General features: G+C 44.4%; 1 long non-coding RNA gene across 1 annotated transcript; it reads left to right on the top strand.

Annotated features, from left to right (window-relative positions):
• Positions 1 to 29,518: 29,518 nt before the first annotated feature.
• LOC143662703 (uncharacterized) lies at positions 29,519 to 50,530 on the top strand. The gene is made up of 3 exons (XR_013165553.1): positions 29,519 to 30,834; positions 49,204 to 49,342; positions 50,286 to 50,530. It is a non-coding gene; the product is annotated as an uncharacterized LOC143662703 (long non-coding RNA).
• Positions 50,531 to 72,089: the final 21,559 nt, after the last annotated feature.

Here is a 72,089-nt window from a genome sequence, read left to right as displayed (position 1 = left end):
AACTGGGCTTAGGCAGGTCACCAAGGTCAATTCTTTGGCACAGAAAGCAAGCTAAAGCTTCCCCTACTACCAGCAGGCAGTGGTGTGGAAGGAGAGCCAGGAGATGAACCGGGGTTCTTATATCAGAGCCAGACACACAAGCTGGGCGGATGGTGTGGATGGGACCTGAGTGAGGTGACCCCATCCCACCCCACCTCCTGGCCTCCACAGTCACACACAGGGCTTAGCTGGGAACATGACAGCCCTTTTTCCCTCAGTGCTCTTGTGGGCTCCTTTGCTTTGTTGAAGCCAGTGACCTCCCAGATAGAAAAAAACAATCAGTGAGCCTTCTTTGCTGAGACCTCTGTGCCCGACTTGATGTCCAGTCTCAGAATTTAAACCTATAGCTCCTGGTATCAGAGTCTGCCCAAGGGCTGGGACTAAGCTGACCCATAGGTGAAGCTCTGGGGTCTAAGGGGAGTGTGGAGCCTACAGACCTGCATTCAGCTACCAGATGATGGTGGAATTGCACTCTGACAGCAAACGTGTGTTGGTGTGATGAGAAAGACTGAGTATCTGAGGTGCCTTCCCTGGAAGGAAGAAGGAGTAGATAGGCGTATTGGTTTCCGGGGGCTGCTGTAACAAAGTATCGCAAACTGGGTGGCTTAAAACACCAGCAAAGTATCGTCTCACAGCTCCGGAGGGTAGAACTTCAAAATAAAGTGTCATCAGGGCTGCGCTTCCTCTGAAGCCTGTAGAGAAGAGCCTCTTCTTGGGCGCTATCCTGGCTTCTGGTGGCTGCCACCATCCTTTACCTCTGCCTCCAGCATCACTGGGCACGTTCCCTGTGTCTCCTCCAAACCTCTCATTTCTTAAAGGACACCAGATGCTTCACTTAGGGCCCACCCTAACCCAATATAACCTCATCTCAACTCGGTTACGTCTGCAAAGACCCTATTTCCAAATAAGATCTCCTTCTAGGGTTGCAGATTGTGCTGATTTGAAAGTGGTTTAAACCCCCAGAACAGCCGTGTCCTTTAATGCTGGTTCAATATTGTGGGGTGGAAACCCTTTTGATTAGGTTATCTCCATGGAGATGTGGCATACCCAATTGTGAGTGCGGCCTTTGGTTAGATGGAGATGTGACTCTGCCTATACAGGGTGAGTCTTCATTAGTTTACTGGAGAGCTTTAAAAGGGGAAACATTTGGGGGAATATAGACACTTGGAAAACAGAAGCAACAATGCCAACACGAGACCTAGACATCTGGAGATGCAGAAAGAAAATGCCCCTGGGGAAGCTGCTTGAAACCAGAAGCAAAAGACCCAGCAGATGCCAGGCAGAGGTGCTCTGGATCCATCGACCTTTCTTGAGTCAAGTTATATTTCTCTGGATGCCTTAGTTTGGACATTTTGGCAACCTTAGAAATGTAAGCTTGCAACTTAATAAATTCCCTTTATAAAAGCCAACTCATTTCTGGTATATTTCATTCCAAGAGCTTTAATAAACTAATACACAGATGGACATGAATTTTGTCTTTTGTGAAAGACAAAAAAGGGAATTTCAGCTCTGCCTCACAAGAGCCCTGTAGTTGGCAAAGCCTAAAGCAGGATCCTGACATGGTCAAGGCCCTCCCTGCACCCTTGTTCAACGCCCCCTCCTCTCTTCTTATGGCTCCTGACCTGGCTGTGTGCACTTTGAGCTGTAGAATCCAGGCTCCCTCTGCCTGGTCTTGCCTCCTGGCCTTCACTCTTGCATTCTTGCTGCTTAGAAACCCCTCCCCTCCTGAGCACCCTGGCTCTGCACCCATCTCAGGGCTCCCCTCCCTCCTCTGTGCTGCTTGCTCCCTCCAAAGGCTTCGCACCTCTCCTAGCATGAGGCACTTTCAGTGGAAACTCTTGTCTCTCCCTGTCTCCACTCCCCACACTACACTGGGTTCTTGCCCCCTCACCCCGGGACTGCAGCCCCTTCACCTCTATGTCTAGGGCACCCAGCTGAACGCAGATCTGTGATCAGTGCCTAAGAATGATTGGTGGAGAAAGTTAAATGCTCTGACCTGAATCACCCGTGGCGTAGAAACCCAGCCCTTACAGAGAAGAAAAGAGAACTCAGCGACTGAAGTGACCCACTCCATAGACAAATAACCTTAAGGTGAAGCACTGTGTCAAATGTGATTTATGTTTATAGGCCTGATAAGCCTGTACATGTAACCACTAATAGTGGCAGAACTAGTAAGTCCACTTTGCATTGTCCAGCTGACATCCAGCCAATTTCCAGCAGCCAGTTTGCCATCCTGAGCCAATGGGACTTTGCTTTGGAACAGAGAAAGGTAAATCTGAGCATCAGGACACAGGTACTAAGGAGTCAATACCATGGACTCCTCAGGAATAAATACCATTGACTCCTCATTCTGCCATGGTCAGGAGCAATAGCTCAGAAGCATGGGTTTATGCCACTTCCCAGAAGTTTCCAAGTTTACCTGGGATTATGGCCAGTGGGCTACTGGCCTCTGTAGACTGCCTTCCCTTCCCTGGAATCCCTTCCCTGTACCTTCCAAATAAACATAGGCATTTATATCTGTGTTTCAGGGTCATTTCTAGGAGAAACCAAACCAAGATAGCATGATACCAAAATCACAGACACTCATGGAGTACCTGCTTTAACTTTTTTTTTAAGGTCAATCTACCTTATGAAAAATAAAGATTTTATTTTTTGTCTGTTTTTAAGAAGAACAAAATCATTATTTCATTTGAAAATGCTTCATCTGCAGTATGTCCTTTTCTCTATCAGAACACCTTTTCCAAAGTGATGGCTCAACAGGTGCTAACAAGTCCAGAAATGTTCCATCTGCATAGAGTGGAAGTGATTAATCCCAGAGCATTCCCTATTACAGGGTCACTGAGGGATCGCCTTTCCCAAACCCTGCTTTAGCAAAAATAGCATCCAGAACCAAAGCACTCTTCAATGAACTTGCTTGTATTTTTTCCCTAGAGAAGGGAGAGGGCTTAGGAAATGAATTTCATCAGCTCCTAGAAAAATTAGTACATTCTTCAATGGGCAAAGTGTCGAAGCTGGCTGGAAAGATCAGTGTCATGGTCAGGTTCATGTGTCAACTTGGCCAGGTGGTGGTGCCTGTTTGTCTGGTTGGGCAAGTGCTGACTTGTTTTTTGCTATGAGGACATTTCATAGAATTAAATCATGATCATGTCAGATACATCTGCAGCTGATTCTGTTTGTTATCAGCCAAGGGGAGTGTCTTCTTTAATGAGTGATGCTTAATCTAATCACTGGAAGCCTTTTAAGGAGGATTCAGAAGAGACAGGTTTTCTTCCTGCTTCAGCCAGTGAGCCTCTCCTGTGGAGTTTGTCCAGACCCTCCATCGGAATCGTCAGCTTCACCTGCCCTACAGATTTTGGACTCTACATTCCCACAATTATGTGAGACACTTTTATAAATTTTATATTTATGAATATTTCCTGTTGATTCTGTTTCTCTAGAGAACCCTACCTAATACAATCAGCAAGGAAAACCAAACCTGGTGTTTTCTGGGGTCTACTAGAAGCAGCTGCGAGCAAGAGCCTAGTCAGACCCCCTCAGGCTACAGGAGGCTGAGTTCTTGGTGGGCAAGGGGCCTGCCCCACAGCAGCAGGCTGCTTGGATGCTGGTAATGCATGGGGGCACTGGCGCTCAGGGTTTGATTTGTGGAACGTCTGCAATTACACTGAGGTACTTATGCATCTTGAGAGAGTGAAGTCACCCAGTGACAAGGGTTGCCACAAGCATTGCAGCCTATGAAGCTCTGGGAAGGGGTCCTGCAAGCTTGGGTTGGAACAGATGCCACCTCCCCAGTACTGGCCACCGAGCTATGTCCACTGAATGCTATGAATAAATGGACAATGAGATGCCAGTCAAGTTCAAATGTGATGCTTGAAAGGTCAATCATTCCTGACATTGACACCACATCTCTAAAGTATAAAATATGATAGCAATCTTCAGTTAACATGGTTGCCACCCAAACCAAGTGTTCAGAATTATGAAGAGAAGTTGGCAAATCCATGCTCGTATTCAGAGATTCAATATGCCTCTCTGGGAAAGTGACAGTTAAATTAACAAAAGTTATGTAGGCTGTAAATGCTTTAAGTAATGAAATTTAGAAGCTTGATTTAATATTATAAATAAATACAAATATCATTTACATCTTTTTCAAGTGCACATCAAAGATTTGCAGAAAAAATGACCATCTACTAAATCACAAAAGAAGTGTTAATGAAGGCCAGAAAACCTTCTCTGCCCACAATGCAATTATATTAGGAATCCACAAAAATTGTTTAAGTAAATATATTTGGAAACATTAATATTGCACGTCTATGTAATTTCAGATTAAGGGATATTTGAAATGAAAATGAACATATTTCAATACCTACTAAAAGTCATACTTGAAGAAAATGTATTGCCTTAAAGCATTTACTTTAAAAATAAAAGTGATTCTGTATAAACAGGTTGACAGCTCAATTCAAAAACCTAGGAGAAAAAAAAGCAATAAAGAAACTATAGGGGGCAGGCCACGGTGGCTCAGCAGGCAGAATTCTCACTTGCCATACCGGAAACCCGGGTTTGATTCCCAGTGTCTGCCATGCAAAAGAAAAAAAGTAAATATAGGGCGTAAATAATAAAGACTAAGAGCATGTATTGATGAAATTGAAAAGAAAGATATAATGTAAAAGAGAAACAAAAATAAAAGCTGAACCTTTGAAAAAATAAGCAAACATCTAATCAAATTCATCTTTAGACTAAGAGAGAAAAACTACACAACTAATTAACAGTGTAAAAATAGATTCCAAAAGTCTTTTAAAATCACAAGAAGATGATATGGACAACTTCTAGCCAATGAATTTGAAAACTTGGAAGAAATGGATACGGTTTCCAGAAAAATATAAAGCTACACGTGAGTTTAACTTCAATATAAACATTAATGCAAATTGTATTCAAGAATGAATAGAAAACCTGAAAATCACATAACTTTTAGCTGGGGTTGAAGCATATACTCCACGAAAGGCAGGCTTGAGTCTTAAACCACATTCCTGTGGGTGAGAACTCATTTGTAAACTGGACTTTTGAAGATGCTACTCTTAGTTAAGGTGTGGACTTTTGTGAATAGAATCTCTGAACATTCTATTTAGCTGAAGTCAAATTGAATCAAGGTGGGTTTTACTCTGTATGACTAGAGGTCTAGTAAAGAAGAAATTTAGGTACAGTCAGAACAAGTCAATGGAACCAGAAAGCAGAGAAAGCCACAAGAGGAGAGTTAGGAGACATATAGCCATGCGACGGAGGCAGAAATGTGAGCCAAACAACCCCAAGGAATTGCAGCAAGACACTCCAGAACACTACAAAACTCTAGGAGCAAGCACGGCCTGTCGAGACCTTAATTTTGGACTTCAAACCTCCAAACTGTGAGCCAATACATTCTTGTGATATAAGCCAACCCACTGCATTGTATTTATCATAGCAGCTCTGGCAAACCAAGACACAATTAATAAAGCTGACCTATAGATCAAAAGTCTCGCACTCAAAAGAGACCTGATCCCCATGGTTCTTCAGGAGAGTACAGCACAGTATATATGCAAAAATTATAGCCCAGACTCATTTATGGAAAATATGCAAAAGTCTCAAAAAACTAGCAAACTAAGTTCAGCAGTGTGTAGAAAAAGAAAAGTGGAATAAATCATTGAAATGTTGCACTTGATGCAGGAATGCATGGATGGCTTAAAGTCTATCTTGAAAGAGAATAAAATTTGTTGCTCACCCTGGCCAAGAAGAAGTGTGAGGGATCCAGGCCGCTGCAGGAAGGTAGGGAGTCTAGTGGCCTTAGACATAACATAAAAGCAAAAGGCAAAAAATCTGGTTGTAGGTAAGAGAAAGATCAGAAGATGGAATACTTACCTGAAGGGAAGTTATAAAGTAATGTAAAGAGTAAGGGAAGTTTGCAATCTTCCCTTACTAGCATAATTTTCAGTTATGAATGGTCATACTGTAGAGGGCTCACTTATAAATATCCTGGAGAAGTCTATGTTGATATGTTCTAATCATAGTTGATCTTCTTTATTTGCAGTAGTTGTGGTCTATAAAATCAACACGGACAAGGAATTAAGGAATACTGAACGATGGCCCTTCTAGGAAATGCTAGTTGAGGCTTCTGCCAGACTCTGGTGACATTTCATCAACTGATCATTATACAGCTTTGTTTTAGGTGGGTTTCTGTTTAAAGACAGTTTCCATCTTTTGCATCGCCCCTAACTTTACATACTTTGATTCCCTGGGAACTTCTCTGTTCGCCAGCCTTTTGGAGACTGCACCCATTTTAATTCATCTAAAAACAGTCTCACTGCCTTCAGGACATTTTAGAGCAGTATTTAAACAAAGCCTATGAACATGCATTTAAGCAAGTTTAATCTTAAATTCCAAGGGGGAGGTAGGTAATTGGAGTTCATTAAATAGGATGTTGATTCATTAACATTGACTTTTATGCCAGCAGCACTCTAACTCAAGCCTGAGCAGCGTTTACCACGCGTTTTCTCTGTAAGGCATATTACAGCCCTCTCAAACTTAGGAACACTAGACAGCACTTCAGCACTATGCTCTAGAGCCATTTTATATGGAGAAATCACCCTCTAAAAAAAGCACAAAAATGCGAAAAACATGGGACTGATATGCCGTGGAAAGGGCACTTGTTTACAGCCCAAGAGCTGAAACAAGAAGGCGGGGTGTCTCCTTGTTCAGCCTCAGCTGGGATGTGTGCATTGAGCGACTCAAGTTTTCACCACTCTCCACATGTCCATAGGTGAAATCACTGAAAATATTGATTTGAGGGTTACAAATAAATTTTAGCAAGCAGGTAAATTTGCAAATACAGAGTTTGTAAATAATGAGGAGCAGCTGTATTTGAAAGATCTCATAATGTAATTAAATCAAAAGACCTTGTTTGGTATATATACATAATCTGTGATTGCTGCTAGCTGCTATAGTTTCTATAAATAGTGTACATGGTGTAAACTGTTGTATGGACATACAAAGCTAAAAAAAGAGAACGGTCAGTCTGAACTTGGGGAAGACACCTAAGTTGGCACAAGTAGCCTCAGTACTGGATTCTGCCCCCAACAAGGGAGTCAGGCTCCAGGGAGAAACCTGAGCAGAGACAGTAAGTGTCAACATCGTACCTCTCCTGGTGACACCAAATCCTCTCCAGATGGTTAGGAAGACTACCTGGGACCTATGTCCCAATTCACCAGGTGTTTTCGCTGCCAGTGGAGAGGCAAACTTCCTTGGAAAGGTTTCTCCAGAAAGGTGAGTCTACGCTCCACTGTGAAAAAAGGTCCATCCTAAGTTGATAAAAATATTCACTCAGGAATGTATTTTTACAAGAGGACTTTGGAAGGATCATAACCTAACATGTAGGCCAATAAGGTACAGAGAGGGCCTGTCTACCTCGGCCGAATACTCCAGCTCATGTGGAGCAACTCAGAGATGTCTGGAGAGGTGAAGGCTTGAACAAACTTAACCACACTGACCAATGAAGTTAATCCGTTTTATTCACCACACAGTAGCCATGTCCCTTTCCTTCTTTGTGTCCCCAGCCTCAGCATGCTCAGTTAATTGAACAACTAAAAGCTTAACAAAATACAACATTTATTTTTTAAAACATGGGAAGGCACCAGGACTCAAACCCTGGTCTCCGGCATGGCAGGCAAGAACTCTACCACTGAGCCACCATGGCCCACCCAATACAACTTTTTTTTAATTCGAAGTTTTGTATTATTTATCAGGGTCAAAACTGAATGAAGGGTGGGCCGCAGTGGCTCAGCAGGCAGAGTTCTCACCTGCCATGTCAGAGATCCGGGTTCGATTCCCAATGCCTGCCCATGAAAAAAAAAAACTGAATAAAGCACATCTATGTCCCATTAGCCCTCCCACCCTTGGCGTACTAGCCAGTCCAGACTTTTGTAATGTTTGAAAACATTTATGATAAATGTGAAGAAAGAATACATGTTTTTTGTATAGCCACCTAAAAATAAGCATACATATATAAACAATCACCAGATAGGAATATGAGATATAAAAAAAAATCTTAAATGATTTTTCTTTCCATTTTTTGATGTCTTTAAAATATTTTTTCAGCAAGTAAAAACAAAGAGGGAAACAAAAAGGAAAAAGAAATAAATTGACTAAATTGAACTGTTCAATATCAAAGAAATATGTATGATGTTTGAAAATTATTGGCAAAATATTTGCAACTATTTTTAGAATTCCACCATTTTCTGGCTAACATAAATGAACTACTGTGAGAGACTCCCACGTTTTTTGGCTTCCCTTTCAAGAAGTTCAGAAGTTACCCTGTGAGACTTCCTACGGACTGAAGGATGCTGATTCACTTAACAAGACTAAAAGAGACAATTCATTAGGTAGGGAGCTATGCTTCTTCTGTATAAGGATCTTATTAGCAAACTTTGGTTTTGTTTGATGGTTTCTTTTGTCCTTCCTCTATCGCAAACATCCGACTCGACTTCGTGTTTCTTAAATATAACAAAAGTTTTTGCATCTTCATTTGCTAGCTACCCCAATAATATAAACAATCAAAAAACACAGGGCGGGACATGATGGTTCAGCAAGCATTCTCACCTGTCATGCCAGAGACCCGGGTTCAATTCCCAGTGCCTGCCCATGCCAAAAAAAAAAGTATGTGTGACTTTTGCAGATTCGGTGCTGTCATTTTCTGAATTTTGGCTCTGCTGTCAAGCTGCAATAGCTTTTCCAATCATATACTTGCATTTACAAATGGTTGCACTCTTTTATTTTTTTTAAATCCATCCCAACTACTGCAGACTCATCATCCGTATAGAGACTGACCAGCTGGGGATAGCTGTCTTGGCTTCTGAGTGAAATGAACCAGCATTCATTTCATATTCCAGAATGTCCAGATTTCTTCATCTCACTCAGAAGCAAGGACAGACATCCTGGATGCTGTCTCAGCTCTTGAAGTGCCACCAATGGCAGCCTTCTCCTTTGGAAGAAAATGGGTTAAGGAAATGGAGTAAGGGAAATTTCAGAGTTAAACTCTGATCCTAACCCTTGCTTGCTAACTCTAAGGTACATAAGAAAGTCCAAGTAAAAGTTCTGGATGGGAGGTAAGAGGTGACTGTAAATCCATTACGAGAATTTTAACAGACTTGGCCAACCTCAAAATTGTCCTCTACCAGCTCTAGAAAATGATACCATCATAGAAAGCCAGTTATGTCTCTCATCCCAGAAGCACCAACACTACTTTCAAGGAAAGAATTCACAACATCCCCAGACATTCTGTCTTTCTTAGCATTTTTTATACTGCCTGGGAACTTCTTATTTGGAGAGATGCACATTAAAGTGCACCCTACTCAGTTCTATGATTTTTCTGTCATCCTATTAATATCTAGGAATAAGAAGAGATGGACTTGGATTGAATTATTTTATTTTTATTAAATGATGACCTGTACTTCGTTCATTTCTTTTTCTTCTAACATTTTCCATAGATTTCTAACTCCTAGCCAACAGTTCTTTCCTCTATCATATTATAAATTATCAGAAATCTACTTTTTGAGCCTACTTTTTCAAAATTATTTTTGTGTCTGTATGTGTAGAATAAAATAGAAAAAGCTAAGGTGATCTTTTAAATTTGTTCATCAGAGAAATATTTATTAAAATATCATGAGAGGCTGGTTCTGCTGTTGTAACAAACAAACTTAAAATCTCAGAAGGCTGCCCCTCTATAGTCAACAGGCAATGAGAGAGTAGTCAAAAGTCACATAATTAATTAAGTGCTTGGCTCAGAAGTGACCCACTTACTTTCCATCACAACCATTGGCCTAAACTAACATCACAGCCACTGTAAGGAAGGAAGGAAGTGTTGCCCTCCTGTGTGCCCAGGAGAAGAGGAGAAACGATCTGGTATAGCACCCAAAACCCCTGCCACAACATGGAAAATAGAGTTGTTCACAAGTAAGATAATGATATCATCCCAGATTTCCAGTCTCCAAGAACAGCCCTTTCCAACAGAAATATAAGGCAATCCATATATGTGAGCCTTCTACGTAATTCAGCATTTTAAAAGTAGATGCAGGAAATATGTAAAAAGAAAGAAATAAAACTAATTTCAATGATAGATTGTTTTTCACCCAATATATACAAAATACTATCTTTTGATCCTGCAATCAATATTTTAAAATTAATGAATTATTTTGCATTTATTGTACTAAGTCTTCAAAATCCAGTGTAATTCAAACCAACCACAGGTGCTTGGTGGCCACATGTGGCTAAAGGCTCTCTGTTGGGCAGTGCATTGCTAGAAGGCACGTTGAGTCCTAGAGGAAACATGGTCATTAAACTTAGTTCAACAGACATTTACATGTGTTAACATACTTAATGCTCACAGCACCACTAGGCAGTAAATAATATGATTTCCATTTTTTAAATTAGGATACTAAGTTCTGGAGCAGTCAAATAAAATACCCAGGATAATTTGTCACCTATATGGCGATATATAGGTGATTGAATACTGTGATTGCACCAGTATTCAAAGTTATGTCAAAGTCCAAAACCCACGCTTTTTCAACTGCTTCCGACATAGAGCTTTCTAGTTGAAAAGAACAAATCATAAACTTAAGCACTATTTGTTGAGAAAGCGTTTCTTGTCTTATAGCCTCACTGTTATTTCCTCTAAGAGATGTCTAATTTCACTTCTTCTGTAATTAGGACTCAACAGAATCAACATTTCATTCAGTATTTTATAAGTCAAATCATTCTCCTGGCTCTTTCAATGATTTACTTTCCAGGTCTTGATGTGACAGAAAGTACAGAAAGAAAAAAGAATCAAATGAGCAAGGAGTAATGTAAGACCAACTCCCTGGAATAGGTCAGTCACTGAAGTCTCCACTCCAAATTTTAGCAGCTAAAACCAAACATTTTATGATAGCGCTATATAATTGTGTGGGTCAATAATTCCAGTAGAATGCAGCTGACTTTCTCTGTCCTATGCAGAGGTCAGTCAGGGTTGGACAAGCTGGTTTGGAGGGTCTAAGATGGCTCTTGGCAAGGAGGACTAGAAATCTGGACTTCAGCTGGAGACTGCCCAGCAGAGCTCCTACAGGTGCCTCCCTAGCATGGTGATATCAGGTGTTTGGAATTCTTTCTTGGCATCTCCCAGATCCACAAGAGAATCCCAAGATGCCTGGATGGAAGCTGCAGGGCATCTTATGACCTAACCTGGGAAGTCCAAGAAAGTCACTTCCTCCTCATTCTTTTGGGCCAACAAGTTCATTGGGGAGGGCAGTTTCCAAGGAGCTGGGGGAATGAGAATCCATTTCTCAACATGAGAAAGAACAAAGAACTTACAGTCTTTAAGCTACCACAGAGAACCAAAGCATAGTCACTTAAACAGAATAGATATTTGCCTCTCTCTCAGGAAAGTCTGGATGGAAGCAGTCTAGAGAAGATATGTGACTCCACAGTGTCAGGGACCCAGACCCCTTCTATCTTGTTGCTCTGCCTTTCCTGTGGATTGCTCTAGGGCAGCCTATATTTTTAAATAAAGTTTAATGGGCATACAGCCATGCTCATTAATTTAGAAATTATCCATGACTCCCTTTGATCTACAGTGGAGGAGCAGGCGTAGATATGCCCGCAGAGCCTAAAATATCTACTATCTGCTCCTTTACAGGGCACCATCTGGAATCACCCACAGTACTTCTGCACACATGGAAACTGCAAAATGGACTGGGAAATACCTTTATTCTGGACAGTCCCGTCCCATCCAAATTTGAGAGTTCTGTCACTATAGAAAATAGAAAGCGCACATACTGAAACCAACCCAAGCCCAACTGTAAAAGCTGAGAGGTTGAAAGTCTGGGCAAGCCTCTAAAGGCCCCAGCAATGGGCAACTGCATCTAATCCAAGCTTCTGGTCATATCCTGAGTCTGTCAGGTAAGTGAGGAAAGCAAAGCCACAGAGAATCCAGGGCCAGGAGGAATTTTATCAGCCTGAGGAAGAAGCTGGTAAACCCATTTCAGCTGTAAAAAGAGCAGGATATCAGTGTTAGGGAGATTGGAATACAGACAGTAAAATAGAGAACCATTTGATCCAACAGGAATGCAAGGTGGGAGCTGGCCCCAGCAGGGAGGATCCCCTGGGCTGTCAGGAGTGGGCACAGGGCTGAAGCCTGGCACACACAAACCCAAAGTTCATGTCAGGTCTGTGCAGATACCGGAGAACTGGGAAGGGCAGGGCCAGCAGAGGTGATCCACCATGTTGGAAGAGTTGAGGAAGGAAGCAGGCTTTGCAGTTAGTCCTCTTCACTCCATTTCCCACATCTCCACTCTTATTCCCCCCACACGCACTCAGAAAGGATGTATAGAGAGGCCTGTGGTGCCACTTGTGGAAACCAGTAATGGTGAAATCCACATTGACCACAGACTAGTGCAATTCAAGTTTCTTTTAACTCTTCAAAATCCTAATCTTCCTGTCCCAACTAGGAAAATAAAACATATGCCCAATGAATATTCTTTGACATGCATTGCCAATACAGCTGGATTATTTATTATCGAAGCTATTAATTATTACTGTTTTTATCATTGGCATGGTTTCTGCTTTTCCCTGTATGCCAGTCCAATCCTACCTCTAGCCACTGCAGTCAGTGTTGTGTTTTGCCTGGGCAGCAGATATGTGCAGATGGGCAGCAGTGGCACAGATCTGTGCAGAGCTGGGTGTTTGGGAACAGGTGGGCAGATGAGCAGGTATGTCCCCCCAAGAGGATTAAAACACAGGTGCCCAGGCATCTGTTTAGAAAGCAACATTGGATTAAAGCCTCACTCCCACCATGCCAGATAAAGCTCAGCTTGGGTGTTAAGACAAAAGTAAAGAGTACTTTAAGAGCAAGAGCCAGGATGAAGCCATAAGGAATGACAATGAAACTGGGCCACCTGCCATGATCAGGGAAAGAATGAATAGTCCTCAAAAGGAATTCAGCCAAACCCAGAAAGTGCACCTGGATGCCACAAGGCATGGCAAACACCTGAGTGTGGGGGTCGCTTTGTTTTGTCTTCTATAATGCTTGATTTATATGTCTAGTGCTGAATTTTCTAGAATCCACAGGACTGAGTTCCTGGCATACACATCTCTTTCGCTCTGGCAGCAGCTAGGTGTCATCATCTGATACTTACAGTGCCTGGCACAGCATCGACAACACAGCAGGTTTGAGTAAAAACAATATGATTGACTAAAAGACAAAAGGAAACATTTTTCAAGTCACAGAGTTGTATTGGCTCTGGGGCGTGATGAAGCTGGCAGCTCACATAGACAGAGGAGGGGGTCCTAGTGCAGCCCCCACACTCACAGCATGCCTCAACTTGCACACCAAGAGGCAGACTCCTGCTTCCTTCTAAAGAAAGTGTAAACACACATCCCTACCTTTCTGGAAGGAAGGCTTTATTGAAGTGGGTGTGTCAGTGTTGGTCCCAAGACCTCCTGGAACTCAGGAAAATCAATGCTTGGCCACTGTGGCCTGATGTCAGGGCTTGGGGGAGGGGAGGTTGTCCTGCAGGCATCAGGGCCTTGGAAAGACCCAAGACCACCTCTGCGGAGACACACAGGCACTCAGAGCCAGAGCTACAGCAAGTGCTCTGAACCAGGGAGAGAGGATCCAGATGATGGAGGGCACTTTCAGAATCTCCAGGATTGGGGAGATGATTTTCCAGTTCTACCCACAACCTTGGTTGAAATCACTCTATATAATGAGAGAGATTATGGGTAGGGAATGGTCCTATCAAAACAAGTGGAATAAAGTTTAAAAATAACAATAATAATAAGGGTGGGGGAGCTCAAGAGTTCTCAGCCAGAGCCAATGAAGAAATGGGTCAATACCCAAGTGGAGGCCAGGTGCTATGGAGGCATCTTTGCAGTGGACAGTCCCTCAGCTCCCAATACACAGCCCAGGGAGGCTGTGCAGGGCCTGCAGTTGAGACAGACCATCAGCAGATTCCAGGGACATTGGGCAGGGATAGTGCATTACCCTGGGAAGATCAAATGCAGTAGCAGCCACCACCCTATGGGTCAGTGTTTTAGTTTGCTAGCTGCCGGAATGCAACACACCAGAGACAGATTGGCTTTTAATAAAAGGGGATTTATTTTGTTGGTTCTTCAGAGGAAAGGCAGCTAACTTTCCACTGAGGTTCTTTCTTATGTGGAAGGCACAGGATGGTCTCTGCTGGTCTTCTCTCCAGGCCCCTGGGTTCCAACAACTTTCCCCGGGGTGACTTCTTTCTGCATCTCCAAAGGCCTGGGCTGAGCTGCAAGTGCTGAGAAGAGGAAATGCCGAGCTGCTTAGCAGTGCTACATTGCGATCTCTCATTTAAGCACCTGCCAATTAAGTCAAATGTCACTCATTGCAGCAGACACGCCTCCTAGCCAACTGCAGATGTAATTAGCAACAAATGAGGTTCATGTACCATTGGCTTATGTCCGCAGCAACAAGACTAGGTATGCTCACCTGGCCAAGTTGACAACTGAATCTAACTAACACAGTCAGTGTAGGAGATAAGGGTGGGTTGGGGTGACTCTGCTCAAAGAGTCCTCCAGAGATCCACACTCTTTCCAGTTTTGGCCTCCAACTCCACCTCTTATCATTCACCACAAGTTTCCTGTGCTGGCCTAGCAAAAGAGGGCATGAAGGAACATGGCAGAAGTAGAAGGAAAGAGAGTAGGAAAGCCATGGAGTGAGCACAAGGGGAGGATGGGGAGCATGTGGAGAGCATGGGGGAGCATATGGGGAGCATGGGGGAGCATGTGAGGAGAGCATGGGGGGGAGTATTGGGGGGGGCATTTGGGCAGTAGCTGGGGGAGAATGCCGGGAGTGGGGAGCACAGGAAGTCATCGGGACATCCAGACCTGCAGGTGAAAGGTCTCCCCATTCTACCCACACCCTTTGCCAAGCTCACTCAAAAAACCCTCCACTTAGCTACACTGGGGCTGGGAATGATGTCCGGCTATATCTCTGGGAGGGAAAGAGACAGAATGTTGGGCACACGGATGGGGGCAACTCTGAGTAGCAGCTCCTGGTGAGCAAACACACCCAGAGAACATTCCCGAGGTGGGAACTAGTCAAGGAAGAAGCTAGGAAGGTTGGAGAGGCTGCTAACATCACATAGCTTGTCGTCTTGGTGCATCTGCCCCTCATTGAACCATCTGTTGTGTCAGCAACTTTACAGGGGCTCTTCAAAGGGTTTTTGGAGAATGAGGAGCTAAAAGTCTTTGGAGGGCCCAGCAAGGATGCAATAAAATGCAACAGAGAACAACCATGTCAAACACAAAACCCAAGGCATCATCCCGATCAGCACATGCTCCTGTCATGCATTGTCCTCCCAGAAAGGAGGAATGTGCCAAGAGAGTTTCTCAATAGCCCAGGGAGGCAGAAAAGGGAGGCCGTGGAGTAGGTCTCTGCAATGCCCAGGGTCTCACTGCGGCTGAGGGGGATGGCGTACACAGCCTCAGGAACCTGTCATTTTGCAGACTCTCTCCAAGTCACACTCCACACACACGTTGTGTGGTGTCTCCTGGTCCATACACTTAGTGTATTTTGTATTTTCCATGGTCCCAGAAATGCTGGGAAAGAAGCAGGAGCCAGGCTTAAAACTATAAACCTGAAGGAATTTATGAAATATTGCTGTTGTTGTGCCCACATCTTGGGAAAGCTCAATTGGAAATAGACATATCATCCCTTCCTTGGAAGGTTCAGTTGATCCAACTACCTCAGGTGGAAATGATTTCTCAGGATATGCCTATGGAAAATTTTCCATCTTCAGCATCTCAAAGTCCCAAGTAATTTAGGGGCAATTAACCAGAACTTTCCCTTGGATTCCAGTCCAAATCTCAACACTTGTCCCTTCTAACATTTAAAACAAAACTTTTCCAAATTCCATTTCTCAGATGTCTCCATGTGGATAACAATGGCCCAGTGAAGACAGTGCATTGAAACTCTGGGAAGAAACCAGGTCATGAATTGACACTAAGCTTTGTTTCTCTGCTAACCAGCATGGCAATGCACTTGGGGAGGGAAGAAGCTAAAGAACCACCAGTCTTCTGCTCCCTCTGGCAGTGCCTGTCAGCAGTCAGTGTCTGTTGTGCTTTGTGTTTGTTGTTCTCGTTGTTATTTTGTGGTCCTCATTCTCATTTCAGGTTCAGCCACCTTCAGAGCTATTATGGTGACACAGAATGTGAATCCAGAGATGATCAAAAGTGATCCAATCCTAAAATGAATTCTCATTTCATTCTCTCCCAATCTGCAAAACTCATAGACTTAACAACACAGAACACAAGACACGCTCCTAGTCTGCAACCCTGGGGTATGTAGCAGCATCTGGAAACATATTCAGTTGTCATGACTGGGTGAAGCTGCTCACATCTAGAGGATAGGGACAATGGATGCAGCTAAGTATCTTACAATGCACAGAACGACCCAATCACCAAGAATTATCCAGCCACAGAGTGATTAGTGCCAAGGCCAAGAACCCCTGTTGCATCCCCAAAAGGGTCAGGAGCTACTGTCGCTGCTGTGTCCATCCTGCCAGGAAGAGATCAAGCTCGAGCCCCCAGTATGACAACATTCCTCATGAAGATCAATTGGCCACATAGTGGCTATTGACAACATTAAGCATCTTTCATCCTGCAAAGACTAGAGGCTCATCTGCACAGGAATAGAAATGCATTCTTGAATTTGTGCTTGCCATTCCTGCCTGCAGAGCCTCAGCCAGAACCACTCTCCAAGGAGCTACACAGTGTTGATCCGACATAGGGTCCTACAGAAATAGCTTCAGTCCAGCCAAGAGGTTGTGAGAAATAGCCCAGATGCTGAGATCCACTGAATGTATCATATCCATACCATCCAGGAGAAGCCAGCCTGGCGGAGCACAGCCCTAACCTGCAGAAGGAACCATTGAGGTGCCAGTTTAGAGGCAATCCCTGCAATGATGGGAAGCCTCTTCCAGGACACGGGACACACCAAGAATCACAGACCTCTGTATGGTACTCTACCCTCAAAAGGAAGAGTATTTGGGTCCAAGAATCAAGGGGTGGAAGCAGGAATGACTCCATTTATTATCACTCCCAATGCACTGGGGGAATTTGTGTTTCCCATCCCCACAACTCTGGTTCTGCAGGGTCCTAAAAGGGGTCACCCTTCTACCAAGGCCATAGCAAAATCACCTTGAGGTATAAACTACGTGCCACCTGGAGTCTTGGGGTCCATGTATGCAGGTATGTAGTCAGGGAGAACAGTCACTGAGATGGCCTTGGACGTCAGGGGGAGGTTTTGCTGTGTTGCACATTGCAGAAAGGGAGGAGTGTGTATGGGCTCCAGTGATACACCTGGGTACCCCACCTCCACCCTGTACATACTTGCCTGACTGTGATTGGGAGTGGGCAGCTACAGACGCCTGGCTCAGGAAGAGGGCTGTGTCCTGCCACCAGGGAAGACCTTATACCCACAGAGGTGTAGGGAGGAGTGAGGGGAATCCAGAAGAAAATGGAGCAGGTAAATGAGATCAGTTCCTGCCTTAAGACCTTCTGCAGCAGTAGAGGCTGGAAGTTGTCCCATTACTCTCCCATTTGTAAGCTTCCCTGCCTCAATACAAAAGTACATGGAGAAGTACAAGGTGTGGTACGAAGGGTGGACTATAGGGGGCAATTAGATGTACCACCCAGACGCCAGGGTTGTCCCCCTGCCAGGAACACCATCAGCAGTGCCTCTAGCCTAAGGCTCCCCAGGACCTTCCCAGCTACAGAACACCCCTCACCAGAGGCCACACCCTTCCAAGGCGCCCACATCCAGTCATCGAACAAGGCATAGCATAAAGACCTGGTCATTGTGACCGATCAAGGATGACACCATCTGGCAATACTGACCTCAGCGTTCCCTGCCAGGCTTGCTGAAACTTCTTCAGGCCTATTTTGCAGCTCCACATTTTCTTTTTCCAAATCCTGCCCCCTCACCTTTCTTTTCCCATAAATTAATCTTGAACTCCAAACTCCATCTCAACATCTGCTTCCAGATAACCCAAACTGCAACACAAACCACTTAATTATGCTTGGGAATTTGTTCCCCCAATAGCCATCTGTCAGAGGTGTAGAAGTGAAGAAAGGGGGTTTTATCTGAATGCCCCTCTCCATAGACCCAAATAAAAACAAGGGTAACATCACGAAGGATGAAATGGGAGAGATACCACCAAAAGTCAGCTTACAGCCCAAAGTATGTTAATGGAAGGGGAACCAGCCTAAGACCTTCATCATGAGTCATCCAATTGTTTCTGTAAAGGGTCAGGTAGTAAATATTTTCAGCTTTGCAAGCCATACAGTATCTGTTAGAATTATTTACCTCTCACTATTTACAGTAGTACAAATCAGCCAATGGCAGCTGGTCAGCCAATAATGAACTTGGCTGTGTTTCAAACTTTATATACCAAAGCAGACAGCGGGCCAGATTTCACCCACAGACAGTAGTTTGCCAGTCCCTGCCTTTGAGGATTATTTGGAGATAGAAGACATGGGCATGAACGCTTCTTATCTTTGAAGATACTTGCTGTGTGAGTCCTTCCTTCCCCTCTGCCGAGTGTCTATTTTGAATACCTTCGTCATTTGGAAGAGGCTCAGGCCCCTTCTTCAAATAGAATGAAGCCAAATGGTTTGTAATTGCTACTGACCACAACCCATGGTAAGAAATACATTTTGTTGTGATCCTGTACATATGTGCACTATTCAAGACCTGTGAGTCTCAAATTTTGGTTTCAAAACATTAATGAGCAATGTAATATTTGAAATCAACTGGATAAAACACTAATTAACAGTATTTAATGAATTAATGAAAAATGGGATTGGAATAGAAGATTAGAATAGAACAGAAAATAATAGAAAATAGCATAGCACTTTATCCATCAGGAGGGCAAGTGCTATTTCATGAAATTTTTTATGGAAGTTGCATGTGTCTGTGAGTGTGTGCATATATATGCACATGTGTGCACATGAGTGCTATACCAGGATAAGAGGTGAAGTCTTTCTTACCTAAGTCACAGTCAAACAAGTTTGAGAAACACTGGCCTATAGAAGTCACTCCCACTTTGCTGTACCCCAGGGATAATAAAAACTACAAGCAGATTTGCTTACAACCTTAGTCTGAAGGATATATTCAGCCAACTGGATTATTCATTATCCAGTAATACTTGTCAAGGCACCTTTTCAAAATGCACCTCCTCTTCAAAACATTTTCTTATTCCTTTTAGGTTTTTTAACACTCTCTTTTGGCCCTTCTTCAGTGTGATTTCATGACTTCAGTTGCCAATGGAGAGCTCAGGTATCAACTGTTAGACCTGCTGTGATTTCATTCATGGTTAATTAATTCAAGCTGTCTTGTGCTTTCAAGTTCCTGCATGTGTTGGCAGCGGGTCCCAGGAACATCAGGCCCCAAGGCCTGGGAGAGTCATTTTGGATCATACTCCAAATGGAAGGGGTCTCATTTCGGAGCCTTCCTTACTGTAGGGTCCTGGCCCCGCCCTGTCAACTTGAGCCCTCAGGCCTGTGACTGAGCAAATGGACAAGAGCTAGTATAGTGGCACAACCACACTCAAGAAGTGACTTCTGCACGTCTGTTGACTGTGCACACAGAGAATCATTCCCTGTTCCTGTTCAAGGCTGATAGATGCTCACCCCAGATTAGGAGCTGAGCATACACAGAGTGACACCACTGCCTCCTGAGAACAGAAGCCTCCTTCTACACACCTGTGTGTTTGGTTGGGGACGGTGAGGCTACCATCAGGTAAAAATCAGGAGAAGTTGATTATGAAAATGTAAGTGAGCTGAAAGAATTTTAAGTCCCTGCCTAACTATGCAGAAGGTCTTTTTCTACTCAAACATGGCTTTCTAATTGCCTTCCAAAAGGCTGACTAGCAGGATGGACCCGAAGCCCACAGGGTTGTCACTGGCCTCTGGTGTACCTGATCACTCTTCACTTGTAGGTGTTGGTGTCCTATCTGTAATGGTAGCAGCATGATGGTATCTAAAACCATCACCTAACCAATTTCAGGGCAGTTCAATTCCTAATAACATAGAGGAAATCAGACATCATGTCTCCCTTCCTTTCCCGCTATTTTGATAGGACCTTGATTCAAAAATACCTTAAGCAGACATTTTCAATCTCATATTTATTTCAAGAAGTAGACTACAAAGAGAGACTACAAATGCCTCATCAATTAAAGCTGCAGGGTGGACCTGGGACCTGAAAGTTCCCAGCAGAAGTCTGTAACACCCTCCAAATTACTCCTTGCTTACTTCAAACTCATTGCTCAGGTCCGAGCTTTTAATCCAAATATCCACTCACCATTAAAAACTGGCACAAAAATGAATAATCATTTTTAATGCAAGAAGCACAGACATACCTTTTGGAATTCTCTGTCTGAAACCAGATACAAACAACCCATCTGGCCGAGGGCAGGGCCATGAAAACATCTGTGTGAACTCAGGACATAGCTTTCCTGGCTGAGTTAAGAAAGGTGCACTTTTCCCATGAAATTCATCCTGTCCAAAGAAAAAGTTGGGTCAGCTTCTGTGCATGAACCTGAATACAGAGAAGCAGACAGCTCCAAATCAAGCCCTCAGCTCCTCCACCCCCACCCCCAGCAACGAATGAGAATTTGAAATACAAAACCATTTGGATTTATGTATTTTTAAGTTCTCAGTGAATACTTCAGTCTTGTTCTTGGAAGCCGGTGCGTTTTTGGCATTTGGATGTTTTTCATCTCTATTTTCCAAGGCAAATTATGAAGTTAATATAATGAACCTTAGAAAAGCTGGCGACCCACTCACCCCACTAAATATAGTATGAAGGGGACACCAGAGGCATGGGGCAGTAACTTGATGCAGAAAACAGGGATGAGGCAAGATATGTCCAGCCCAGGGTATAGGAGGAAGACGTGCAGACAGCTTCACCCCAAGACACTGCAGGGAGTTGTGTCTCTCAAGACTGAACAGAATCCATACTGGCAGGTAGAGGGCCAGTGACAGCTACCCCAGCCTCTGGGGAAATATCAGGACTTCCATAGCATAAAGGGCCAAGGGCACATGCTCCATTGTCAGTGTACACAAGCATGTGTACCTATCTGTACCTTTTTTCCCCTTGCATTCTTTTTTCAAAATATTTTATTGTGGTAGCATATGTGCAACTCAAAATACCCCATTTTAACCACTACTGTAATTCAATAGTCTTTACTGTATTTACAACAGCCATAATCCCAACTTTTTTCATCACCTCAAACAGAAACTCTGCACCCATTAAGAAGTAACTCCCTCTCCTCTGCACTCTCAACCCCACTCAACGTTGGCCCCTGCTGACCTGTAATCTACTATTTGTCTCTAGGAAATTGGCTGCTTCCAGGTATTTAATGTAAGTGAGATCATACAATATTTGTCCTTTTACAACTTGCTTATTTCACTCAACATATCTTCAAGTTTCTTCTGCATTGTTGCATATATCAAAATGTCATTCTTTTTTTTAATTGAGATGTATATTCATATACCATATAAACATCCAAAGTATATAATCAATGGCTCACAGTATCATCATATAACTGTGCATTCATCATCACAATCGATTTTGAAATTTTCATTACTCAAAAAAATAAATAAATAAAAATAAGGAAAAAAAGAATACCCAAACATCTATACTCCCATACCCCCTTATTTATTTTTCATCTTTTCTTTTCTTGTCTGTCCATACACTGGATAAAGGGAGTGTCAGTCACAAGATTTTCACAATCACATGGACACATCTTAAAATCCCTATAGTTATTCAATCATCTTCAAGAGCCAAGGCTATTGGATTACAGATCAACAATTTCAAGTATTTCCCTCTAGCTATTCCAATGCACCAAAAACTGAAAATGGTTACTGTACACTGTGTAAGAATAACCCCCAGAATAACCTTGCGACTCTATTTGAAATGTCTCAGCCATCAAGACTTTGTTTCTTTTCTCTTCCCATGTTGCCAGGGCCAGGTTCATCCCTGAGAGTCATGTCTCACGTTGCCAAAGAGTTTGCACCCCTGAGAGTCATGCCCCATGTAGGGGGAAGGATCAAGAAGGCTTTCTCATTTCCATGTTGCCAGGGCCAGGCTCATCCTCGACAGTCATGTTCCCCATTGCCAAGGAGATTTACACCCCTGGGAGTCGTGTCCCATGTAAGGGAGAAGGTACTGGGTCCATCTGTGGAGTTAGCGTAGAGAGAGGGCCATCTGAGCAACAAAAGAGGTTCTCTGAGCCTGACTCTTGGGCATAATCGTAAGTATGCTTAGCTTCTCCTTTTCAGGAGTAAGTTTCAGCAGGGCAATCCCCAAGCTTGAGGGCCTGGCCCATCAAATTGACAGTCCCCAATGATTGTGAGAAAATCAGGTCTTCCCCTGGTAGGGAAGTTTAATATTTCCACTTTTTCCCAAGTCCCTCAAAGGGACTTTGCAAACACTTGTAATCTTTCGTCCAGATTACTCTGGATGTATCAGGGCATCATCCTGATTTATACAAACCAACAAGATATCACTTCTTATGTAATTAACTTCATTCTTTTCATGAACAAATAACATTCCACCATATGGATGTACCACATTTTGTTTATCCACTCATTGGTTGATGGGCTCTTGGGTTGCTTCCACCATTTGGCTATTGTGAATCAAGCCACTACGAACATAAGTGACCAAATATCTACACGAGATTTTGCTTTCAGATCTTATGAGTATGTACCTAAAAGAGGGACTGCTGGGTCATATGGTAATAAAAGCACCTTCCAATCTCTCACTGGTCGGTTCCCACAGCAATCCTGCAGGGACAGACTGGGGCTTCAATAGCATCAGCTGTAAATGAGTGTGATGGCAGTGCCAGCCTCCTTACCTCGGATGTGGGCATGGCACACACTACAGAGATGGAAGAGCCTCTAAAGAGGACATAATCTTATTATTGGAGTTTTAACATGAATTAACTCATCAGATGGCTGTCTTCCTTCATGAGAGGGCCTCTGCAGAATGAGGACACTAGTTTAGAGCTGGAAGAGGGATGGGAAAGGGCAGAAAAGAGTGAAAGAGGATGGAGGGGTGCAGGAGATGGATGAGGTTTACTGTAGATGTTTTCTCCAGCTGATGGGTGGCAGGGAGGGAGCACGCAGCAGATAAAGGGCAACAGGAGTGTAGGGGGTATTGCAGGGCCTCAGCCAGTGACTGAATTCAGGAGAGGGCTCCAGGCAAGAAGGGGAAGCCATGCTTGGCATGCAACAGGGCAGATCCATGGAGAGAAGCTCTGCTAAGACTGAGCATTAGGGGCTGGGCCTGCATGGACAGATGGCCAGAGAACTAGAAGTAGAGGCTAGAGTCAGTGGGCTTTAGATTCTCAAACACAGGGAAAAGAGAGTCAGGAAACACTTCACATATCATGTCGCTCAATTTTCATTTTACATTTCACAGAAGCTGAAGTCAGCTGGCTCAGTGATTCAATGATTCACCCCATCACAAGAACCATCCAGGATTCAAATTAAGTTGTTTCAATTTAAATCTAATGATCCAGAGCACCTTCATCAATCAATCAATCAATCATCATGCTTTGATATACAAATGATTCAGAGAAAAAAAAATGAAAGTTACCATTTATTCTCAAATGTCCAAAGCTGCAATCAAGAGCAAAGACAGTTTGCTTTTGTGCATAGAATTAAATAGTAATGGTCTCCCAAATTCATTCATTGCCAGATGAGGCCCAAAGGAATAAGACAGCTCTGCTCCCTGCAATCAGTCCGTTATCTAAAAAATATCAGCTGGTCCTCATGCCAGGTTCTCGGGGTTTCATTTTTACCATGTGTAGAGAAAGCTTGTGAGCTGCTCGAGGGCAAGAGTTCTCTGGATTTCCTATATATGGTGACCGCTGTGCAGCTGAATTAATTATTAGCCAATGGTGGTAAAAACAGAATTTAAATCTAAAATAAACTGGAGAAGAAATGGAGAAGAGAAACATTCTTGTCAGAAAATCAGTCTCTGCCTTTTAGAAAGTTAATGAGGAAAGAGGTGGAATTTTTCACATGCTAAAGGCAGTGGTGGGCAGGAGACCCGGAGTCCATGGGTGTTGATAACTGTAGTTGGTGTCCCCAGAGGCTGCATACAGCGAAGCACTGGGCTGGAGGAGCAAGTCTCAAGAGAGGCAGGAAAATGCTACAGGTTCCTTTGATAAGCCCAGTTCTTGGTGATATGAAAGTAAGTTTCTGGCTCCCCAGGATCTCATCCTAATGGTGGCTAGAAGGACATCACATCTCATAGTGAGAGTTCCTTCTGTGAAGGTGAAGCCATACTGTAAAATCTGAATAGGCTAGGTTATACTGGATATAGTAACTTCCAAATCTCAACAGCTTAACACAAAGAAAGTTTATTTCTCACTCATGCAAAATCTCTGCAGGTCCAGGTGACCCTCCACAGCAGCTATCCTCCATCCATTGGCTCAGCAACCCAATTCTAGGGTATCTTCTTGGTGTCATCATCCCCGTGGCAGGGGAAGAGATAGCTGCAGGCTTTTTCAAACCTAATAAAGCTTAGGGTTATGCACACTTCAAGGGTGCAAGTTCCTAAGAACTAGGAACTCAATGCATGAAAGTCACTCCTCAGTTTAGAGTGATCAAATGTCAAAGTGTACTTCAGTCCTCTGATCCTCGGTTTTCCCCGTTCACATTCAGCAGCTTCCATCCAACGTAATGCTGGTTGGGGTCACTTGATGTAACCTCGGGGGCACGAGGAAGGTTTTCTGCCTCTGAATTATTCCTAACTCTGCCCCACCAAATTTAAAAAAAAAAAAAAAAAAAAAAAAAAGCTGACTACCACCTATGATTTTACAAACCTGAAATTCACCCTTGATCCCTGCATCTCCTTTACCTCCCACATCTGAATCACTGAAGCACCTTGACTCTATCTGACAACTCTCTCTCGAATGTGTCTCCCTGCCCTAAGGCTGCCTTCTTTCTTGGACTCATAGTTTTCCCTGCCTCCAGCCTCACCTCCTTCCCCACTTTCCACCCTGACTCCAGGTCTTTCTAGAAGACAAGCTTGATCATAGTATTCCCTCAACTTCCTCAATACAAAGTTCTAACTCCCAAGGCATGAAGACTCCCTTCCCGTGGGCTGGCTCTTTCCTCACTTCTTCTTTCTCATCAATTGCCATTTCCCCACCCACTCCATGGGTCAGTCGTACCAAATAATTGTTGTTCCTCAAATATAATTATACTGAGAACCACCCTAACTCATTGGCCCATGCCTTTCCCTCAGCCTCACCTGCTGGTGATCACCTGTTCACTTTGTAAGCACCTTCTCAATGTCTCCTCAGTGAAGCCAGCTCATGCAATGACTTCCTTCCTGAAGCTACCGCCTCCCTTTTACACCTTCTGAGTTAATGATATTGCCATGTACAGCAAAGACTTGCTTTTATTTTTACTTATTCTATGAGACTGTGAGCTTTTTGAGCACAGAAGTCCAAGGTCCTAGTTAACTCAGAACCCCAGGGTCTAGCAGAGCATCTGCTATAATAAGTATTTTAAAACAACTATTGGCTCATTAATAAATAGAGACTGACTCTTCCACTTTTATTCAGAAGCTGTGTCTCCAAAAACTTGGGTCCCTATTAGCTCTTAATAAAATTAATCATAAAAATGGCCAGCATTCATATAGTACTTACTATACACCAGGACTGTTGTAAGTCCTTTCACATGTATTAACTCATTTAATCCTCACAAGAGTCCTGTGTGGGAAGCGAATTTATCTTTCCTGTTTTCCTAACGAGGAAGCTGAAGCACTCAGTGAAAAATGACTGGTTCCAGGTTCTACTGCTCATAAGTGGCAGAGTTGCCTCTCACACTCATGCCCTTCACCTATCCTAACTCCAGGAAGATCCAGGAGCTATGTCCTGATGGCCTAACATGTCCACATACACTGCCCTCCATTGTCCACGATCCCTGTTCACCTGCCAGGGAGTGCACCTGTCCCTGGAACAGGTGCACTCCCCGGCTTCTCCAATTCACATGTCAAAGAGAGGAATTTTCCGTCTTCTCTAAATCAAGACAATGAGGGTGCATTTGATGGGTTGCAGGAGAAGACTGCTTTCCCCTCATCAGTCCTCAGATTGATCAAAGGACATGTTTCAAGGTCACAAGAAAAGGATTAGGCCTTTATTTAATAATAACAACTGCTAATGAGAAAATGATAGCTGTGCTGTAGAGACGGTTCTGAGCACATGTATGTATGGATTCATTTAATCCTCATGACAACCGTTATGAAGAGGTTAGTATTGTTAGCCCCATTTGATCAAAAAGGAAGATAACACATTCAGATAGCAAAATAGTTGCCCAATGTGAGCAGCAGGCAGGAATTCGAACCCAGACATTTGGCTTCAGAAGGGGGCAGGCTGACAAGCTCTGTTCATGGACTTTCCAGAACACTGGGCTGAGTCAATGTAAGCAGTGGCCACAGCACTCCATGGGTCATTTCCTAGATCCATTACATGGCTTTGACCTAGCTCACCTCCTGGTCTTAATTTGCTCAGCTTTTTGCCCCTTTTAAATGAAGGGCTTGCCTGGACTTTACCAATTCCAGCCCCCTTCTCCCAGGGCTTTTCTGCAGGTAACCTGCATGCACAAACATGCGTCCTGGAGCAAACCCAGTGTGCATTATCGGATCATTGAGGAGACCTACCCAGGAGACTTTCTACCAAAGCAGCTAACTGTCCTCCTAAGATCATCAGAAATGAGGGCTGAAGAGGGGAGTTGCCCCCAGTATTGTGTCCAGGAGGTGCCTGCTACCACTCATCCATTGATGCCAAACCGATGTGATTTGAAAGTCTTGCCAAACACACATATGAGTTTCTCATTCATTATTTTTCCTTCCAAGAATGAAAGAATGGGTCAGAGAGAAATAGTTCCCTGGGAACTATTCTGGGTGAAATTTCTCCAGCATCTGGACACAGAAACGCCGTGTTTTATTAGAATATTCACATCCCCTTCTAAAAGGCCTTTTGGGAGACACAGAGAGCTGAGTCATTGGCATCAGGCTGCCCACATATTGATCCCAGGCCATCTGCATCCATCTTAACTTGTCATCCTGAACATTGATAGCTAATGAACAAATCGACTTCAAAAGAATTTTAACACCGTTTTCTAGGACTTATGGAGGATAGGCATCTTAACCATATTTTCTCATTGTTTTCCTTGAGTGAGTGGACAGATAAAAAACTGAACTCATGTCAAATCACCCCAAAGTCTTCAGGATAATTTGAGAACCATAAATGACAGCTATCAGGATAGAATTTTGCCACATGCTTTTTCTCTGAAATGGAAGGAGAAGGTCCAAGAACACTGAAACTATGAGAATCAGGGCCCTTCAGAGTTATACCCTACTGTAACAGTGTCTCTGAGTTCTTTTCTTCTGAAACTATAAAGTCATATCAGATCATAAATTAGAAATAATATGGCTTCATGGTGATCACAACAATAATATAGACATATGGATTCATGGTGGTCACAAAAGAATGTAGGAGACTGGGTCATTTTCCGTAAAGCACCACCTCTACCCAAAGATGGGACCATTTTAATTTTTGGATTAGTTTGCTCATATCTGTTTTGGGGGCAGGTAGAGGGAAATGGGGGTTCATGTGCCCCTCACTACAGTTATGTTGTGAAAACCTTCAGGAGGCAGTGAGTCTTCTCACCTTGGGACTCCCCCATCCCTAACCTTGCATCACCACGCACAAAGGAAAACCATGTGCCTTACGCCAAAATAAGGACGGTGATATGCAAGAGAATCTTGACAAGCCTTAGAATACCAGAATTATAATATTTATGTTAATACTCACAATAGACATGGTTACTTAACCTACATCTGGATTCAGAACCACACAAAAGGCTCATTATGGAGAACACGTCAGATACTTCTTTCACCACATTTTCTTTTGAAGGCAATATTGACTTAATTCCAACAACTATAAGAAGACATTTCAGAATCACCTATAGACTTTCAACATTGTGATATAATCTTCATTTCTCTAGCTCTCAACTTCATGCACATTTTGAAAGAGACTTATTTATCTTACAATTGAGCCTTTACCCTGTAGCTGTTGTACTCTTTTCTCTTTATTCCTACAAGCAGTCATCCTTCACTGATTTTGAGTTTGCAGCCACCTAAGGTCAGAAGTTGCCTACCATTTCTTGGACTTTCCAAAAGAAATTATTCCTAGATCCCAGGCAAGTTATAAATACTATTACCACCATCTGGGAAAGGCAGAAATTCCTGGCATCATGAGGTTAATTCATTGGAAACGACAGACTGTAACTTCTAATATTTGGACCAATGTGATTTTAGCTACTCCTCTATTTTGTATAATTCCTGGATGATTCAGCTAAGAGAAAAATTGCCTCCTCGCATTTTATTGCATCTGAGAAATATTTTCATTTCCTATGAAGGCGATTTTCTCCATCTTAAGGACATGGCATAACTTCGGTGAAGGCAGAAGCATGGTCCAAGGGTGGAAACTGGCACCGCCTCTTAGTGTGTGTGTGTGACCGTGTTAAAAGTTAACCTCTCTGAGCCTTAGGTTCCTCATGAGTAAAATGACAATAGCATCACTGGCCTCACAAAGTTATCATCAGGACTAAATGAGACAATGTACACAAAGAATTGACTCAGTATTGAGCTTAGAACGTGTAAGAAATAAAAGCTGTTAAGAAACTATGCATTGCATAATTTCCTCTTGCTTTATTCATGAGTTTGGTCTGGATTGGTGGTAGAACACATTCTAAACCTTTCTGAGTCTCGGTTTCCCCCTCGGCCAATAAGGGGGTGTCAGCGTCCATTCCAGTTCCTTTGTGAATCTGTCAAAAGGCTGATATGAAGGAAACCGTTACCTGTTAGTAACTAATATTCTTTATCCTTACGTGTCTCCTAAGGTTGAGTCCCCAATAGGCTCCTTGAAATAAAAAGGTGCGGTGGATTATTTTTCTCCATCCTGGCTGTGTAGGAAAGCTTGGCTTACCATGAGACCTGAAGATAAAGGGTTAAACCAGAGCAAAAGTGTCAGAAAGTCAGCCCCTTGCCCCAGGGTCCTGAAGACTCTCCCAGGAACAGGCAGTTCCCAGAGGCCTTATCTGGGAGCACACTCAGCAGCAGAAGTTGTAGGTCTCAAGCACTACACAAGGCCTGCTTTCTTCTCTTCTTTGATAGGAGCTCTTGAGAGTGAAGAAAACTCTTGGCCACAGTTCTAAAAACTCCAGATAAAAGCTTGGATTTGTTAATTAAATTTTTACTATCTGCATTTGATATCTTGGCCAAATTGTATCCACTGCAGGAACAACAAGAAAGCTCTCCACTTCAAAGGGGCGGCCCCCTGGGTGACCTGTAATTACAGCGTTTACTGCTCCGTGGCAGGCTGGCAGGCGCTGTCTGAGGTGCACCTGCCACCACGCGCTGTCCCCCGAGACCACCCCCCTGTCCCTCCACGGATTTCATCAGCCCTGAGTGAATAAGGGGCTCTGTCTGCAGGAGGCCACGCCTCTCGGGGTGGGCTGAGGCGGCACAGGTGAGTCACAGCACACACCTGTCCCAAGCCCTGTGACCGGGGGAAGGAAGCGCCTTGCCGCCATCCACCTCCCACTCTCTAGGATGCTTCCCTGGGAAAGCGGGAAGAACTGACTGCCTGTTATCTCTTCACATGAATGTCTCGGTGAAAAATGGCCTCTTTAATGAAGAAGTTGAAAGGCTGAGCCAGGTGGGGTGAGCTGGCCTCTGGGCTCCAGGCAGAGTCCCACCCACTCCTCACTGCCCTGGGAATTTAGCCAGACTAAATTCTAAGTCCTGCTGCTTGCTTGGAAGGGCCTCCCACCCCACCTCAGCCTCTGGCCTACCTGTTCCCTCTGGAGGCCCGGACATTCTTAAACGTTATTTAGAGTTTCCAGCAGGGCTTGCTGACTACAGAGGAACCAATTCAAGACTCAGCACTGACTCTCATCTTTTATGTGAATGTTATCAAGATCTGCAAACTGATTGCCCTGGGATTCTTGTTCTCCCGTTTGATGCAGGCATCTTTCTCTCTCTGTTGGCCATGAGCAGACCAGTGAAGAGTTTGGGGACTGAAAGACTTCCGATGCACCAGTTCAGTTCTGGCTTTAGCTTTACTCAATTTTCTTATTTTGCTCTACCTTTATTTTTAAAATTCAACCTTGATAATACTGTTTTAAATTTAAAAAATCTAACTCCAAGCCATTGAGGAAAGATGCAAAAACTATAAACAAACTGGTCAAAGAGTAAAAAATTCAATGAAAAACGAAAGTTGGGATATACACAGTTTTCCTAATGTAGGTCAGCGAGGAATTTTGCTCCGAGAGGACAAGCTGGTTGTTTTGACTCTGGCTGAGCCCATCATGAGTCCTGAGCCTGTGTTCATCAAGGGGAATTCATCCCCTAGAGAACAAAGATGGGGGGAAAAGAGAACTTTGCTAGTGAACATACATTTTGATACAGTCAGAGACAAGGCAAATAATTACTGAGTGGTTGAATCTGAGTTTGACAATGCAGCTTTGCTCTTTAAAGAGGACAGATATACCTTCTTGGATCTGTCCCACAGATGACAACTGGCCATCACTGGATCCCTGATGACCTGGACTCTGTTTGCAGCTCTCACCTTCTGAAATGGCTTCCAAATCTCACAGCGAGATTCTTCACCAGTAAGGATTGTGATGGTATGAGTGAGTTATCATGCAGAACTCATCACACCAAGTAAAAACCTTTGCAGAAACTTTCGTTACAACCTTGTTGAGAAGGCCTGGGCCACTTCTGGGAACCAAATGACTCAATGTGAGGAAGAGAAACTTGTGGCACGGTGGGCATGTAGCGTCTGGGAAGGGTGGTGTGTGTGTGTGCATGTGTATATATGTGTGAGTGCATGTATATATGTGTGCTTGTGTGCAAATATTGGCATGTGTGCTGAAGTATGTATGCCTGTATGTACTCACGCACAAGTGCATGTATATGTGGGTGTTCATGCATGTGCATACAATGTGTGCATGTGTATAATCATGTGCTTGTGAGTGCATTACATATGTGTGCATTGCAACATGTTTGCATGCGTGTATTTACACACATGTAAATGTATAGGTGTGTGTGTGCCTGCAATGCATGTGCATGTGTGTGCACTCCTGTGTTTGAGTGTATGTGTACATGGGTGCTTGTGTGCGTGAGTGTGTATATGTGTGTATGATATCATGACAGCTTAAATGTTTTATAGACAAAGTTAAATAGTCTAAATTAGAACATTAAAGTGGATACACTAGTACAACTTTTATTAAATTATGTAAGATGTCACCTCTGGGTATGTAAACAGGGGACATTTTTATGTCCACATTTTGTGCTTTGCCATACCTTTCAGGTTTTCTAAAATGGATAGGCATTAGCTTTATAATAACAAATTGCTCCAGCAGGTACTGGAGCTCCTAAAGACTGAGACCAAGGGGCCCAGGGCCTGGCTGGTCTTGGGTTAACTGGACTAGAGGGGGTTGAGGCAGACCAGACCTCACACTTCAGGAGAGGATGGGGTCCTGGAAGTAAGCACCAAGGAGGAGCAGGGAGCCAGCTCAGGAATCCCTGACAAAGCCCTTCAAGCTAACCATAGACCACTGGTCTGGAAGGGAATTTAAGGGGATTTAAAGGAATTCCCAGCCTTTTCGAGTTTCTGGGGAAATGAACATAAACTGGGCGATTCTAACTCTTCTCCTGCTGGCATTGTCCCCTTTGGCTCAGGTTTGATTGTACCTGAGCTGCTGTCACAAACATCACAAACTAGTTAGGGTTTAAATTATGGGAACTTATTGTCTCATGGTGTTGAGTCTAAAAGTCCAAAAAATCAAGGTGTCCACAAAGCGATGCTTTCCCCCCGATGTCCATACCACTCTGGGTTCTGGTCACAGCTGCCCGCCACCCCTGGTTCCTGGCATGTATCTCTGCCTCCCACTACTTGGAGTTAGACTTCCAGGTCTTCTCTAGAAGGCCTCCAGTCATCCCATTTGGCTACACCTTAGCTAAAAAAAAATAACATCTCTAAGTCCTGCTGACTGTGGGCTCACACCCACAAGGATATGGGTTAATACTAAGAATGCATGTTTGTTGGGGTTCAGAATTCCACCTGCCATTTGGACAAGCGTGGAAGACCAGATGGGAAGGCAGGGGGCCCTGGTTGAAACCTAAGAGCACAGAAAATCAAGCCATTGGATGTTATGGGCTCTCCCCTGGGGATTGTAACTTATGGGTTAGGTCTATATGAAGCTAAAACCCAGACTGGCTTCATCGGTTTTGTGGAGCTAAAATATTTGGAGGTGGGAGGTAGGGAGAGACATGAGCAGGCTTGAAGGAAGGAGTGGGATTTGTCAAAGCACCGTGCCAGGTGTCTGGGGGAACTCATCAGCTTTCAGAAGCAGGTGGAACTCCTGGCCTGGTGATGGCCTGGAGGTTACTGGGACCCTACGGCTCAGAGAAAGGTGGGCGGAGCACAGGCCGACTCAGCTGTGGTCACCGGGACAGTCTCGCATCCAGGTCCTTCACCGCAGCAGGAGGAGGGAATGTGCCACCAGGCAGGAGGGTGGAGAAGGACCAAGGGCATTTCACTCTTAGAGGTTCTGGGAACAAGTCTTCATCTGGGACATCATGGCCCTGCCAAGCGGTTCTTTCTGTGCCACTCGTTCCTCCAGAGCTGCCCACACAAGAGGAAAAGGAGGCTGGCCCTGCCCCCCTGCCATGCCACTCACAGCCTCCAGCCCCATGTCCACTCCCCAAGGTTTCCATTCCACCAGTTAGAATGCTTATGAATTTTGCTTTACGGTGACCATCTTGATAGAAAAATAAAAAAGAAAATGTCTGTGATGCTCTCAGACTGGGTGAGAGCAATCAGAAAGACTTTAAAAGATGTACTTGCATTTAAAATATCATTTAGCTTTTAAAGCATGTTTCCATCACATGGTGGTTAAAACTGAAAGAATTTTCTTAAAGATTTAAAATAACAATAATAATAACAAACCAGCATGGCCAGTCTTAATTTATTTTTACAGTTCGCCAAGTCTGCAATGTATTAAACCTGAGAGGCTTCTCTTGGTTGGCCTGTTTTTAATAAGTGGCTCTTGCCTGACGAATGCGAAGTCTGCATAGCATGAAGCAGTTCTGTGGATTGCTTCTTGAACCGCATGCATCTCAGCATATGTGTGCTTAGGTGTTTGATGGATGCAATTTGGCAAAAGGGAAGTGAGTGTTCAAGCTACAGACTCCAAAGGGTGAGGCCCCAAATCTCAGCTGTTCCTATTAATTTAGGGATAAATAAGACTATCTGCTGATGGCATCGATTACTTATTGGGCATTTACTATGTACCGATCACTGTGCAAAACTTTTGTTTAATCCTCACAGCATCCCAGAAAAGCTGGAACTATAATCTCCCCTTTCCCAAGACGCAATGATCAACAGAGGCAGGATTTGACTATAAAGTCTGTTCTATAAAGTCCCTTTTCTCAACCACTGTCCCATGTCATCACCCCACTGCAGCTCAGTGCCTCTGCTGGGGAATGTAAAGCTACCTGCTCCTTCCATGTCCATGGCAGGATAAGCCACACACATGGATTATAAGCTAATGGTTTGGTTGGCAGTTCAGTGCCCAGTGCTGGGACGGAAAATCAGTGCTAAAAATCAAGGGTGAGCCTGACCTACATGAGAAAATTTCCACAGAGGGGAAGCTTCAACTAGCTCTTTGGTGATGAATTTGGGAAAGGAGAAGTGAAGGAAACATATGTGAACATTATTATAAATTCTGAGTAGGTTAGAAGGTGAGAGCAGCCAGACTTAAACATCTTTATGTGTTTCTGTGAAATTTAAGGGAAAAAAGATACATTTCCATGGTGGCAAGCCCAGATAACTATAAAACGAAAGCAGCTTTGATAATTTCCGTGGTATGCCAAGCTCCAACCAACAATATTGCTGTAAACCTTAAAGAATACCCAGGGCTCTATCTGAGACTCTATAAAAGTTTCACTCACTAAGTTTATTTTTCAGAAACCTATAACTTCCATATGGTCCCTAGGCCAGATAATCCCTGAAACTCAGAGTTACCAGTTTCTCCAAGAGCGTTAACCAGTTGTTTCCCCCACCCCATAATGTCAACACCCCTTTTCAACATGAAACAGTTAGAATTGCCATGCCCAAATATCCCTAAAGTGTAGGAGAAGGGTCAAAGCAGAAGAGTGAGTTGTATTAGAGAAGATAAACAAACAAACAGCCGAGTCAATGATCTCACATTGCTAAAGAGTAGAACTTCACTGTGACTTTGCTTTGCATCTCTGGCTTGGTTTGGAGTGAAGCCAATGGGTGGGTGGAGAGGCTGGTTTCCTGAAGCCTGATCGGCTATTATCCAAGTTGTGGACAGAGGGTTCTGGGACGGTGTGTCCCCTGCATTTCTCCCCAGCATCTGGCCGAGCCCATCCCTCAGGACTTGGAAGCAGCGACGCTATCTTTAAAGCATAATGGAAAGAGTGTTGCTGGAAAAGGTGTTGCCAGATGCCCCCTTCCAGGCCATGCATGAGTGCACTGGGGGTGGGGGCTGGGGGGGTGGGTGGATCCATTCAGCTGTAGCTGAGATTGGGGTATCTGTGGACCCTACAAGGATTCCTTCCTTCTATTCCTCCCAGAGCAGGAGGTAACAGTGAGAGAGGGGGTCAAACCTGCTCAAGTCAGATGCACCCCTTTAAGTGCTGCTGCTACTGTTTCCCCCAGACTTGCTCTCTCAGACCCCTAGTCCTCTTTAGTGAAAAGAATTCTACATCTGACATCCAAGCAATAAGGAGCAATGACAAGGGCTCCAGCATTTCATCCCCTCCTGGTGTTGGGAATTTGTAAGGGGCCCCACCGGTGGGGTGGCCTCAGAGCCCCTGTCCCATGCAAAGGGAATCCAACCCTAGCAGGGCCACCTCGGCGCTCACGTGGCAGTCATCTCCGGCTGGCACCCAGTGGACCCTCCACAGTAGGGGGCAGGCTGCAACCTAACAGTGTTCTGCTTCTCGCTGCTCCGAGCCCCTGGGGACAGCCCCAACCCAAGCCGGGCCTTCCCTGTGAGAGAGCCGGGAGGCCCAGGGCAGAAGGGATGGCACTGCTGGGAGGCTCTTCTGGTTCAAGTTCAAGCCAACAGGAAGAAGGAGCTCCCCCATGCCCTGAGCATTCCTCAATGGAAGGCACACTCTGTGGGGAGGAAAGAGGAAGACAAGTCGGCCCAGCTGGGCCCTCACAAGGCAGGGTTCACAGCTGGGCCCAGGGGGGATCGGGGGATCCCCAGCCCGCTGGCTTCCCCTCTGCCCAAACCACTCCCCCTCCCAGCTGTCCCCCAGCCTCTACTTCACACTGTGCCAAAATGAAGCGTGTTCGAGCACATCAGGGTCTTACGTTATGTCAGATAACGCATATCTAATACCACCGTCTTTTTAAAAAATTATTTTTATTGAGACGTTTTCACCCACATACTGTCCATATAGGATGTACAATCAAGGGCTCACAATTTCATCACATGATTGTGCATTCATGATCATTTTTAGAACATTTGCACCACTCCAGAAAAAGTAGTAAGCGCACATCCCATACCCCTTACTCCTCCCTCTCATTGACCACGAGTATTTCAATCTACCCATTTTTTTTACCCTTTGTCCCCACTCCCTATTATTTATTTATTTTTTAATCCTTATTTTTTTACTCATCTGTCCATACCCTGGGTAAAAGAAGTATCGGACACAAGGAATATAGTACTATCTTAAACGCAGTTTTCTTCTCTAAGCAGGAGCCATGGGCTTCCCCGCCCACCCACCGTCACCTCCCATAAACTGTGGCAACAGCCTAGTGGCATCTCAGCCTCCCATTTCACTGCATCACAGTCCATCCATCTGTCAAGGAGTCAAGGGAATATTCCACCCACTCCCCAGAAGTAAAGCTTCTTTTGGCTTCCCGAGGTCCCCAGGCCCCCATCCAGACCTTCCCAACTGGACCACTTTTCTGGCCTCTTCTCCCCACCTCACTCCCCCACAACAGGACTCCAGCAATCCTGACCTCCTGTCCCCAGGCACAGGGCATGGAATATTCTGCTCCCTGCTGGCATCCACAGCTCCCCTGGACCCCCAGGCTGAGACTGTTATAGCATTTGTTTTATTCACTGCATACAGGAAGGGACTGTGCCCCAAGGCGGCCAGCTCAGGCACATCTGCTTCTGCGTGGGAAACCAACCTGCGTAGCCCTGTGTCTCTCACAGGAAGACCACCCAGTAGAAGGCACCTGGTGTCGCCCAGGGAGGGCAGGGGTCTTCCCAAGTTTAGGGGCAGGGCTAGTGGCTCCCCATGACAAAGGGAGGATTGATTGGGGGTGTCGGGTGATAGGGAGGCAGCCAAAGGCAACATGAGACAAGACAGCTGAGCCAAATTTGGGCGTGATTGTGGCCGGCAAAAAGCAATAGAAGGGGAAGCTGTTCAATCAAGCCATGTGCCGTGGATGCTGCCTTCCCATGCTCTGCAAATCTATCCTAAAGGCCAGTAACATGCGGCAATGTGTGGGGACAAAGGAGGTACCGTCCTGAGTTTGGGTGGAGCCAACAATAAGAGGATGGAACAGGCTCACAACATCAAGGAGAGAATGAGAAGCCCGTGGGGTAGGAAAGTAAAGCAAGAGTTGGCGGTGGAGCGCACCTCCATGGGCCCGAGGGACAGACTGGGGACGGTGCAATTCCATATCCTACCTAGGCACCAAGCAAAAGGGAAGGGAAGCTGCACCTGCCAAAGGAGAAAACATCTGAAAAGGGCTTAGCACAGCGACACCTAGTCAAGAAAATGGAGTGGTCATCATGGTGCTCTTTGAGCTACCTTTTCTTTTGTTTCTCCCTTTGTCAGTAAATCCCAGATGGGTAAGCAATTGCCATACTTAGTGTACCCACAGGCAAGGCATCCCTCCTGGGATATCTGTGCCCATTCTTGGTCCCTTACTCATGTCCTACTGGAGTCACTCTAGTCTGCACTCAGATCTGGCCAGACTCCCACTCTTATTTGAAGGACTTTGCAACTGGGGGAGAGTTTTGACCATAAGGAAGCAAAACAGTGAGGTTTTGCTGGAACACTTGAACTGTTACAGGGCAGTGAGGTCAGGAGAAGTACATATCTCATTAAGATTTGATATCTAATTAGCCAATCCATGAGAGCCAGGTTTTCCTTTTCAATAACACATCCTCAAACCTTAGGAGGGTTTGATCTTCTGTTTTCTAGTCCCACTTGGTATTTTAACTTCATCCAACAAAGCATCAATAAAACTCAAAATATTCTAATGGCAAGGCAAAAACCCCTTCATGCTGGTCAATCTGGTTTTATATTTTGCAGAAATGTGACATAGAAAGAAGTTCTGTTCCCTAGATCAATACTTTATTAGTCTGAGATCCGTGGATGAAAGGGTTTGGCTATGTTATGCTATTCCTTGCCAGGAAATCTGTGAAAACTATTTTCATCTTTGCTAAGAGGTAAAATATTTATGTCTTTAATAAGCCCGGTGACCAAGACATGTGTGCTTATAAATAGCTACACCAAACCAAAAATGTGCATGCACGCACTACTCAAATAAAAGGCATTTGAGGCCATACAAATACCATTCTCCACTCCTTCCCTCACCAAGGGCCTTTGGTAAAAGATAGCAGTGAGTGACCATAAACTTCCAACGACTCTGCCTCTTCCACAAACCACCAGGTCTTAACCAGTGGACGCCCATCCCTAAAGTCCCATACTTAATACAGCAGCCCCTTCTTTCACTCTCCCTGTGATAGCTGAAGCTATTCCAAGCAAGAAAATAATGACAGCAGTCTCCCATCAACTGGTACTGTCCACTTTCTCCTGTGGGTAAACAGAAATTGTTCCTTTTCAGAAGGGGAGTTGGGGGTGGGGGGGAGGCACTCAGGACACGATGGTCAGGTCCAAATAGCAACTACGAAGCTGACAAGGTCAAAGCAGGTCCTGGCTGCATGCACTGTCCTCATTCGGGACCTTTTTCAGTTTCCCACCTACCGTTAGAGCACCTTTTAAATGCACACTCCCCAAACATGGTTGTTCAGCCAGCAGTTTAGGCAGGGGTATGCAGCTGACTCTCACTGTTAAACCTCTCAGTTTATGGAGCTCAGATTACAGGGACCAAGAAATCTGAGCAGAACTTGGGGAATCCAGGCCACCTTCGCCAGCCTGCGTTCGTCTTTCGTTGCAAGGAATAGCAATGCGAGGGAAACGTGGGTTGGCACCAGAATCAGTGCAGCAGTCCACATGCTGCAGGCTCAGCTTATCAGACCACAGCCAGGGTGACCCAGAAAGCTCAGGGGACAGCGGGCATCAGGCCACTGAGGGCTTAAAAAGAGAGAGTTCCCTGCCATGGGCTGGTAAATGAACACAGCTCACTGAAGGATACATTGCTGTGTATAATTCTTTTGGAGATGGCAAAGTCCCAAAGCACTTCTAGAAATACTTTTGGCATTTGGTGTCTGCTCCATCTGCGTGAACACATTATCTCTCTGAGAGAGGTTTGGTTAAATCTAATAAAACCCTCCAGTCCCCTGATTTATAGATGGGGTGACCCCTGAATTGGCCTTCATCCGCATGCAGAAATTAATCAGGTCATTTTTCATGTGCAATTGAGTGGAGCGAAGGGATAATATAAAATAAACCCAAAGCCAAACACATATGCACTTACATAAAATAAACATATATGCTTCCATAAATGGATCTCTACTTGACACATGTACAGCAGGAGTGATATTTTTAGAAATGGATCTAGAAAATTTTACGGACAAGCTTTTGATTGAAAATGTTCAGTGAAAATTTCCAACATATAAAATATGATGGAAGGATTCTCAATCACTTTGCATTTTAACTGTTACAAGATGTGATTATGTATAATTCCTACACATCCCTACAGAAATTTCTAGAAACTTCCTAAGGTATCCATGAAGTTGCCAGGGTCGTGGCTGTGCCCAAACACAAAGAGTTTGGTGCTGTGTGCCTAGTGGCAGAGAGGGGCCAGGGGGGTGGGCAGGGCTGTGCCTCCCACATCTTCTCAGAGAAGAAAGCATGCACGTCTGTCAAAAATGGGGTAGAACTATCAAAAGCACCTGAAAATAGCTCTCAAAATCATAAAATGTAAGCCTCAATTCCATTCTTCTACAACAGTGAAAAGTTGACTTTTCTATCAATATGGAAAACCAGAGCTCTGGACACCTGGTACAAATCAGGTGTCAAAGACAACTCAGTCCCTCCACCTCCACGCTGGGGTACACTCCACACCCAGCAACACTCGCACAGCCTTGTTACATTTGATGGACACGCATATCACTTCTTTAAGAAGTTTGGCTTTGAGTCAACTGTAGTTTCTTTCTTGAAGAATTGATATCATGTGCAACATTGTCCTAATTCACTCTCCTTCTTGTCCCCTGTTTCCTCTTTACTACACACCCACACACACTCACACACACTTGCCTTTTGCCTGTGATGTAAGAAATAGCTAAGGATATAGTTTTTCAACTTTGGAACGCCCACCTCTTAAGTGGTGAGATCGTGTGTGCAACATAGAGATGCTGAAAAAGAAATTCATATATTTAGAGGAACTCTGGATAAAATCATACTAAAGCCCCTTTCTTTGAATCCATGTATGGCTCTTATCTTAGTTTTCCCAGCTGCTATGACAAATACCACAAAGCAGGTTTGCCTTAACTAAAGAAATGTATTGGCTCATGGTTTTGAGGCTGCAGGACGTTCGAAATCAAAATATCATCACGACTTCCGGAGTGTAAAAGCACCTGCAGCTGGCTGCCCACAACACTCGGATTTCTGGGCTGATGACCACGCCTCCCGACACGTGGCAATGGCCTCCCCTTTTGTTTGCTCTCTCTGTCATGCTGACTGGGGCTTCTCCCTGCGGCCTTTGCCACCATCTGTCTTCCAGGTTCTTCTTTTTAAAATAATATGGATCAAGGCCCAACCTCCTTCAGATGGGCCACACCTTAACCAAAAGCTAACATCTTGAAGAGATCCTATTTACAATGGGTTCACACCCTTGGGAATGCAGATTAAGATGAAGAAATTAATCTTAGTTAGTCAACTAGTTAAACTGCTCAACTAGTCAATTAGTTAAATTAATCGATCTGTTCAAAATGTTCAGATTATGTTAATCAATCTACATGGATTTAGTCAAATCTGTCAATTAATTAGTTGATTTTTAAACTTAATTAATTAGTTAAATTAATCAATTAGTCCCAATTGGGGTATATAATTCAATCTACCACATCTCCTTTCCCCAGTTTCCTAGAAGACCGACATCAAGGAATGGTGCCAGGAATTTACAGTGGATGTGAAATGTATATGGTAAAGAATTTTCTTTCTCTGAAATGTTACCTACTCTCCCATGAAAACATCCTACTTGGTAACTGGTCAAAGGCAGCTATCTCGCATTCTCTCAGTCTTCTCCGAAGTAAGGTACACTAACCTATTGCACAGCTAAGACAGTTTCAAGATGCCTTTGCCATCTCTCGCTGCTCTTGAGTTTAGAATGTCCTTCTGAAAAGGTGGCACTTGGAACTGAATTCAATACTCTGCCCCACCCTGCATGTGGTTCCTATGACGTAAGCCCTAGCAGTATGTGGAATGTCAACGTCACATGTTGATAACTCAGGCAGTGCCTGTCATTGGCTAAAATTCCTTCAAATAAATGAAACTAACATCAATTTTATCTGCCTTTCACGTGAACTAAGTGTGTTCAACAGGAGACCCATTTTAGTGTGTATATTAATTTATTTCTGGTTACATCCATTAAAACTCTCATCTCTAAAGCCATCAGGAATCCTTTTGATTCAACGTTTTCATTGAAAAAACAGTCCTGCTGTCTCCTGCATGTATTAGCAAACTGTTTGTATATTAACAAATTAACTCAAATGATTAAAAAACTATTAAACTATCTATTCGATTTAATGCCCTGGGGCCTGATGATTCAAGCATGTGATAAATAATTCACGTTGATGCTGTGAACTAACAATCAGACAATATTTATGAGTCCTCCTCATGCTTGCTGAGGAATTTACGCTGATGGATTCCACATTTCTGACCATCCATCAGCTACAAAGCCCAGGGGTCGTGGGAGCCTGGTGCAGTGATGATGAGAATCCAGAGGTGCCCAAGACGCTAACAAAGCTGTGGAAGGTTTTCCTAAGAAAAGAAATGCCACAGAAGAAATGTCCTGGGCCTGTAATTAAAGCAATCAACTCTCCCGTCCTGCACTTCCCCATCCTCCAGCCCCCGGCCTGGCAGCCATGGAAATTTAACCTACAATCAGCCTGAGATATGGATGGGGAAAGAATAACAAAAGCAGAGGAACAGGAAACTGTGACTATCGTCTCTACCAGATGGCCCTCTGCTCATCAGTTTCAAAAACACGAGGACCCTTGCAGCTGACACTTCCTTAGGGGGCTCAGCACGCCCTCCCTGATGAGCTCTATCAGTGGGCAAATAAACAGGGCGTCCCTGAAGGTCAGCGACACAGCTGCAATGATAATTATGCACAGGGAGCACTCGACGCTAGTATATGTTGCCAAAATAGCTATTAGATAAAGGAAGGATGCAGCCAGTCCACTGGTGAATTCTTCCATGCCTTTCGACACAAATTGTCACTCATCCTATAAGTTCTTGACGGCATGCAAAGGCCCCTTTGGGATTGCAGAAGTGCCATAATCATGGAGAAACAGAAATTGGAAGGGTAGGCAGTGGCTAAGGGTCGCTAGCAAGGCCAAAGCCAAAATCAGGTTTAGGAGCGAAGGTTTCAACCTCATTTGTCATCATTCCCCAAGGAGACTCTGAGCATCCAGTTCAATCTCGTTATGTGGACGTTCAAAGTGAATTTCCATCATCAGGAGGTGAGGAAGCCATCTGAGTACTGTCACAGAATTAAGTTATCCAGGGTGATTATCCAGTGTGGATAGCTTCTTCAGTGTCATGTGATGCCTTCCTTGTCACCAATCAGCAAAATCCGGCTAACTCCTGAAGCCAAAAATGGGTTCATAGTGCACCATTGATTTCCTTCTCTTAGCAGAGCCTGGAGAGAAGAAATATTGACAAAATTCCTTGGGCATCTGTCCTGCAAACCTGAGCCTTCCCATTCTGAGTGCCTACTATATTATCCTTAAGTTAAATCAGTGTATCACTTTACTAATGTCCTAAAACAAAAACAAACAAACAAAAAAAAACATTACAAATACAAGAAGGCCCAATAAAGATATCCTTTGAACTGGGAACCAAGCTTGCCCCACTTCACGCAGCGGCTTTTGCAATAAGGTCAGAGCAATCCTCTGGCTACTCCAACTTGTTAGAAGGGAAAATATGCAGAGGATGTGCCTGCAATTCCACAGAGGAAATAAATCCAGTCCCCAGACAGGGCTCCTGGCGGCTGGGCTTGGCGTGGCCACAGCGAGCTCACTGGGGACAAGCCTGCCTTCGGGAAAGGCCGGGCTGCATGCTCCCTGGAGCTGATGGCCAGGCCATCCATCACCAGTCCTGGCCCAAAGGACAGACCAACCCGTGTTGCTTCAGGATGCTTCCATGAGAAGCCCAGACACCAGGACACATGTGGCCAGCTGCCCAGAGCCAGTTGTGTCTAGGCTTCTCACATCAAAGACCGGTTTTGGGCAAAAGGAAGTTTTGAATTTGACAGGATTTTCCTGGACACGTCCAAAACAGGAATCCTGTGACAGGCTGGGGACTACACACTCAATTGGGTGCAACTCCAAAGGGCGGTGAGGTCAGGTATGTGGGGCAAATTCTTCAGGCCCTGGGATGTTCTGGCTTAAAGCAAACCTGCTGGGATGAAAACCTACCCCCAATAGAACGATAATCCCCAGGGGCTGGGCAGGAGTCCAAAGCAGAAGGAGGGAGGAGAGGAAACCAAGGACCCTTCTCGGAGATTAAAGTAAGCAGACAAGGCCTTGACGTGTGCCTTATGAGTTCTGACACTTTGATGGGAAGAATCTGTTACCGGGCTTGAAAGGGCCAAGCCTCATGCCACGGAGTGTGGGGAGAAGGAGCAAAGAGTTCAAAGTGAATAATTACCTGTTATTGATGTATTATATTTAAAGACCCTGGCTCGGGATTAAAGACAACTCAAGGTTGTTAACAGCCAGCAGTAAACAAGTTATGAATCAGAGAGAAGAGGGAGAAAAGAATTTCAGGAGGATTTCCTCCATCAGTCCAGAACCCTCTTGTCGGTAACACAAAGTGTCCGTATGTATATTGCACTGAAGATGGATTTGTGACCAGAAAAATAAAACAGTATTAAATCTTGCTGCCACTTTGTCTTGGATCCTGGAGTTTCCTGTGAGCATTGCTTTCAAGAACTTAGTCTTCGTCATCATTTCATTCTTGGCCCCAGGAAGGGTCTGCAGTCGGCAGGTGCAAAATGAGCCTTCCTTGTTAGCATTGTAGGGGGCGCTGTCTGGTAGAACCCAATTTCTTCCTTCTTCCCACTTTCAATGGAAGATTAAGATTTATCCCAGAAGCAACTGGTGGCCCACCAGACCCAGTGCCTCTTCCCTGGGGAAGAGCTGATAGAAAAGACGAGTTCTCTTTAGCAAACAACCAAAAGCAACTAGAGCTTCCCCCGGCTCCCTGGAGGATAGGTTTGATGATCCACTGTTTTTGTTTCCCTTCTGCGGTATCTAATTCTCTGATCTCTCAGCTGAGGATGATTATTCTAATGAAAAACACTTCCAGGAAATTGGTCCAAGACAGATTTAATTTGATGTGGAAAAGAATTTCAAACGCACATTATGTCCATTGGAAATTATGATCAGCTTTAGCTTTCAAGTACCCAGATCTGAAGATGCCACAAAGCTTTGAAGGAAACAGGGAGGCGTCCTCTTGGGATTTTATTTTTCTATTTATTTTTAGGGAAAAACGAAGAAGAAAAGCCATCTTCACTAGGGAAAAGACAGTTGTGACAAACACGATTACAACCCTGCTGGTGGGCAACACCTGGTGCCAGGAGTCAGCCTGAACAGAATGGGTCACCATCTGGCTCTTTGGAAGGGGTCATGGAGACCACAGAGCACTTAGAATTTCAGGGGCTTTGAGTCCATTTCCCCAAATCCACATTCTCCTCATATTACTCCCTACTCAGAAGCCATCATCTGCTCCACCTCAGAGTATTGAGCCAAGAAGTCAACTCCTCCCTAATCTAACTCCAGCTGGCTTTATCAAATCTCCCTACCCACCCAGCCACACCCTCAGCACACCACACCCTGCACCCAGGCTGGCCTGATGCTTGTCACCAAAAAGCACTTTGCTTATTCCATGGACAACCCATCTCCCTGCACCTTCTAGTCCAGGAGGGGACAAGAGCCCAGATTTTTAGAGTGGAAAGAATCCTCCCCAACTCTGCACTCAAGTTCCAGAAACATAAACTTAAAAGGTCTCTCTTATGTAATAAGATAACTAATGCCTCTTATCACTTGGGTTTTAAGATCCAGCTTCAAGCCTCTTCTTATTTATTCTCTCACATCCTTGACTTGGAGGATACACAATTAAATCTGGCATGGCTCTTGCCCCAAAACTCTACTCAGATAGGTCTACGGATATGCTAAGAACCATCCTGGTCAATGTTATCCCTTCATTTATCTGATAAATAATTTAATTCGCTAGTATTTCCAGCAGAGGCAACAATTTATTCAAAAACGTCGAGGCATACAGCAACTTATGTGGCTTGGAGGTGCCTGAGGTTGTTTGGCATGGTTGGGCTGGGGGTATGTTAGGGATAAGGGTCGGGGGTGGGAAGAATTATTCTCTGACTGCTCACACCATTCCCCTCTTCCCAATGTGCTTTGGTCAAAATGGAACTGGTTTCAAACTTTTCTCTGCTTCGGCACTCAGGACAGAGGAAATTGAAATAAGAAAAATACCCTCAGGCTTCCAACAATGTGGCTTTAACTCCTTCCTTTTCCTGTCACTTGAGAAAGATCTCAAGTAAAAGAGAGTTATGTTTCTTAGGGACAACATTCTGGTGTATGAGAAAAGTCCAACTGCAGCCTTCAGTGCTTTATTTTTAACACCCCTTTTACCACAACTCCTGATTACTAGTGAGACACGCAACTGGAGATGGAAAGGAAGAAGATTTTCTGCAACCTCTGCCTCTTCAGTAAGCCCCACAATGGGGGACTTGGGCAACACTTGCCATTGGTCAGAACAGAAAATTTGGGATGAGTAGTGGGTTTAGGGAAGATGAAAGGAGGTACCTGGGGACAGGAGCAGGTGGTGGGTCAGGTCTCCAGAGCAAGTTCAGGCTGGAGAGAGAAATGTGGGTGGTGCAATGGCTTCCTAGGGTTGCCATAATAAAGGACCACAAGATGAATGGCTTAAAACAACAGACATTTGTTCTCTCATAGTCCTGGAGGCCAGAAGTCTAGAATCAAGGTATAAGCAGGGTTAACTGTTTCCAGAGGCTCCAAGGGAGAAACTCTCCATGGCTGCCTCCTGTCTTCTGATGGTTACAGCAATCCTTGGCATTTCGTGACTTGTAGCTGCATCACTCCAAGCTCTGCCTCCATCTTCATGTGGGCTTCTTCTCAATGATAACTGTAAAGACCTTATTTCCAAATAATGTCACATTCCAAGGTTCTGGGTGGATGTGAATTTTGGGAGAACACTATCCAACTGACTATAGATGGTTTTAAAGCCTCTGAAGTGAGTGAGATTGTCCAGCTACAGCTATAGGTTCAGAGGAGAAGAGAACCAAGATCCTGAATAATCCCAACACGGAAGCCACAAGTCATCAGAGAGTTAGAAGAACCAGCAAAATTTCACAGTGGTCAAGGGAAGCACTTCAAGGAGAGGGTGATCAATGTCAAATACCACCCCTGAATAAGAGCACATAGTAGGGATTCTATTGGATCCCACAATCAGGAGGACCAAGAAGTCTTGGAGTTGCCCCAGGAGAGTAATGGACAAGACTGCTGGGCTTCAACAGGGAAAAGGAAGTAGCAAAGTGGATTAGAAGTGAGTTCCATATTTGATAACAGATGCGACACTTGGTAGACTCTCAAAATCTCAAAAGATCAGTGCATGTGGAAATAAGCTCTTGGAAAGAAACAACTAGAGCTGTTCAATATGTGACTGTCTATCTATTAAGATTGAGAGATAGGGATGTTTACAATTGTTAATCAGTAACAGAAAAGTCTTGAGTCATTTCAGATTGAATAAATACTATTTAATGATGTAACTATAAGACTTAGAGTGAATGTATTAAATCAGACCATTAAATATGTTGGAAGGTGATTAAAAGATATTTAGGTTCTGAGAATTCTGATGATCTGAAAGAAAAGAAAAAAAGGACTTGTTCTGACTTGAGCAGAGGTTTACTTTTCTCACATAGTTTAAGGCCAAGACGATAGTCTAAATAGCTTCGGATTATTTTAAATGTTTAAAAAGACAGATAATAGCAACCAGAAAAGACAATGACGATGAAGAGATCAGCCAGGATAACCATATGAGTTATAGGCTGAGTTACTATAGAATATTAAATTCGGAAACCTTCAACCTTCTCAGTTCATAGGAGCTGAGGAGTGTGATTAATTCAAAGCCATGCGTTGAGATCAAGAGAAATGAAAGCAAATGAAAGGAATCCACTACATAACAAGATACAAATCCTCACATCCTTGCATTCTGCTTTATTTCAAAGAGCAGTTCTTAATGATAGCACCGAGGAGGTCTTGCTGGAAGCACAGGAGTTAAGACAGATGGAAACCAGCTAAGCCTGTGTGTTTCCTGCATGTCTTTTGTCATTAAAAAAAGAGGGAGGAGGTAACAGAACCTCCAAATTGATCTTTCTCTCTCCCCCTTCCCCTTCCTTGGTTCCACAGCTCTTATCAGTTTACTTTTCCTAAAATACCGTTTTCATCCTCTCTTCCTACAGCTCAAAACTCTTCAGTGAATTTCTATTTCCATTTCAAAAATTGCAAACTTCTTTGGACTGACATTCAAGATTCTCCAGATTATGGCCTTCTCTTTCTCACATGAATTTTCTACTCCAACACAAATGACCTGGCCATTGTCTTAGAAAACTGCCTAACATGCTGATTCTGTCTTGCCTAGTGCAGACCCCTCTCTGATGCCTCTCCCTCCACAGAAGACTCAATGACTCATTCCTGACCTTCCAGCCCGTGGGAAAATGCACATCTAATCATGCGTTCATTTCTCTTCTGAACCACTTATTCATCCTTAGGTTATTTTTGGAGTTTCTTCCCTCTACAGTAGCTTTTAACTTTCCTGAAGATATAGGCATTGAGAATTAAAAATCTTTGTATTTCCCAGTGTGTGGAATAATGTTGTTCTCATCAGGGTTCAGGAAAAATATTTTTGAATGAAGGAATAGAAGAGTGGATTAATATAATAAAAGCCAAAGTTCCAGTGATTTGGGGTAAAATAGATGCTAGGATGCTTTTAACTTGTACTCAAAGGGCCTTACATAAGAAAGAAATTTATTATGCCTTATTGTCCTATGGAAGGGGAAACACAGAAGGACAAGCATCAGGGCTAGTTGAGAAAGTGACTCAACAGTGTCATCAGAAATGCAAGTTTCTCCATTTCTCCACTCCAGCTTCCACCAGGTTGGCTTCATTGGTTGGATGATGGCTGCTGGAAGCAAGAAGAGCTACTTGCGTTCTTGTTCACATCCATTAAGAAATAGAGCAAAAAATAAAAATAAAATAAAAAAAAGAAATAGAGCAAGTTAGCAATAGAGTCAGTACCCTTTAAGGCACATGGACTGCGTGGGATAGGGGATGGTGCCTGAACAAAACAGGCCTCATTAGGAAGAGGAAATGTGGGTGAAAATCAATGCACACAAGGCAAACAACCATGCCCACTATAGCAGGGCTACCAAATAAATCCCTGTGCTATTTACATGCATATCTCATTGAACCACCACACATGAGATAGGCATGCTTGCTGCCATTTTACTGAAAAGAAACTGAGGCACAGCGTTGTCTAGTGACTTGCTTTAGCTCATACAGCTTTTAAATGGTGGAGCCAAAATTCAAACTGGTGCATTACTAACACTATGGACAGCAAAATGGTCTAGAGGCTGCAGAAAAAGATATGCAAACCCAAATATAGCTCTCCTGTTTACCAGCCACAAGATTAAAGAATTTCTGACATTAATTATTCCTTTAAGGAAAAACTGACTTTTCCCACCCCAAGTAAAACAATGAAAATATTACTTAGAAAGTATTAACACAACATCATCTGGCATTCCTGAAATTAGGTAAGCAAATAAGTAATATTATGGTACAAATGAATAATGTGGTTGAGATGATAGTTAATTAGGTTAGGCACTGAATTAAGCACTTCCCATGTATTATAACATTAAATATTCACAACAATCCAAAGAGATGATATTATACCCAATTTGGAGATGGACAAAGTGAAGCCCAAGGAAATTGAACATCTTGCCCAAGGTTGCCCAACTGTCATAGCTCATATTCAAACCCTTACTCTTAAAACCTCTCTGTCATGGTCAGGTTCATATGTCAACTTGGCCAAGTGGTGGTACCTGTTTATCTGGTTGGGCAAATGCTGACCTGTTTGTTGCAATGAGGACATTTCATAGAATTAAATCATGATCATGTCAGCTACATTCACAACTGATTCCATTTGTAATCAGCCAAAGGGGCGTGTCTTCTGCAATGAGTAATGCTTAATCTGATCACTGGAAGCCTTTTAAGTACAATTCAGAAGAGACAGGCTCTTCCTATTTCGGCTGGTGAGCCTCTCCTGTGGAGTTTGTCCAGACCCTCCATTGGAATCATCAACTTCACAGCCTGCCCTTCAGATTTTGGACTCTGCATTTCCACAGTCACATGAGACACTTTTATAAATTTTATATTTGCAAGTGTTCCCTGTTGATTCTGTTTCTCCAGAGAACCCTAACTAATACACTCTGCATTATTAACCTGCACACATTTATAACCATTGTTATCTGTTTTCTTTATCAGGAACTTGGAAACTTGCTTGGAATCCACAGATTCAATGGGAACCAATTTTATCCTCTCCCCATCCCTCCAACTCCTCATACTCACATCTTCCACAGCAAAAAGAAAGAGGATTGTACTGTCTTGGTCTCCATAAAGCAAGGTAGATCCCCTCTAACCCAGGTACATTATTTGAAAATTTGTTTGAACCTCTGAGGCAGGCATTCTCAGTGAGGAGATAGAGCCCCAAAGGAGGTGAAAATTAATACTTGTAGGGAGCGAGAGTAAAAAAATCTTAGATATTACAATGGTCTGTGACCCTCCAAAGTGTGGCCCTGCACAACAAAATCTTCTTCCTTAGTATTTAACTTTTCTTATTAGGGAGATTTTTAATTAAATGACATTGTTCTCCTTAGGTGATAATGAGAAAAAAGGAAAAAAAAGTTGAGAAATCTATCGGAAGTGCGAACACAGTTGAGAATGCCTGCTGTGTCCACCTCTACATTCATTCCTTCACTGCACTGGACCAGGATCATACTAATCTTTCGCAGGAACTTTCCAATACTCCTGATTATTTCCAGGGTTCCCCACGTAGGTTCCTCACATGTTCATAAGTGCTTGCATAAATGTTACAAAAAATGAAACATTTGGGGGTCAAATAAGTGTGAACAATTCTTGATTAGATTGTCAATTAAATAAATGACTGCCCTATCTTTAGCCCACTATGGGACCAGGAACTGCCCAAGACATGACAGCATCTCTGGGTCATCATCTCGGTGGCATCTCCACCGGCGCACTTTGGAAAATGCCATGTCAGACAGCAGTCACTGGGTGCCAAGCCCAGCCCAGAACTCATCACGTGGCAGTGGCACCTACGAATTCACTCAGAATTCAGAATGTTCTGATCCTCAGCCCTGTTCCAGCCAGGCTGAAGCTGATGCAGAGCTTGAACAATGAACGGTGGAAAAAGAAAAACCAATCTACATTTTCGTTCGTGTTGCAATCCACCCCACTCGCTCTCAAAACACACTTCACCTTGCTATTTTTACATGTCAAAGGAATTTGGAAAAGTTCATGAATCTATACAAATCCAATTTATTCCACAGGCACAGTGGTTACAGACAGGAATGAGGGAAGAGGAGCGGGAAGCAGAGCTCTGAGAGGTCCTCCCACAAAGGAGGTTAAACGATGTTGAAGAAGGACAAAGAGGAGAGATGGAGATCCAGGGGGACTAAGCAATTAGCAGCAAGGCTGCTGGGACACTCTGCTGACCTGCCCAGCCTCTAACAGCCACTGGCTATTTTCATGGCATACACTGTAATAAAAAGTCCAGAACAATGAAATGACCAGAATGCCAGCATCTCTTTTAGAAGGTTCTAGGTAGCACTTTTTCATTTCCCCCCATGCACTGGACTACCTTTTCTATTCAGATTTCACCCATATTATCTTCATCCATGCTGCTAAGATAAGTCCTACCTTCAAAGAACCTCTTGACAAAGACAAGTAACTTTGCCTTTAACAAAGTGTCCCTGCCCTGGAATTTTGGAGAAGTCACCTAGGCTATCTTACACACACCCACACACACACACACACACACACACACACACAGAGCCTACTTACCACACTATAAGGCCAGTGTCTATTTTACTGAGTGCAAGCGTTTAGCTGGACCCCAGCCTGGCACCCACAGACATCCCTGACCCACAGGACAGGCATGTCTATGCATGAAAGGTTTCTTTGGTTTGTGGCCTAAAGATAACTCGGTACTGAACTCTTTATGAGTTCCAAATCTCTCTCATTTCCGAAGCTACACCCAGGGCTGCAAGAAATCCTAACGGCAGACAATCTTGCTTTAGGTGGCATTTCCCATTTACAGCTGTAAAAAGTCAGCTTCCATCTACAAGACAGTTCAGCATTTTCATCAGAGGTATTTTCCTTAGTGCTTTTATTGCAAATTTTATTTTACGTGTGCTTGTATGCAAGGGCGAGGGATTTGAAGGATGTTTCTTGTGATTATCCCACTTAATCAACCACACCAAATGTCACCCTGCAGTGTCTTTTGCATTGCTAAGCCATGTGTTTGCAATCGGCAGTTGCTCTTTGAGCCTGGCCAGCATATGTGTTTTGGCTTTTGAATTCAATTTCAGCAACCTTCAAAAGACACAATATAGGCTGGGAAGGAATTTGAATGGTATTAGCTTCATTTGAATTCTGGAGGAGGCAGATAGCTGTCCACCCATCTGTCTGCCCCTGGCTGCCCATTTGCACACATGCAGCAATCATCTCCTTTGTTCTGTTCAGGCCCTTGAGGGATACGTGTGTGAAGTGGAGGGAATGAAACTGTCCATTGCCTGGTTCACTCAAGTTCTGTTTACCTGAAGAATAGCCCTGGGGCAGGGCATGTTCCAAGTGAAAAAAATCCCTGGGCAGATTCAGATACTGGGTGTAATGAACGCAGTGAGAGCTCTCCAAGGTCTGCTTTTTAATTGGTCAAGAAACTTGATGGATCACTCGCCCTTTGGGCTGTGTTTTCACATCCTCAAACATCTGGAGGGAACAGGAAGGACAGCACTTTGCTCGCCCCAACAAGCCAAATGTGTGCCGTCACACAGAGCGGATGTCCAGAAACAGGCCCTCTCAACCGCAGCCCGCCAAGCGGGTCTTTCCCAGGGTGTTTTTCCACTCAGATGAAGAAATTCTAATTGAGGCTCCCTCGGTGTGGCATAGAGCATTTTCCACACTTCGGGGCCTCTAGAAGAGGGCAGAGCATAAATAAAATAAACTCATTTCATTGTGAGACTAAGGTTGTTTTTTTTTTTCTTTTTCAAGTTACAATTCTATTTTTCAATAGAACTCATTAGGTACATGAGTGTGTGACAGTGTGTAAATGAGGATGCAAGTGTGTGTATATGCGTGTGTGCATGTGCATGTATATGTGAGTGAGTGTGTTGGCTAGAGCAGCAATCCCAAAACAAGGCTACATTTCTTCATTTCCTGAAGTGCTTTCTAGAAATACAGATTCCTGGACCAAAACAGGGCCAACTGAACCTAAATCTCCAGCTGTGGGATCCAGGAATCAGTTGTGTCTAAAATGTAGCCACTTGATTCTGCCATTGGTGCTGAGGGGCCTTTGGGAAGCACTGGGTAGGAAACATACAATGCTAATAGCAATACCAATGCCAATATCAATACTAATGCTAATTTTTAACATTTACTGGACTTCTCCCCCATGCCGGGAACTGTCTTGAGTATTTGACAGACACCTGGTTTAGTCCTGAAAGCACAGTAACATGCAGGTACTCACACTATTTCCATTTACAATTGAGGACACTGAAGCTCACCCATTAAGCTGGTATGTGGTGAAGAGCCAGGTCTAGAGGTTAAATTGCATCCTTCTGCTGGCCCATAGCAAGTATCACTCCCAGGACTCTTTCCCAAGCCCCACACATCTCCAGGCAATTAGAGCTCATCCAAGAGATTAAATCTATTCTCTTATTGAGCCCAATCTATTTGTTCTCCAGATGAGGACATATAGACCTAGAGAGAAAAAATGACTCTCCTAGGAACACCCAAACCAGAACCCAGTTTTCCTGATTTTGTCAGTATTTTCCTAAAGCCGTCACACTTTTGGCTTAGTAACCAAGTTCTATGCAAGATTTAAACATTAGAAAGTCCCCCTGCCCTGAAATGATAGCCAAATTTCATGATGCTCAGTTAATTTTCTAAAAGTTCTAGGTTTAAGGATCTCTGAACTTAACCTTCTAGAACCTTCTAGACCTTTTAGAAATCTAAAGTCCCTCCTTTATAAGGGACTCTTTTTTAAAAAATTTGATCCAGACAAGAAACACTTCAAAATTCATCTTAGAAGTTTGTTTTTCCTATCCCAGCTCCTTGAACATATCTATAAGGAAAAAACATAAAAGTCTAAGTGGGTCACTGTGCTGGTTTGAAAGGATGTATGCCCCTTAGAAAAGTCATGTTTTAATCTAAATCCCATTTCATAAAGGCAGGATAATCCCAATTCAATACTGTATGTTTGAATTTGTAATTAGATCATCTCCCTGGAGATGTAACCCAATGAAGAGTGGTTGTTAAACTGGATTAGGTGATGACATATCTCCACCCATGTGGGTGGGTCTTGAAAAGTTTCTGGAGTCCTATGAAAGAGGAAACATTTTGGAGAATAAGAGATTCGGAGAGAGCAGAGAATGCTGCAGCACCAGAAGCAGAGAGTCCACGAGCCAGTGACCTTCGGAGATGAAGAAGGAAAATGCCTCCCAGGGAGCTTCATGAAACCGGAAGCCAGGAGAGAAAGCAAACAGATGACACCATGTTCACCATGTACCCTTCCAGCTGAGAGAGGAACCCTGAACATCATCGGCCTTTTTGAATCAAGGTATCTTTCCCTGGATGCCTTTGATTGGACATATCTATATACTTGTTGTAATTGGGACATTACCTCAGCCTTAGAACTGTAAACTAGCAACTTATTAAATTCCCCTTTTTAAAAGTTGCTCAGTTTCTGGTATATTGCATTCTGGCAGCTGGCAAACCAGAACAGTCATCTCGTGGCATTGGGAGACACCAGACACATGCTCTGCTTTCCCTGAGGTTCTCCAGTTTGCATGTTGCTTATTGTGCAATTTTCAGTTACTCTGGCTGTTTGAGATTTAGACCTTAACGATCCACCCACTGATATATTCCAGAAGCTCCCTTTCTCTGCTTAATCCCCAATTTCTTTGATTTTATTGCATCAGTTTCATCCCACTTGGATGTAAGATGTGCTCTGCCTGGATGGAGCGTAGGTGTGAACCTGCTTAGTTTCATGATTGACTTTTGACGTAAAAGTGAACATTGAAGGTGCAGGTTGCTGAAGAGGAAAACCTCACCATTAAAATTTCTGCTGAGATAAGTGCCAGAGTGTGCCTGCAGGGTAGCAGGGGAGGGCGAGGAAAGGAGGAGCAAGTGACCACCTCATTCGCACTGTGTTCCCACTAGATCAGACGGGATTGGATGTTCTTTAGAGATTCCCTTTCAGGTTTGGGATATCAGCAACTTCAGACAGCCAATGAGGACAGAGAAGGAAGGTGTTATGCATTAAATTATTTCCCATGAATAATAATTTAATTATTCACTGGTCCCATGAATTGAATCCCACAAGGAAATGGAATCTTTGAAGATTAAGAATTAAAACAAAGCCAAACTGGAGTAGGGTGGGCTCTAATCCAATATGACTGATGGCCTTATGAGGACAGGAAGTATAGACACAGTCCCTAAGATCAGTCAGAGAGAAGACAGCCAAATGATGGAAAAAGATGCTGTCATCCCCCCACAAACCAGGGGCACCATGGACTGCCGGCCCCCCACCAGAGACCAAGAGAGAAGTATGGAGTAGACTCTCCCTTTCAAGGGAAGCGTGCGGACACCTTGATTTCAGACTTCCGGCCTCCAGAACTGGGAGGTGATAAATATCTGTTGTTACAGCGGCCTTGAGACTAGACAATGTGGGTGGGAAATATGGAGGTGAATAGAACCCACAGAGATGCTTTTCTTCCTCACTCCAAATTTGACATTCACCTCTGAATCATAAAACATTTAAAAGCAAGTCTTGTCTGTCTGGTTTAGGGCTGCAGAAACTATGTTAGAGCTGAAACAGGACTTGCCTTACCTCAGAAAGTGGCAACGAGGTGCAGTGAGACTTTGCCTCTACAGGGCTCCTGCCAGGAGAGGAGAACCCCAAAGCTGACAAGGTTCAAGCCCCAGAGCCAAGCAGTTGAGCACATGTAGGGGACCCCGCCATTCTGATGTGGTCGCTCCCTTTATGGCCACCCAGCTCTGCAGAGGAGCAAAACCTTGCCTGAGCAAATGGGCAGCTCAATTTCCTAAGAAGTTGAGAAAATTTCCTTGACCCACAGAATGGTTGACCCCAGCAAGACCCTGCAAACCCACTCACGCTGGAGCTTCCTGCCAACAGCAATAGCTCCCACGCCCATTACCCCAGCTTCCCTCCTAGGAAGCAGGAAGTAAGCATGAGAGGGACAGGAAAGAGGCTAATCCTCTTTATGATCTTGCATTCAAACTGCCACTTCAGCAACCTATTGTATTCATACATAAAATAAAGTGATATGTATTCCAATTGTAAATTCACACCACATTAACACTGGAGGAAACTTAGACATCATCTAGTTCAACCCCCTCATTTTATAGAGGAGGAAACTGAGTGTCAGATAGGTTTAAAATCAGTGATTAACTTCAGAAAAGTGGGATTTCTGCCCAAATTTCAAGATATTTATAAACTTTTTTGACATTGACAAAATGTTTCGCGATGTACTTGTCAAGGCACAATCAGGGAAGCAGAACCACTATATTGTGGAATAAAGCATTTGTTATAGGAATGGAACCTTGGACAACTGTGGGAAAAGCTAGAGAAACCAGTCTCCCAAAGGGGAAGTCACTGGTTGGACTTCCAGAAGCACTGCTCTGCAGATGAGTCGGGACTGGCCAGAGAAGCTGGGACTGGCCAGAGAAGCTGGGAAGTCAGGCACATCGATCTACCAGGCAGTGTTGCGAACAATATTAGTGGACAAGTCTATGGACGGTGGGCTTGGGGTTGCTTTTGGTGAGCAGGGCCAGTAGTCAGGAGGAGGAGCTAGATGTGTAGTTGGCGGAGTGGGGGGAGTGAGCAAGGACAAGGTGGGACACCTTGAACATCTTTTATTCAAGAAAAGAGAGAGGCAGGCTGGAAACCACTGGCGTTTCTGCATCTGTCTCTCACCGGGTCTAACCAAAACAATCCTCAGAATGTAATGCTCTGCTTACTTCCATCTTTCAAATATCATCTTCCATCTTTCAAATTTCTTCTTTGGCTAACTCTATCTAAGACCCATACAAGGACTCTGGGAAATGTTTCAGCTTAGCCAAGTTGACACTGTTCAATACCCTTTCTCATCTTGGCATCCATATTCCTCCTTCAACCATTTTTAATTTCCAAATAAAGACAGTAGTAAAAGTATGCTTTTATCTAACATGATGCAATTGCCTCTCATATATCCAAAACCATGCTAAGTCTCTCCCCAAAAGAGGATTCAGGGAACCATGGGTTATTTCCTCTTTTAATTGATATTCATTCATTTTAGTTGAGTCACATTTCCCCTTTGAAATACTATAACTTAAATACTGAAATGAAAGGTTAACCACTATAAACACATTTTATGTTAGATGGTAGGGAAATAGGACGGGGGGGGAAGAAAAGCAATTTGTTGCTATATATACAAATATTTTCATATTTGTGCAGGTTGCTGAAGAGGAAAACCTACCACTAAGACTTCTGCTGAGAAAACTGCCAGAGTGTGCCTGCAGGGTGGGGGGGGGGGGGGGGGGAGGCAAGGAAGGGAGGCAAGGAAAGGAAGAAATATATAATACTATAGACCTCATTTTCTAAATGTTCACATGGTTGTAACTGGTATTTAAACTTCTTCCTTCCACTGCTATTTACTTTGGCCTAAGAAAGCATCTCAGTTTTGTTCCTTGCCTGTTGTGGTGACCCAAAATTTCACTGCTGAAAGTCTGAGCCATAAGCAGTCCTACCTGTTTTTGACTGTTGTGATTTTCCCTTAGCTTTTACAATGAGACGTGGGTGTGCTAGACTGCCTCAGAGGACCTGCTGCATTAAGACCTGCCCTTCCCTGCCTGCACTGTGCAGAAGCACCCCAATTTCCCCTCGATAGTTAGGATCAGTCACCAGACAGAGAATACAGTAACTCCCTCCTTTGCCAGTTGATTCATTTACATGAGAACCGCGAAGTGCCTTCCAGGTTCATAGAACCTAGTGATGTCTCCCTGGGTGGAAACATTCCTATAATCCAGCAAAGAATGTAGTGGTGGGAATGGAATGGATCATCAGAGGTAGTAGAGAAGCCACTCCCATTTCCACCCCAAAGCCTGTGAAAGCTGCTGTAGGAGAAACAGTGGCATCAACTGGTGACTGACTCAGTGCACATTCCATATCCTGGGGGACCCTGCCCACCCCAGAAAGTGTTCTCACCAGATAACACTGTAATTGAGTCTTCCAAAGGCCCTTTCACGCTTCCCTCAGGCCTGGTGTTGGGGAAAATGGGAATTCTAGTGAATTCCGTGGTCCTAAGTCCATTTCCACTCTTCATTCACTCTAGTACTTTTTTTTTTTTACATGGGCAGGCACCTGGAATCGAACCCAGGTCTCCAGCATGCAGGCAAGAACTCTGCCTGCTGAGCCACCGTGGCCTCCCTTCTTCATTCACTCTAACAGGAGTTCTTTTGTCAAAAGCAATGCCATGCCGAATACCACATCGGTGAATAAGAAATTCTGTTAAGTCCATAGGTGGTTATTTTGGACAAATCATTGAGGGTGGGGAAGAAAAGTCCATACTTAGAGTAACCATCTATTTCTAATGGAAACAAAGTACTGCCTCTCCCATTATGGAAGTGCCCAAGGTCGTCCACTGGCTGCCAGATGGGTGACTGGTCCCCCATGGAAGGAGCCACCCCCTGGGTCTGATATGGCACCACCAGATCAGCTTCAGGAGGTGGAAGCCCATGTATAATCTCCATCCCAGCCACCAAGTCCACCCTGTCCCTGAGCCCATTGGGCAAGGACAGAGATAGTTGGAGAAGAAATAAAGGAAATGTCATCTTCATTATTAAGGTCCTCAACGTTAGATCTAACACCTAGTTAGATACAGGTGTCAACTTGGCCAAGTGAAGGTGCCTTGTTCTATTGCTATGGATATAGTCAATGGCGTGTGAACCTCATCTGTTGCTAATTACATCTGCAGTTGGCTAGGAGGCATGCCTACTGCAATGAATGATGTTTGATGTAGTTGGCTGGTGCTTAAATAGAGCGCTCAACGTAGCAGAGCCCAAGCAGCTCAGCATACCTCATCTCAGCACTCGCAGCTCAGCCCAGGCCTTTGGAGATGCAGAAAGGAATCACCCCAGGGAAAGTTGTTGGAACTCAGAGGCCTGGAGAGAAGGTCAGCAGAGATCACCCTGTGCCTTCCCACGTAAGAAAGAACCTCAGTTGAAAGTTAGCTGCCTTTCCTCTGAAGAACTATACATCAACTAAATAAATCCCCTTTTATCGAAAGCCAGTGCGTGTGTTGCATTCCAGCAGCTAGCAAACTAGAACAGTCCTCTTCTGCTAATTCTGCTCTTTGGTAAACATTCACATGGGACCCAAATATATCATGGTTTTGCCCACTCAAAAAAAAATTCTTCCACATACCTCTACCCCAGATCTCACCAATTTTCTCATCAATTTGCTGCTAGTTATTCCCAACACTCTTCCTAGAATTACCAGCTAATACAAGAAAGTTATGTTTGATATCACTTTGAGGAATGTGGAAAATTCCTGTGCACACACTGTGCTTGTAAAGTAGATAATTTGGACTGTACAACAAAGCCACTCTGGTTTATTCTCTTTTTGTTCTTTTCTTCATCACAGTGAAATTCTCTCTCTCTTTTTCTCCCTCTTCAATCTCTCGCACTTGATGGTTAAATCCCTGGTGGTTGTTTTCCTTCAAGCGCTTTATTGGTGTATTAATATCTTTGTGGTGAAAAGCACATCTGCCTATTCCTGGAAAACTATATATAAAGCAAAGGAAGCTAATCAAACACCATGAAAAGGACACAAAGAAACCTTGCCCAAGTGTTTTTCCCAAGGCTACTAGGAAAGCTTTCATGTTACTTCCGCCTGTGCCACCTGGAAAGGAGGCCTGACCGAGTTAGAAAACAGGTTTGGGTGGACGGTCTGGTGAAGCAACATTTCATCCCCTTGAATGGAAATAGTGCATACAAAACACACACACACACACACACACACACACACACACTCACATCCTCCAGGTCTGCCCCCAGCCAGTGGCTAACATAAAAAGAAAACGCCTACCCTCTGACACAAAGAACCGGAACTTTCCTGACACTAATGAAGACACTGAACCCCGAGGACGCCTGGAGCAAAGTGGTGGAGAAAGGAGCCCTGGGTGGGGGTCAGGTGACCTGGTCACACTCCCAGCTCTGCTGCTAGTTGTAGGTAGAGGATGCAGGTTCACCCTCATTAGATCTAATGATCTCTGAGTTCCCTTCAAGATCCAATGATCTGAAATGCAAACGGATAACAAAGATTAGCAAAACTGGTGCTCCGTTACAGCCATCGTCTCCAAATTTATGGCACTATGTAGCAAAAATCATTTATATGCGAATCTGTATCTCTCCAAAAACGTTTTTCACTCAATGCCCTTCCTCAAGAGGTTTATCATTGCAGGGAACTAATTCTCCTTCCTACTCCTTAGTTCCCTACTATGGACCTCTAAGAGACCTAGAGCAGAGGTATGAAAAGTTACCTTAAATGCAGGAATAGCAGAAAAAATGTTATGTGTTCCCCATACCAGTTCTTCCCTTCAGCCTCCCTGGGAGTGGGCTTCGAGCTCGCTGCCTGAGTTCTCTTCATGAGATTTGAGTGGAGGTGATGTTATTGCAGGACCCAGGCAGTTAGGAGCAGGCAGGAGTTCCCCACACTCTCTCCCACCCGTGCAGTTGGAAGTGGAGAATTCCGAAATGCCAGAGCTGAAGTTGGTCTTTGAATCAGCACGGAAAAGAGCCACTAAGAGGGATACTGACTCACGTTGGACAGTGGTATGAGTGAGAAATCAGCTTCTCTGTGTCACACCGCTGAGACGTCAGGGACTGTCACTGCAGCAGAGCCTGCCGCACCCTGACTAATTCAACCAGCCAGTCAGAAAGCACAAAGGAAGGAGTGCAGTCAAAGAGAAAGGAAGCTTTTTCCACCTTTGCAAGCACAGTCCTCCGAGAAGGGGCTTTAGCTCTGGGATTTTTCTGCATTTATTTCCAGGCAAAGTCTTCCGTGGCGGCAATTGATACCCATTATTGCAGCTGACTTGATGAATAACCTGAGACCATTCAGCCGTCAATTTGCCTAATGCCTCTTCTTCTTACTCAGTGTCCACCAAAGGACCTTCTGATTATGAGTTGGCATCCAGTGTAGCTTTGTTGACAGGACGAGAATGTTAGATCAAAGGAATTTTTAGTGAAAACATTCCTCTGACAGTGTTTAATTAGACATAGATTGTGGCTTCCGGCACAGTTACCACCCTTCCCAGGGAAAATTTTCCTACCTGTAATCCAGGCTGAGAAGCCAGCTTAGAAAGTCATGTTCTAAACCATGGGTTCCCCAAGCCGAGGTCTAGTTGATGAGTCATTCGTTCATTTATTCATTCGTTCATTCAACAAATATTCACTAAGAAACTACTCTATAGCTGTTATAGTTTCTAGGGGTAGAGCAGTGAAAAAAATAGTTTCTGCTCTCCTGGAGATAGTATTCTAGAGGGTAGGAAGCAACTGTTCATAATAAAATAGATAAATATATAACAAATCAGTTGGAGGTAAGTACTTGGCACAAAAGTTGAGTTGGATTGGGGGATACAGAATGTGGGGCAGGAGAAAAGTTTTCTCTGGTGAGCTGACATTTGAGCAGGTAATGAAAGGAAAGGAGGATAATGGCTGTGTCAGTATCCCCTGACTCAGGGGAAGGGTGGTCTAATGAGAGGGAACAGTAGCTGCAAAGACTTTGAGGCAAAGCAAGCTTGTCTTGCTCAAGAAACTGCAAGAAGCCGGAGGGGCTACGGTGGAGTAAATGGAGAAGACAATAGTAGAAAATGGGGTCAGCAGGTTAGCAGGTGTGAGAACACAAGGGTCTGGAAAACACAGTGAGGTTGTATTCTGCATGGAGCAGGAAGTCATTAAAAGGCTTTGAGCACAGAAGTGGCATGATCTGACTTAGGTTTAAAAAGAATCAATCTGGATTCTCTACTGAGAACAGACAGCAGGTTGGAATGCATAGCCACAAGGAGAACTGTTATGAAATTAATGCAGTAATTCAGCTGAGAGGTGATGGCAGCCTCTGTGATCCACAGCACAGTTCATCAAATTCTTTCTCTTAGGGATCTGAATAGGTAATCCCAAGTGAGCGAGACAGTGAACTTCAGGAGCGGCGGCTGAGCACTCATGGGGCAAGAGGCTGAAAGCTGCAGGGAGCAAAGAACCTCATCCTGGGCTGCTGAACATTGACCTGAGTCTGCTGGCTTGAATTCCTGGGACCAATAGCCTCTGTACTACTGAGTTTTGCAGACACTTACAAAACCTCCCTCAGTCAGTGATATCCATCAGCTATTGCTGCATAACAAACCAGACCCAAACTGGCATACGACACTGTGCATTTAATTTCATGGTCCACAGTTCAGCTGGGTGCTCACTCTGGGGGCCAGGCTGAAGAGGCAGTCACTTCCTAGGGGCATATTTTCTTCATTGTGAACGCTGGAAGCTGCTGGGGGAGGGAGATGGCAAGCAGAAACATGCAATGCCTCTTAAGGCCCAGGCTCAGAATGGCACCTTGTCACTTCCTCCCACACTCCCAGGACCACCACTGTTGGCTGGCCAGACCCAAAGGTCATCAGGGAAGGGAACTCCATTCCAATTTAAGGCAGGGACTGCAGAGTCATGGGGCAAAGGTCATGGATACAGAGAGATGGGAACCTGGGGATAACAACCCAACCCATCAGGAACTGGTCCTCAGACTCCAGGAGTTCCTCTTGAGAGCTTGGCAGATACAGATTCCTGGGCCATCCTCAGAGATTCTAATTCAGTGGCGATAGGAATGGCCCATGAATTTCCATTTTGAACCAGCTCCCGTATGATGCTGTCTCTGCTGGTCCGTGGGGCATGTTGCTGCCATGCTGACCTGCAGCACACCCACAGGGACTCAGTGCACAGGGCATTTTAACTCTTTAGATAGTATCTGTTATCACAGAATGCACACGGGTAGGACATTGCCTTAGCTGTGGAGGGGAAAGCCAATTTAAATAGTGATTAGAGCTCAGAGGTACCAATACCTTATTACTCCTGGACCTTGGATAACCAAGAGCACAGAGCTTGGTTCAAATTCTCAACCTTTCTTCATTGTCAGATAAGGATTATAAATTCTGAAAAGCATTCTGTAACTCTGCCTAGATGTATGTATCCATATCTTTACTATTTACCTATCTCTAGATTAGACAGATAGATAGATAAATGGAGATAAGAGAGATGTAGAAATGGAGTAAGATAAAGAAGATAGATATAGATGATTGAGATCGTAGAGATGAGATGGAGATGGACAAACATAGAGATAGAGGCAGAGAGATGACAGAAATATATGGCAGGGTGCTGACATTATCTTTATTTGAGTCTGACTCCCCATAGCTTATGAGCTCTGTAAGGGCAAGGTTTGTGTCATCTCTGTGGGTCCCCCACCCAGTGCCTGACACTTATTAGGGTCTTGACTTATGTTTTCTGGGTGAAAAAACAAGGGAACAAGCGTCCATCTAGTGGGGAAAGAAGACTCCTGTGAGCTTTCCCATGAAGGACAGGCAGACCAAGGGGCTGGTCTTCCATTTGAGTTTGACCCTGCCCTTCCCCAAACTTGGGCCCTTCCTAATTTCATAGCATTAGAGCAGGAGTTTCCCACATGGCTGCAGGTTAGAACCACCAGGAGAGGTATTTAAAATCCTGATGTCCAGGCCAACTGTCCAAAGCAAATATGTCAGAAGCCTTTGGGGTAGAACCAGCTGTCAGTGACGTGAAGGTTCCCAGGTATGACACATGCAGCCATGGCTAAGGGCCACTGAGAGTTGGAAGACAACCAGATCTGCACACGCAGGGAACAGATGAGACATAAATGCCATGGGCACAATCAACACACAGTCCAGAGAAACAAAAAACACATTCTCCCAGCGTTATGAAAACAAGGGATTCAGTGCTGATTGTGTAACAGCTGGACACTTTGCTGAATCTGGTAGAAACCAATTCATCATGAGCTACAAGGAAGTGAAGGGTCCTTTGAATGGCCTCCTGGCTAATAGTCCATCCTCAGGCTCTAAGGGGGCAGGTGACATGGTGTGGGGTTGGTGGTTGCCTGGAGATAGGCCCTGTCCTGCACAGGAATTGGCATACCCTAATTCTTCAAAGAGAAGAGGGTAAAAAGCACATGGAAAACACATGCCAGTGAGGCTGGAGAAAAGCAGAAAAGGGGCAGAGAAAAGAGACAGACAAGAAAAGAAGAGGAATAGATGGGTGGAACTGGTTCACCAAAGGTTGACTTGGCCTTCTTCCCATTTGGCCAGCTCTTCTCCCCTGCTCCCATCCTGCCCCAAAATTCCCTTTGCCAGCAGTCAGGCAACCCTCTCTCCTATCTCACTGTTCCCAAGCCTATTCTGTGCATCTTGTCAACATACCCCTGTGTCTTATACTTGCCCACATTCTCCCTGGAGAGTGTGACCCTGGATTTCTGGCTGTGTTTGTCAAAGTCCCATGCAATGAATGGTTGGACGCAGTGCCCAGGTTTAGGAGAGAGAGATAACAGTGCTGGTGGCTCAGGGCCATTGGTCTTGTTGGCTTCTTATCAACCGAGGGATAAGTGCTAAAGCTCTGCATCAAATTGGCATCAGCAGAGGCAGGAAAGCATCTTGGCCTTATCAGAGGCCCTTTTCCAGTGGGCAATGAAGCCCATCAGTAATGCCGGGAGTTTGCTTTCAAACTCTGGGCCTTTGGAGGTGCCTTGGTCTGGCTAATGAGTTCCACGTGCTGTGTCTCAGAGGGAGGGGGCTGGTGGCTGGTGGACACAGATTTCTGGCCTGGATTATATCGTCCCGAAAACATGACATGACCACTCCCAGCTGCTTCTTTTACACTGGGTACCTCCAGCTGTTGCAGCAGATCGCATCAAAAAATGAGAATAAAGCAAAATCCCACCTTCTCCCCACCTCCCCCCACCACAAAAAAAAAGAAAGAAAGAAAAGTTTCAGAGCCCCTGATTTCTGGTTTTGTGAGAGCAGAGGAAGAACACGAACTTGTCTGATGCTATTCTACCCTCCATGAATCAGCTGGAAACCCAGTTCAAAGTGGCCACCAGCTCTGCAAATCCTGTCCATCATCAGCTGCATCAGGCAGCGGTGGATTTCCCTTGGCAATACAACTTGGCAATGCCATTTGTTCAGCTTTGTAGCCGCTGTTTTCCTTCTGTGTGCTACAGTCTTGTCAAAGTTTCCCCTCATAATTCCAGAGTTGAACCCACCCGCAGCAGGTTTCTATCCTCAGCTTCCAAGCAAGCACCTTTCCAGGCCAGCAGGATCTAAGTCAGACCAACAGAAGGCTCAGCCCCACTGTGGACTTGGCCTGGACTCCAGGTGGATGGGACAGCATGGTGAGAACAAGCTCCATGGGGTTGCTCTGGGAGACCAATGAGGCAGAATATGACCCTGACTTGTAACAGGGCCGGCGCTTAATGCGTGCCCAGTGCCTGTGAACTAGAATATGTTCTCTCGCTCTGCTCCTAAAGAGGTCATCTCTGGTGTTCTCACCCTGTCCTTGTTCTGGGTAGAGTGACCAGCTGCAAGCAGATGAAGTGGGCTCGGAGCTCCCTCTGCCCTTTCGTGGATCCCAGGTGCTCTGGGGGGCTTCGGAGATGCAGGAAAGGGGGCATGAAGAGTTCTGCTCTACGCTTGGAAGATAGTATGTTGGTCTGGGTTGAAAGACTGCCATATTCTGCCAGCTTGTTTGTTGATTTGGTTGTTTGGCTTTGCTTTTTTTGAGAAAGAGAATAATTTTGTAGTGTATTTCAGGGTACACAGTTTTCTTCAGAGCCGCCTGTCTCTTTCTATTCTCACCTTCCTCTCTGTTCTTATTTACCTCTCTCTTCTTTGGCTTCCCTCCCCCACCCCCATCTCCTCCTCTTCCTATCTCTCCCTACACTCCAGCCTGGCACTGGGCATGGGAGGGTGGGAAGGAGAGGAATATACCTTGTCCCTCTCCCATCTCAGATCTGTGCTTAGACCCATCAGCAAAAAGCTGGGCAATTTCATTTCATTTCATGGTGCATCTTTGGGTTTGAGGCTGCTTCAACTGAACACACAAACTTAGATTTAAAATGGCAAGGTGAAATGTGTCTTGGATGGCTGAAAAATCCAAGGACTCTGGTGGACATCTGCATTTCAGTGACGAAAAGTAAACTGGATCCAGTAGAAGGACAAGCAGGTGAAACGAGACTTTCCTGCCCCAGAATACACAAATGCATTAGTTAAGTGTTCAGTAAGGCCAAAGAAAGAGCAAAGCACAGGGGTGTTCAGAGTTCATGCCTCAGAGCTCATTGGATTTAGATGTCCTTGAAAACTCCCTCAGCAAGGACATCTGGACCAAGGGGACAAATGAAACTTGCCCGGCCCACTTCGCATCCATGGGATGTCCCCCCACCATCTCAAGGCACACACACATCGGAACTCCTTTTCTCATGGAGCAAAAAGGTGGGTGCCAGCTAATCCCAGGTTTCCCTGCCTCATGATCCCTTACCTCCAACAATGGTCCCTCTAGGCCCCAGGGCCCTGGGTCCTAGTCTCTGGAGCCTGGGGACCCATACCCTCCACCCAGCATTCTCTCCTTCCTCTTCGCTGCCCCAGTATTCTGCCAACCAGCTCATCCTGGGACATCATTGTGCCCACCTTCATAGGAGAAAAATACTCCTACCCCAGAAAGATGGACCTTCAGGGATAAGAATAACTCGTACTGGACCTGCTTGCAGATATAGTCACCAAAAAATTAAATGCTGTGAGGTGCTGACCTAAAGAGTTCAAATCACAGCTCTCACTATTAAATGTCAAACTCTTCCCAGGACAGGCTGTTCCATGCCAGCACTCTTTGCCCAGCCTGCTTCCTGCCTGGAGGTCCCCTCTGCCCACCTGCCCCCCAGGTCACCACCCATCCATCTTTCAGGTCCTGACCTCAGCTCTTTACCAAGTCTTTACTGGTGCTTCACCCACTACGGGAAGGCGCATCCCTCTTTTGTACCCCCCACCCCCCATTATAGTTCCATGCACCTGAATATCACCAGGACTTACCAGGTGTGCACAAACACCCATGCTAAGACCAAGGTCACTCACTGGCCACATTGCCATGGCTCCGATGCAGAATCACTGCTGCCCCAGAGTCTTCTCACCTCGGGGGGTGTCAAGAGGCTGTCTCTGAGGAGGCTCAGTTTTTCCTAGCTCTTCTCCTCCCTGCCTACTCTTTCAGGGCCCTCACTAAGGCTCCTTCCAGCCAGCAGACATCAACAGGCGGTGATGGTGGGAGTGGTGTAAGCAGAGGATGTAAAAACAATGATAAAAGTGACTAAATGTCAATCTGCTTTCTATCATCACCATGCAGTGGGGGTGCCAACAGTGGTAGAGACTGGGAGACTCCTCCCTGCCAGGCAGAACCCTCCCCAACTGACCCTTTCCCCAACACAAACACCACTGCTGTTGGTGCCTTTTATATTTCCACACAGATTACAAGGTGTCCAAGGGCAGCGGTGGTCCAAATGTGGGGGCCTGTGGGCACTCACAGCCTTGTTTTTGCTGTAGGCTGGTTTGACATTGAGGATTTATTTCCAACGGGTTAATACTGAAGGAGAATAATAATAATAATAACATATCTACATGGTGTCTGCATACCAGACTCCATTCCAAGTGCTCTGCATGCATTAGCTCATCTGAACTTTCCAGCAGTCCGCCAAGGCAGGTGTCATCGTTATTCACGCTTTCTGGATGAGTATGGACCAGACAGAGAAAGGATTTCATAATCTAGCCAAGGTCACACAGCTTCTAACGGAAGACTTGGGGTTTCAATCCAGACACTTTGGTTCCGGTGCCCATGTTTCTAACTACTACACCACACCGCCTCTAAAGAGAGGGGTTCTCTGGAATTTAGAAAATGAGAGTTGCCACAAAGAAGTTGTGATTCACTGGAACCTGATACGCATAGAAACCTCTTTGAGGAAACTTCCCAGATTCTCTGCTACCTTACTCTCCAGTGCAGATATGTGCCATAGCAATTTATCCCACTGTCTTGTAATTTCCAGTTTACCTCTCTATATTGCCTACTAAATCATGAGGTTTTTTGAGGGTAGAGGTGGGGCTCATTTTCCCTATGTACCCATGAAAGGCATGTTCAGGTCCCAACCCCTGGCCCTGTGGGTGTGAACCCCTATGTAAATAGGGCCTTTGAAGATGTTATTAGGTAAGGCGTGCCCAGACTGAGGGTGGCCTTTCATCTGATATGGCTGAAGACCTTAAAGCAAAGGAAATTGGACACAAAGGGAAGCCAACGGGAGCAGCCAAAAACTGGAAGTCAACAGAACTCAGAACAAAGAAGACATTGCCCTGTGCATTGCCATGTCACAGATAAAGCAAGGAGCAAGGATTGCCTGTAGCCAGGCCGAGAAAGCCACAGTCTTTTTTTTTTTTTATATTTTCATTGTAAACAACAAACAAACATACAAACATTCATGACATGGTTACAGTCAGTGGTCCACATATCATCACATAGTTGTGTATTCATCATCATGATCATTTCTCTGAACATTCACATCTCTCCAGCAAAATGAATAAAAAAGAAAAAAGATAAACTCATACACACCAGACCCTTATCCCTCCTTCTCGTTGACCACTAGTATGTCAATCTACTCAATTTATTTTAACCTTTGTTCCCCCTATTATTTGTCTATTTTTTATCCATATGTTTTACTCATCTGTTCATACCGTAGATAAAAGGAGCATCAGACACAAGGTTTTCACAATCACACAGTCACATTGTAAATGTTATATCATTATACAAACACCTTCAAGAAACACGGCTACTGAACACAGCTCTTCAGTTTCAAGTACTTCCCTCTAGCCTTGCTAATACACTTCAAACTAAAAAGGGGATATCTATATAATGCATAAGAATAATCTCCACGATAACCTCTCGACTCTGTTTGAAATCTCTCAGCCACTGATACTTTATTTTGTCTCATTTCTCTCTTCCTCCTTCTGGTCTAGAAGGTTTTCTCAATCCCTTGATGCCAAGTCCCAACTCATCCCAGGATTTCTGACCCACGTTGCCAGGGAGGTCCACACCCCTGGGAGTCACGTCCCATGTAGAGCAGAGGGGGCAATGAGTTCATTTGCCATGTCAAGCCACAGTCTCGAGGGAGAAAACAATGCCATGTTGATGCCTTGACTTTGGACTTCTAGCTTCAAAACCAAGAGCCAATAAATTCCCCTTGATTAAGTCAACCCAGTGTACAGTATTTGTTTTAGCAGGTAGGAAACTAAAACAGAAGTGCAAAAAAACTTACTGAATCAATAAATCAATGGATTCCCTCAGTTTATCAGCATTTCCTCTGGCGGGAAATCCTTTGACAAATAAGCCAGTGATAAGAAGACAAATTCACAGTAGGGATTCATTAAAAATCTTGTGAAGCATATTCTAAGGTGAGTAGAGATCCAGCCAACAATTTACATTTAACTTCTGTTTTATGGTACCAGAAATGAATCATTACTCTGGACATACAATGTGAATTTGAAATCCTTCAATATCTTGAATCAATAGCAACTTCATTTGGCCATTGATTTCTATTGGTTAGATAGCCTATGCCCAGCCTTGTGCTATAAAGCAGGAAAATGGACAATTACACTTTATTGAGATCATCAACAATGCTCATATAATGTTCCAGTTAATATTTACACTTAGTGACCAGATTCTTTAGGTGTTCCCTGGGATAATGGGACACTTCTCCCTTCCCTTACAGGGTCGCAGGGACACTTCAGCTCCATTACTCAGGACTGCTTGGACACTTCAACCCACCATGCACTCAGATGACCTATTAACTTCTGGGTCTCTATGTTGTTCATAGCAGAGATCAGGAAATTTTTGCTCATCAGCACAGATTTTATTCATCCATGTGTGTCACATGCAGTCATAGAAGACAGACTTGCCAGGCTGCAGCAGCAAGAGCTTTTGTGGGCACGTGAGATTCCTCAGTTTCTTTCCAGAGAAGCCTGGTGTGAATGGTCTTTGATCTGTGTCCAAGAGGGCCTTTTACTGGAGTAGTGGGGAGGCAATTGTTCAAATGACATGTAGGAACTCATGGAGATCTTGGAGGGGTCAGCAGTCACTTTGGTTTAAAATTTTAAAGTCATCCTTTAGAATATTAAAAGGCCATTTGCTCTGAAATCGTGTCCACGGCTTGCTAAATAAGGTGTCCATCTCAGCTTGACAATATTATGTGTTTTGGGGTGAGTTTGCTGACTGGGCAAGAAATAAGACTTATTTTATTCAGGCACATATGTTTCTAAATAGTTTCATAAAGGTTGGAGTGAAACAGTACGTGGTGGAAAATGTTAAAGAAGTCTTTTGAATGTAAACTTAGATATACAACTTGGACTTTAAAACTCCGGTTATCAATCCTTGGACAGCATTAACCAGAAGTCTGAAACATCTCCTTTGGGGCAGGCTTTCCTCTTTCTTCAAGGGTTGCATTGCTTTAAAAGCAGAGAAATGGAAATGACTTGCCAACCACCCCTTGTGGGAGACTGCCGTTGTAAAGAGTGTTGATGTTGAGCTGAGCAGGAGACTAAGCCCAGCCCCACTGACATTACAAGCAGTTTGATTTTTGACAATTCACTTAATCTCTTTTCAGTGCAGAGAGGAATAAAAATATTGAGGAAATAACTGAGGACACTTGGCTCTTTGGATGATTCAGCAACATGAAACATGTTTAAATGCCGTGAAATCCACAAAGTGTTACATGATTTTTGCTTCTATTGATCTATCCATTGACATATAAAAACATTAGGTGTGTACTTATGTATCTCTAATTCTCTAACACCATGAATCGGAAGAAGTGAATGAGTTGGAAGGCAAACCATTCTCAAGCATTTTGTCAAAGCAATGACCTTCTCAAATAGTGACTGGCCGTTAGGGAAATTAGTTAGAGAAATTGAGAGGTATAGTATGCACATGTCCTAAATTCTCCCCCCAGCCAGGCCAGGCCCCAACTGAAAATGTTTAGCACCGGGACTCTGCAGAAATCCATGGGCAGAGACTGATATAAAATAGAACCTCGTGTGGGTAGAAGAAATCCCTCTCCATCTCAAAGTCAAAGAGTCTCCTTTCCCACAACCTGCTTCCACCCCCACGACAGAAGGAATGATATGCCATATAGAAACTTACACTATAATATAGTTCTCAAAGACTTGTTGCATAGCCATTTTTGAAATAGCTAAGTTCATAAGCACCTACTGTGCAGGATTGGACCCTTCTCATTTCAGAGGTGTCCTGGGAACAGCCTGGAATGTTGGGAGACCCCCTGTGGGCTTAGCAGATAAGGATGGAGGATGGACACAGGGCTCTTGTCCTGTCCTGAGGATTAAGGTTAACGCATGGACTGTACCTTTACATTCCTCTGCAGATATCAATTCAGATTTCTAAGCAAACATTTTGCAGTTCATTTAACAAATCAGTTCAACTGACAAGTAGGAAGCAGGGAGCACAGTCTGGCTCATGTTTTGGACTATGCCCTCTGGTTGCAGCATGGCAAATGGAGAACAAGAGATGGGAGTGGAGGCCGGCAGCTCCCAGCTTGGGCCCTGCTGACGGTGATCCTGGAGGAAAGCCCGGTGTGAGACCTGCCCCTGTCAGAGTCTTCTGACCAGATTGGGAAGAGATGAGGGGTATCAATCAGGGTTTTCCAGAGAAACAGAACGAATAGGATGTGTGTGGATCTACATGTGTCTACGTGTGTATAGAGATTTATTGTAAGGAACTGGCTATGTGTAAGGAAGCTGGCAAGTCTGAACTCCATAGGGCAGGCCACAGGCTGGAAACTCCAGGAAAGGTGATGTTGAAGTCCTTAGTCCAAATTCCCCAGGAAACCTGGCAGGCTGGAAATTCCAGCAAGAATCGATGTTAAAATCTTGAGGTGGAAATTCTTCTGACATCTGGAACACTCAGTTCTTGCTCCCAAGACCTCTAAATGATTGAATGAGGCCCACCCACATTACAGAAAGGAATCTCCTTTACTTCAGGTCAACTGATTAGCAGGTGCTAATTCCATCTATGAAAGACCTCCATGGCGGCATCTAAGCCAATGGTCACCCAGCCCAGTTGACACATGCAATTAACCATCACAGGAGCACAGGGCATAGGGGCAGGGGAGACTCCAGTCTGCACCACGGTGGGGACTCTGGCATGAGGATTATGTCACAGTGTGTGAGGAGGGAGTTGGGGAAGAAGATCAAGATTCAGAGGGCAGGCTGAGTTTGCGGTGTTCAAGGACATTCAGCTGGACTTGTCCTACAGAGGCTCTTAGGCTGGAGACTCAGATGAAGGGCGTTGATGCATCATTAGAGGCTGGGGTACACTAACAAGGAGAAATCAGTCAGCAAGAACAGACAGTACAAGAAGAGAAAAGGGAAAGGGGGCCAAGATGGCGACTTAGTGAGGAGTGGGATTTAGTTCATCCTCCAGAGCAGCTAGTAAATAGGCAGGAACAGGACAGAACAACTGCTGGAGCCATGTCAGTGACCAAACACACAGCGTACCCCTGTCTGGGCCAGCTGGACTGGCTGCGAGCCCCCCCAGAACCATGAGTTCCCCTAGCCATGGCAGTTTGCGCCCCTCCCCCACGGGTTGCTTCCCAGAGGGGAAAGGAAAGAGGCTTTACCAACTTCAGGGGCTGAGCACAACCAAGCTCCAATTGCAGAATTAATTCACAAATTCTGACTACTAAAAATAGGCCCCCAGCTCAGCTGAACCTCGAGTAAAAGTGGAGGTTGCTGGTTTTTGACCTGGCACAGATAGGGCAGGGCTGATGGAAAAAGAAAAAAACAGAGGTTTTTTTGGATTTGAAAAGGTCTGGGCCCTGAAGAAACACAGAACAATGTACCAACTTAAGTTCTTGATTGGCAAACCCGAGGAATGAGGGTCCTGCTCTGAAAATGATTTTTCTCTTTCATTTTGGAGGC

Source organism: Tamandua tetradactyla, chromosome 18, assembly GCF_023851605.1.
Source record: "Tamandua tetradactyla isolate mTamTet1 chromosome 18, mTamTet1.pri, whole genome shotgun sequence".
Lineage (NCBI taxonomy): Eukaryota > Metazoa > Chordata > Mammalia > Pilosa > Myrmecophagidae > Tamandua > Tamandua tetradactyla.
The sequence above is the reverse complement of the archived record's forward strand: the minus strand, read 5'-3'. Positions and strand labels throughout refer to the sequence as shown.